Genomic DNA, 60,948 nt, shown 5'->3' on the forward strand with positions numbered 1-60,948 from the left:
GGCTTGCCCCACCGTCAATGCCACACACCGTTCCAAGTGCTTGTTTCCCGGTAGGAGCAACAACACGGAGCAAAGTTGTTCCCTAGAATCCTGCTACATGTTTAGTTCCACGAAACGTTCACTTTTCCTCCTCTTGACGGACCCACGTGCAGGACCCACACACACACACACAGGCGCGCACACAGTTTGTTCGCTTCGAGGATGGCCCCCGCCCCCGCGCATCGCCGTGTCTAAATTGCACATTCTCGCGCGATGCACCTCCTCCGCCTAGCGTTAACCCTTTCTCAAGTTGCCCCGCGCTCTCTCTCTCGCTCCTGCTCCAACACACCACTTCTTCGCTTGTGTTGGTGGTGTGTTTTGAACCGTCGTCCGGCGGCCGTGTGGCCGTGAACATTGGACTTGGCCGAGGGAGGCTGAGGCCGCCACCGTCGTCGTCGTCGTCGTCGTCGTGTCTATTCGATGCTTCGATGGGGGATATCGCCACCAGATGACGCGAGTTTCTCGCGGGGAGGCAAGCACTTTGCACACGACGGCGGGTTGGCCAAGTGTTTGTTTGCCAATTTTTCGCACACTCCTTCGCCTCGGCCTCGGCGCGATCTGAGCGTGTGTGGGCGCGCTGTCAAAATCGCGGACGATTACCCTTTTTTGTGCGAAAACGGCGACCACGCGGCACACCACTACCCACACACACACACACAGACAAGTGGGGGGTGTTGCGAAAAATTATATCTGTAAATGACCCCCACGAAACTCGGCAACACCTATCCATCCGGTTCGGGGGGGGGCGCACTCCGAATTCCGGTACACCGAGATCCACCTGGATTACCGTATTATCGCTGGCGCCACACTCTGCAACACCAAGCACTCAGGTTCAAACGGAACAAACGGAACGGAACAAAACACACCCGGTCCGGTTCGGTTACGGTCTTCAAAACACGCCGCCAGTCGCTCGACACTATCCCTCTCACTCTGAGTTGCGCTCCTGATCCGACCGATCCGATTTTTGACATTCAACTCTTTGGATCCGCAGCGTTTTGCTTGTTGGCCAGTCCGGCCTTTTCGTTGTTTGGCGTTTTTCTCAACACTCAACCGTTGGCGCTGCTGTTTCTCTCTCTCGCCCGCTCTCCGTTTCGTATTCAAGATTTCAGGTTCGCACATGGATGTCAGGTTCGAAAGCTCAACGTCCGGTTTGTAACCGGGATCGCTCTCGAAACTTCGCTCTCAAAACAACTCTCTTGCTCGCACGCGCTCTTTGCTCACTTGATAAACTCCGTGTGAGAGAGAGAGAGTTCTCTCCGGCGGAGACCGGATTTTTTTCATTCATGCTTCGTTCCGCGGAAGCGAATTGCGAATGAAATCCTTGTTTCGGAGAAAACGACATTCCAAAACTCCAGCGAGAAAGAGACAAGACGGAAAAGGTGAACCATGTAATGTTTGAAGAATACGCCCAGCAGCCAAATGGATGATTCAAAACGGTGAGATATATTGTGCAATATAATCTTAACCCCATTTTGGAGTTGGAGCAATAGGAAAACATTAGACAAAAACTGCTATCTCTGAGGTACACCATCACTGTTAATAGCAAACGTAAAAACCAGCATCGTATTCGACGAACACCATAAACTTACCTATTACTATTCAGGTTGGATTACGTGCATGATGGAGTTTTCTGCAATTTGTGGTCACATTAAGGAACAAAAAATGTAATTGTTAACCTGTTTTTGTTTAGGGTTGTCCCTTCCAAATGAAGATATCAAAGTGATTGGTTTGTTTTTCATTCGTTCGAAAGGACAGAGCTTGTCTTTTACGTGTTTTTAGCAAAAGATCATTCAGTTTTCAAACAACTCTAACAATTCCCTATCATTCGCGCAAAAAAACGGACAATTCAAATAACTATCCGTCAAGATTATAGCATCTTCAATGTGTCATACGTCCTAACGCTAGAAAGTGCTATAAAATCGCTGGCTGTCAGAAGAATGTAAACAAAACCCGGTTTTTTATCTGTCTTCGGTACGGTCAAACTGGTGAGTGATGCGCTTTGCTGAAATTTTACAATCATGCTGGCTAACGACCCTCTTCGGTGCGCTTTTGTGCCTCGGTGGATCGATACTTCTGGTGTGGAATGAGGTAAGCGGTACGCTGCGCATCGTAAGATATCGTAAAAGACTAATCGGAGACATTTGACAGGGCCGGGCGATCAGAATCATTCTCTCGCTTGATGAAGCACTAGCGGATGCAATCACCGTGAGGGCGGACAGCCCATACGAAAAACAGTTCGAAGGACGTTTGGTGCACCTTAATGGGGCGCTGGCAACGGGGGAGCCCCTCACCGAACCGGACTACAACATTCAGGTCCAGGCGGTGAAGCTGAAACGCAGAGTGCAGATGTACCAGTGGGTCGAGGAGACTGTGTATGTTGCAGCTGTTCACAACACAAGTTTCACTGCTGTTGGCTTTAATCCAATTTTCCCCACCATTGTAGCGAGCACCGGTTCGGCGAATCGGTAGCAACGGTGGAGACGGATGATAGATCCTACTTCTACAACCGCGAGTGGCGCGATGATTTGGTCGACTCGAGAAGCTTCTACATCCGCAACGGGCACCACAATCCGACCACATTTCCGCTCGATTCAACGGTACACGTCTCCGAGCACGTGTACATTGGGCCGTACGAGCTGGGCGATGTGGCCAAGAATCGGTTCCAAACGTACCAAGAAGTGACGTCCGATACGCGCCCCGAAGATCCGTCGGTTCGATTGCACACGGGGCTATACTATCACTGCAACGACATCTGGAACCCGGAGGTCGGGGACATTCGGATACAGTTCGCTTACGCCGGATTGGAGGGCTCGTACGTGACGATCGTGGGCAGGCTGGAGAAGGGACGGATTGTGCCGTACGAATCGACACACGCGCGAAAAGTGTTGCTGATGGAGTCAGGTGAACACAATCTGCACGGGATTTTTCGCATCGAGCACCAGCAGCAGCGGTTGGTGACGTGGGGCGTACGATTCGTCGGCTGGGTGTTGCTCTTTTTCTCGTCCATTTGCTGCGGCCCGATTATGGAGCATTTGGTGCGCGAGCACAGGTTGTTGCGCATGTTCGCGCCCCACGGCCGGTTCTCGCTGATGAACAATGTTACCTTATCGCTGTCGGCCGGGTTGGCGATCGTGTCCGTTGCCTGGATCGTGTACCGTCCGTGGCTGGCCGGTGGACTGTTGCTCGCGGCCATGTCACCGTTTCTATACTGTGCGCGGGGCGTCGTGGGCACCTACCAACGCATTGACTGAATGAACCCGTGTGTGGCATAAATTTTAATAAATTATTTATTTATAATCTTTGTAACTAACACTAGCAACACTAGCACACGCAGTCAAACAAGGTTTCGTATTTTCACAAAACTTTGACGAAATACTCTCAATAAAACCTTTTTCCAGTAAACCCATTTGCTGTCAGTTTCTTCCCCTCTGTTTCAACAATATGAAAAACTATCATCCGGTAGTACTTTTAAAATGCAAACCCTAGCGGTTTCACACAAAAAAGGAGCTTATGGTTGAATAAATTTGTAGCAGAAAACGCTTTACAAATTAAAATTACAACTCGGTTATTGTAACAATAAACTTTAAGAAAACCCAGTAATGTGACGCTTTCAAATGCGTGCAAATTACATGCGCGGATCGTGCCTATCACTGTTCCCAATCAAAAACAAAAAATTACTGTGCTAAGATAAGTAACAAATTAGGTTGAAATTTAATAAATAACCAAAAAACATTTGAAATTCGGAAAATATATCGCAACCCCTCAAAAATGACCGTTACCGAGCTGGCAACACTGTTTTGACGCAGCCGCACCGAAGAGCTAGCCGCCCAACGATGCGGCAACTGTCACTTTTTGAAAAAGCAACCGCCGCGACCGCCGTAACGAGCCGCTCTCAACCGTCAGTTCTCCGCTCGCCGCAGATTAAGTGCGTCGCGCATCGAAGTTTCTCCGCCCGAACAAATTCAACGGGTAGCGTTTTTCCTTGCGTTCGGCCATCGCGTCGCCATGGGCACCGCGGCTTATAGCGAAATGTTTTGCGAATGAGTTGTGTGAAGGTTCGAAGAATGTGTCGCAAATGCGTGCCCAAAGAGCGAGCATTTTGTAAACAGAAAGGCTGCTGCTGTGTGCTGTTCACGGTCCACGGTCCGGAGCGTGGCCTCCAGTGAAAAGTGGCTCGAAATCCATCGCCGAGTTGTCACCGATGACCGACGCCGCTAATTGATAAACGTAAAAACTATTTGTGCTAATGTGGCCGGATCCTCTGCCCACCGGCCGCGACCGTCGCCGACGCGCTTGTGACTGTGTGTGTGCGCGTGTTTTTGTGTTCGCTTATATTACTCGCGGCCGTGCGCGCCTCGTGTGTTAGCATAAATTTGAAGAACCTTTTGGGAAACAAAAAAAACTTTGATCACGCACTGAACCGCGAGTTCGCCTCGTTAAATCGCGCGCGCCCCAATCAAGCCACCCATAGGCTGATAACCGAAGCAACCTTTGCCAAGGAAGCCAAAGTGTTTCGACTTGTTTTGTTGAGCAAAACGACGGCCCGGATTGTGCGACGCGTGTTCCAAGTTCAAGAGCGAGTGGCGACATTCTTTCGCCTGTGGCGTTTGTGTCAGTGGTTCTCTGTGTGTGTGTCGGGACCTACGAGTCCTGTGCGTCCGTCCGTCCGAAGCCATTCGGAGCACTGTTGTGTGGTGTTTGGTGAATATTTAGAAGAGTTGTTATCAATGCATGAGAAAGTACTCGTGGGCCGGGGGGCCACAGACGAGCCACCTGCGGTCGATAAGAAGCTGATCCCGAATCCCTTGGCGGCGGCGGTCCCGAAGAATCCACTTCAACCGATCGAGAATATGGCCGCCGCTGCCGCCACGGAAGCGCCGCCGAAGGGTGGTGGCGGTGTTACCTTGCTGGCACCACCGGCTCCGGTGGCCGCCGAACCGCGGTCAGTAACCGCCGGAAGCACCGAAGGTAAGAAGTCACGGCCGCGGCAAAGTGGGTCGCTGGAATTTTAATCTTTGCAAATAAATGACATTAAGACCAGGAAAGTTCGGCCAATTCTCAAAGTAAAAAGCAATCGCCGCGTCGCGCCAACCTCGGAACCAATCTCCGGCTGGGTCCGACGCGCAGTACCTTCTTGAGATTGTGCACGCTGGGTCTTAGCGGCATCTGCCTTTTGGCGTCGGTTTTCTTATCCGGATTCTTCGGCCCATCCCACCACCGACCGACCGTTGGCATCAAATTTTTGTACATAAAAATACATGTTTGCCACTGCCGTCCCGTCTCCCACCTCTTCCGTACCTGGTACAATTGGCCACATGCGTTCGCTATCTCTCTCTCTCTTTCCCTCCCATTTCGCTTCGTTGTCCTCTTTGCGCTCCGATGTGCGAGCGTCACCCGTTGAGTCATCCTTTTGCGATCGAAACTTAACGAACCGGAGGCAGTGTTTTAACGAAAGGTTCAACCTCAACAAAGGCGTGTGTGTGTGTGTGTTACAGGTGGTGGAAAATGTACCGTTTTTATCTCTCTTCTTTTCCCCTTTTCTTGTACCACTTACGCACTCTTCAGCGCGAAACGCTCTCGTTACGTACCTGTTTTGTCTGCTTTCTTTTCTGCCCTCGGTTGTCTTCCTTTTTTGTTTTGTTTTTCTTTATTTTTGCGCTCAAGAAGATTCTTCCGTCTGTTGATTTATGTTTCATGAGTTCGACCATTTGGTAAACTTATTTCTTGCTGAACTTTGGTCGCAGATCTTCGGCTAAAATTCGGACGCCCTTCGGTTGCGTTCTTACAGTCCGTCTGTAGAGCAAATACGACCCAAACCAGCAGCGTGCGAAATGATACAAAAAGAAGTGAACTGTACTGTGTACTTAAAATATAAAAAGCAGACCCCGAGAACACTGTTTATTATCGTTGCCACAGGTCCGTTCGTCTTGCGCATGCATCTTTCTGCCGCAGGCGTCATCGGCGGACGTTTTACGATGTTTTGACGTCAGGAATCGATCTGTCGGTCTCTGCATTTCTTCAGTGCTGGGACAAGTTGAAGAATACATCTCTTTTTCCTTTTTCGGGATTGTAAATGCTATTACGTCATCTGGTATTGCCGCTAAAGTGCCTGAATTATGTTTTTGTAATTTGGAATTTATACCATGGCTTGTATTTCAGAGAATCGAATTCAGATTAGAAAACAATGTCCGGCTTGAAACGCAATGAGAGGACAACGAGTCTTACCACGTTACATTTGCCATTGTCCCCGAATATTCTCATGCTTATGCTCAATTATGTTTACTTATGAGTTCAACAGCCCAAAAGACTTAATTGAACTAAGGTTGGATACATTATAAGTACAATGTAGTCCCAGACCCTATGTATAAACATCACAACTATAATACAGGGTGTTCCATCACGACCCATACTATAGAATTGTTAAAAAACTCCACCATTTTTCAGTCGATTTTGACAAATCAGTCAGGTTCTGAAACGTCAATCTATGCCGTCTTAGTCATGGATCAATTTGCGGTAAAACGGCGGGCTAAAATTGTAGCGAAATTGAAATTGAAAATCTGAATAAAGCATCTCAATGCAGAAGTTGTCGCTGGTCATTCTAAAGTCTACGTCCAACATATTCGTGGTGCGTAATGAAAATAAGTCTGGCGTCAAGAAGGATTCTGAGACCCCGAACTGGCGGCTTACAGGTCTACAACGATCGGCCACCGTATTACGAACAGCGAGAAGAATCGAACAAACTATCGACGTTGATACATTTCTCGACGTGTGCTAAAACCAAACGCCAGCTTTGGGTGAATGAATGAAACCCCTCGACAATGACTCCCAAACGGTGCGTACCTTGCCCTTGTCTAGTGTTACGGGCGGTCGCAAGCAGCAACACAGGCAGGTGCCGGGTGACAGTTGACTGGCGAATTCGCTGACAAGGACACGTCCACGTCCCTTTTCGGCCGACACACCACACCGCCCTCTCGCGAAGGTGTGCGCTGACTGACCGAACTTGGTGGACTTGCTTTGGTGCTGATGAATCCTGTCCTATGTTGCGCCGCCACACCACACTGATGAGTAATCAACCGCGTCGGACGTTTGAAAGTGTTTACCCAGCAACGTTTTTCGCACTTTTCTCAAATGTCACCAAATGCGGTCCGAGCGGTCCGGGCGGGCGGACGTCGGATGGAACACCTGTCAAGCAGAGCGGGGGAAACATTAGTCACGCTGTTAGACGAAATTGACCATCGAAGGACGCTCGACGCTCCCTCAACCGACAAAAAGCGGGTTGTTAAGACGTTCCGTTCCGGCTTCAAAGAAACGCGTAACGCAAAGTGCCGCTCGAAGACGGTGAGATAGTTGAGTAATGGGGGGGACAGGAGGAGGTGGCGGGGGATGCGAATACTAAGCAGATGTTAATGAGCGACACTGTAAACCTTCCTCGAACGGGAGCGCGCCGCCGACGTCCGCCACCACCAGCCCCAGGTGGGTTCCGGTTCCGGCCCGGCCCAAAAGGGTTAAGTCAATGGAGCAATCCTTCACCTCCACACAGTCCGCTAAACAAGGATTACCGGGCCGGGGTTAATCTTTCGCTGCGTGTGCAACCCTCTTTCTAGGACACGCGGGGCCTTTGCGATAAATGGAAAATAAAATGATAAACGTTTCCGGAGGGAAAGGGTAACAGGACGGGGGACGTGGAGGGTAATGGTGTCCAAACGTGGGGTGGTAAACAAGTGAGCACACGTTTGTGTTAAGCATGGCCATTTTTAAAAGCCACCCGGAACCCAGGAGGTGGCAGGAGGATGATGCTTTGGAGTCTTTTTCTTGGGCAATTTTCACCCATTAAGGGCGAAACGCGGGCGTGACTCTGAGGGAGGTCACGTTCCGGTGAGGGCCCCCCAACACGGCGCGCGGACGGTCGTGGGAAGTTTTTCTTTCCCGGCTTTTGCAGGTCCTTAAAATTATGAAAGCGGAACCGAATCCTGCGTTTGCGACGCGCGGCACCGACGATGACACCGACAGAGTGTGGGAAGAGCTTCCCGGTGTCCTTCGTAGACGTGCCGCTTCCCGCGGAGTGTCGGTTCTCGGGAAAGACGAGAACGCAGACGACACAATGTTGATAATGACAAACGGGTTGGGTAGGTGCTCCTTGAGAAGACGCACACGGCCGCTGTTTGGCCGAGCCCCATTTCTCAAGCCAGCTTTTGAACTTCTTCGCAGCATTCAGCAACCTCCCGGTTTGTGGCGTAGGGCCTTTTCCCGGTGGCTCGAGGTGCCTCGGGGTGCCTAATTGACAGCGGTACACTGTCCTTCGCTCGCGCCGCTTACCGTTTGACGGAACAGCGGGGCACGGCGGCCGGCATGATTATCCTTTCTCGAGAGCGCACACGTACCCGGGATGTCGTGCCAGAAATTAAGTTACCCACAAAAGCCCCGGCTTCTCGACGGAAGGGTTGCAAACTGTATTTTCCGCACAATGCAGCACCGTGCCTGCTGCTGCATCCTCTAATTGATTAATTGGGTTTCTTCCTCTCGGTCGTCCTCGGTCCGGTTTTCGGGTCAGAGAAATGCTCAATATCATTAGAAAGGGTTTGTGTGTGGTATTCAACGCTCGAAATGTACGCTCGGATGCGGTGCACTCGGTGCTGGCTGCTGTTTAATTTATCGTATCATTCCCGTCGCTGACTTCCTGGCTGCAACTAGCCGCAAACGGCACTCGTCCCATCAATGCACGCTCTCGCTCTCCCCCGGTTCCGTTGCTCATTGCGGCGGGTGACTTAGTTGAAAATCACTTTCCGTTTCTCCGTTGCTCCGGTGCTCCATTAAGGACCTTCCCCGAGCTAGAGATTAGCGGAGCCCCATTCGCGTCCCGATCCATCAGGCCGGGCTTTCGGTCAAAGTTGACTTCATCCCCCTAAGCGTCGGCCGGGGCCTGGACCGGAGCAGGACGTTTGCCTTTAAGGAGATAAAGTGTTCAAATTGTGTTCCAAAGTTCGGTCTTCACCGCTCGCAGGCGTGCGTGGTTTGACGTGCCCGTCCACTCGTCCCCCCAGCAAACTTTTGGCTCCCGAAACGCGGTCCCCGGTTCGGCGTGAGGTTTACTTGTCGTTGACCAACTATTGCGCCAGTAAACATCGGCCCCGGTGGCACTGTCCCCCGGCGAGCCAGGACTTGGGGCGGGCTCTGGAACTCCCCGGTCCCAAAACTTCCGATCGCGACTGACGCGCTGCTGTGTATTGTCCGGGCAACCGGAAACAGGAAATTCGAGAAACTACTCCAACTCCAACTATTTTCTGTGCCGCATCCAAAGCGGCCAGGGGCGGGCCTTGTGCAGGCTGCAGGCCGCGGGCTTACATTCTCGTGGCCTCTCTCGTGTCCGGGAGTGACGAGTTGGGTGAAGTTGTTCGCTGTCCGTTCGGTGACGGTTGGCAGGGCTAGTAGAGGGCCGCGCGTTGCCGCGGGGTGTTGTCATTACCACCCTCTCTGGAGGGCGATGAATATTGTGTAAACAGCAACGCGGGGCTCTCGTGGAGCCTGTGGTCTGGTACCCTCCGACCAATATCCGGTGTCCGTCCCGGCCACCAAATCCTTCCACAGTGTAATCGTACGCCAGGGAGCCCTTCGTCGGCTCCTTGGTGTAGTGCAGAGGCGCGAGGACCTTGTCGAGTAGCTGCAGCTGCGCATCATTATGCCACCGGAGCGCCCTCCCCCCGGGGTGAGTTGGCGGCAATTGAAATTTGAACTTTTCGCCTAACGTGTGGGATCCAGCGCTTCGACCAGCAAGCCCGACCTGGCCTGGGCGTCGGAGTTTTTCGCGAGAATGAGAAAAATCAACATAGAAACGAGCGGAGGATCCAACGTGGACCACGACCACGAGAGCAAGTTGCTGCGCTGTTGACTTTCATCGACCAACGGCGTCCAACTATATCTGCTACGCGAAACTGTTGCGATGTGCTTCTGGTCAGTTGGCTGAAGCCAACGCCGGGGAACATATGTGAAGAACCGAGGTTGTTGGATGCGGTATCTACTTCAAATTAAATCATTAAATCTCGTTTCACTACTTCCGGGGCAGCTATTTGCTGTGCTCCCGAGTTTTCGTGTGGCGGGACTGGGCAGAATTACTATCTCACGTTACCATAATTTTACTACTGTGCACATGGATGATTTATAATGGTTTGGAGAAAGTGTGGTCAACCTTGCCCGGTTGATCCTGGATGCGCGCACCGTTTTACTGGGCACGTGGACCAACTTACGGTGGGTTCAAATTTCAAGTGTTTTATTATTGCATTACACAAACTGCCCGAGCTCTCCGTTCTGCATTAGTTTCCGTATACCAACTCAAAAATCATCTCGGATTTATTCCTCATTGCGCTACGCTGGTTGGTTAGCTTCTCCGTACAAAAACCTCGGTCATCTGGTTTTTAAAATGATTCTCTAAATACGTCCCTAAAGTCAGTGTGTTGTCAAACTTGTCCCGTTTAGACCTAGCGATGGTTGAGCCCTGAGCGGAATCCGGTACGGACAAAGTTTCCTCTATCACACACTGTGGGGCACCGTAATGTAGGCGTCTGACACGGGCCCCGAATCAATAGCAGCGTCAGCATGTCGGGGAGGACGGTAAAGCCTGGCTTAAAAGTTTAACTTCAATTCTGCAGTCTATATCGGACGCAATGCAATTACTCGGATGCTCCCGGCAGCCTAGGGGAACAGAAGGGTAAATACCATATAGAGCATTCAACGGACAACACGACAGCCAGACCCGTACGGTCCCGAGCCCGAGCTCGACTATCTTGCTTATCCAAAAGAGAGGTGAGCTGGTGGTGTCCCCTTTCACGGTAACCTGTAGTGTGGACAATTTTGTGGTTTGCCAGCGGCTGGCTGGCGGGTGGGGTGGGATGTTCCGTGTCGTCGGAAACTTTTTCGAAAGCAACAGAGCCCCTTGATAAGAGGGGGTTGTCGGGCGGGCGGGATGGTGGTGAGGCTCGGTAAAGGGATGCGGAATGTGGGACGCCATGGTTGTGGGAAAATGTTTAGATTGTTTTGATTTTTATTGCCAATACAAAACATCGGGTTCGGGCTCCTCCGGCACTCTCCGGCGGGAAATGCAAACCGGCTCGCATACACACACATACACATCAGGATGATGGCTTGTTTAGTGGAAAGGATACGCAAGTATGCTCGACAGGGGAGATGGCCGTGAAGAGCTCAGACATCCCTAATTCGACGTTGCGTAGAAATGGCTTTGAAAGATTTCGTCACCCATTAAGTCAGCGGAACGATTGGCTTAGGGTAGGGTTCCGGAAATGGGGTCGAAATGGGATCAGATTTTATTGCTCACTTGTGGAGAACTAATAGTATACCGGCGGCAACACGAATGATGGTGGTCCAAACTGCCTATTAGAAGACAGTCACGAGGCCCATTTTCAAGTCCTGGCCCCTTAAGTTGCTCTATCAAGATGTGGCAAACGGAATTGATATTAGCAAAATTAGTTCGCAAAATACACAAATCAATGCTAAGACGCGAAAAGCACAGTTTAATTCTAATTTGTCATGTTTTCTGGATTGGCCTTCAAAATGGCCTCTGTCAAAATCAATGGACCAACTACTTAAGGGTAGCTAATACAATTTTCAATGCGCGTAACGTTACGAACTGTTTTGGTTTTTTAAAAGTTCATTTGCTATTTAGGGAATAGAAAGTGCTTCCAAAACGACGCTCAGCCGCAAAGTTCCGCATAGAGAATGCCGCAATGTTCCTGCCGATCTGCCAAATAGAGCGAAAGCGTCTAGAAAAAGTTTAAGACAATTCGGGTACTTTCGAAAGATTCCAAACATCAAACGCTTCTTCGTGAAGAATAGGAAGAATGTGCCGTTAATTTCTTCAGAAACTATTTCCTAAACTATTTCGATTATCTCGGGTGGCCGCTGATGAGTTGAGGCTGATCTTCCTGACCATTACTATTTAATATGGTTCTGTATTTCATGTCAGTGAAGCGCGCCGATCCTCATCGATTCGCGTTCTTAGACAAGAATTTGCCTTTTGCACTGTCACCTGATTTTGACTCGAACTGAGTCTTCTAAAGTTCTCCTGTAGTCAACATTGCTCCAGGTGCACTGCGGTACCATGCAATAAAACACTGCGCTGCTCAAAGTTTATTTGGGGGTTCGTAGTTATAGTAAAAAAATGCCGCAGACGCAGACTAATGTACACAGACTAATGGTTTCTAAACTGTTAATGCTAACCGGTTTTATCTGTTTCATTGACGAGTTTCGTGGGCGCATGATCTGGACTAATTAATATTCACGTGTCTTCATTTTACGACCCAAAGCGTTTGTTTGTTCAGGGTCTCGTTTTGATGATCTTTTGGCTCAAGGTTTTTTTTTGCGTTTCCATACTTTCCCTTTTCGTCGTGGTATTTTGACTTGTTGGTGGGGTTGACTTCTTTTTTCTCCAACTTAATTTTATAGTATTGCGCGTGGATCTAATTTATCGAACAATGATTATTACTGGACTGAATCAATGGTCTGGACAGGAAGTGGTCTTTGCATCAGAATTTGCTCAACATTAGCGTAGCATTAGGATGACCGGAATTGGCTTAGAACTCACTCGCCGTGCTTACAACATACGCACACAACACGATCATAATCGTATGGAAATATAAAATCACATTTGTTAAAGAACCTCACTACCTTTCGGTTGACAAAAATGTGCCAGTTACTGTTCCTGACTGACCCTTTAATGATTCGACCGTTGTAAAAAAAAACTCCTGTTTAAAGCTACCCGCGAAAGGGGTGGAACAATTAACCACAACAATAAAATGAATGCCAGCGTTTGGCAGCAGCGCCGCCGCCATGCAAGAGTCACGGGACCGATCCCGATCCGGTTCATAATTTTACCGGCAACACCTGCGACATGAAGCGGACGCGTTGCGGCCTACCACAGACGGGGTGAGGCCACGCGGCCCCCGGGGTCGGACGTGACCCGACGGAGAGTCGGACGAATACGACACTGCGCCGCCGGAACAAAATGCTCTCCCGGAAAGCCGGGCGCGCCGCCAGGAGGCATGTTTCGTCCATTTTCCACCCGAAAGGATCATAAAGCTGCTGGGTGTGTGTGTGTGGGTGCGAGGTACGTTTAAATGCCAAAATCGTTCATTCGTGGTTGGATGGTTGGTCAGGTTCCCGCCGCCGCCGCTGGCTGGCTGGACAGAGTCCGCGTTGGCTTTTAGCGTAGGCTGTGGAGTGGACGTACTCCACACGTCGCAAGCGAGACACGACGCCGACGACGATGCTCTCGTGGACCGCATTACACGCACCGGCCCCCAGGATATCATCCCAGGAGTAGGTGGCACACGTGTGTGTGTGTGCGGGTGCGGGTTGATGCACCGTCCGTCCTTCTGTGTGGTGGATGGTTCCGTTTTCCACTTCAGATCGTTGGAAATGGTCCAAAATCCGCTCGGCTGACCAACTTTAATCCGATACTTGGCTAGCGCGCGCGTGTGTTTCCGTGTGGTGACCGTTGTGCGCGGCTGGAAACGCCGGTTTTTCTGCTCAACCCAATTTTCACCACTCGCAGCATGAGCGCGAAGCATGACAAAAAATCTCACTCGCCGCGAGACGGGCCGGGAACTGCGTGCTGCGTGCGTGTTTACGGAGCTTTGGTTTCGAAACCTCAGATATCCTGGCTGAGCTGTGCAGATACGGCTCCCTGGCTCACAGGATTCCGAGCTGTGCGCGAGAGTCGAACGGAGGCGTCTCACAGGATGTTGTCCCATTTTTTTTTCGTATCGTGTGTTTTTATTTTCGACCGTGAAGTTGGTCTCCGGAGACCTCGGAATGAACCCCGAACCGTTTCTCGAGTAGCGTGCGCGCTGCTTCGCCTTCGGTTCCGGTTGTTGCGTTCGGCTGCTCCGTGTACGTTCTTTTTTTGTGCCATTTTCCACCGAAAGCTGCGGCGTCGTTCTCGATTGTGTGTGTAATTTAAATTCTTACCATTCGCCTGCTTTCGTGTGTACGGGGAAAATGGTGAGATGAAAAAAGCATCTGGAAAGGGCACGTTTGTTGTTCGCGAGTGGAGGAACAGGGAGAAACCTAAAATTTCCCACATACGGAACGATAAAATTTGATAAATTGTTGCGGTCCCGGCTCACCACAGTCGCCGCCGCCCGGCTAAGACGTCGGTGTGCCGGATGGCCGATTTTTTTTGGCTGTCGCGGCCGAATCGTCATACTTTGCGCGTTCGACGGTCATATTTAAATTATTCTCACGCGCCCGCGTGGCTTATGTAAGGGTTTAACCCGTGCCAAATGCGGCGTGTGTACTGTATTCAACCTCTCGCTAATCAAGTGAGTGTTATATCATCCCTACCCGACTGTTTAATTGAGCTTTTCCGAAAGTTCGGAGCTCATCTCGGTTGAGTGGTCGCTTCACTTTGCGTTTTTATGGAAGACCCTGCCATTGGATGTGAAACAAAAAAAGGTTACCAAAAGGATCCCAAAGTCCCCTTATGGTGCTGGTGGAACTCATGGGGCTACCGACTGCTTCCGTTGGCTGATGCCAGCTGCGGCTCCTGCCCGGTTGCGACACACACTAAATCGACCTGTGAACATATTTTATGAACTAACTCCTATGTTGTTCATGCTCCATCGAGCGCGGCGCCGGTCTTTGTGTGGTCGATGAGGTCAAAAGTTTGACGATAAAAATGGAGATATAGGTTACAATGAAAAAAAAGCTCGACCCGAAATAGATATCGCCGTCGACTATGCTCTCCACCCAACAAGAGCATCCTACTTTCTCTTTATGCTTCCACCAGTGTTTTTGCTGCTTCGCCCCGCGCCACTCTTGTTGTTATTAGCCTCTGACTTGTTCTGCGTCGGCGGACGATATGGCCATTTTTTCGTTCCATTTCGCGTTTAAATGACCATCAATGGTTTTTCACTTTTACCTGAGCTCGCTCGCTCGCGACCCATCGACTCACCGTTTTCCGAGACGCGCTCCAGCGCTTTTCACGGCCTAGCGAAGGTTTGTGGGCGCTGCTGGGTAAGAGTTATGGGAATTTATAATCCCCCGGACATCCATTAATCATGTAATTTAGCCTCAACATAACTTTTTGTGTGTATTTTTTTGTCGAAGCTGCGGCGCGATATTCAATGAGTCGGACGCGAGCGAGTGAGGGGACCAAGAGAGCCGTGTGGCGTTCTAAACACTGTTCGCTGGCCAAGTCCTCAGATTAGACGCATATTCCGGGGGACCCATTTGTGGGGACAATGGATGCTGATGGTGCCAACTATTAGCTGTGCAGTGGAACTAACAATTTATCTATTAGGTGTGCAAATTAATTCTTGCTGTTTTTATTCGACATTTGTGGCCTAACTACAACAACAAAACGTAGGACTACTTTAATGAAAGTATTGCCCATCGTTAGCTATCGTCCCATCGTTCCATCTTTCAGGTAATTAACGGGTTTCGTGTCGATAGAACTCCTCGTCTTTAGAAGCGATCCTAGCAGAGATCCATTTTTCAATAGTTTCATTAGAAGTGAACAGCTGTGCTGCCAAATTGTTATTCATGCAACGGAACAATTAGTATCCTGAATGAGCAACATCTGGTGAATACAGCGGGGGTGGTAGACAGTTCCCATCCGACATTTTCGAGTTGTTGCTGGGATTGTCCTTCAATAATTTCATTAGGTTCTGAAAGCTCACGGCTGCACGGCTTAATCTTTGTCTCTGTCAAACACATGTTTCATAAAAAAATTGTGACATTTAGTGAGTAATGCCATCGGAAGAATTAATTTGCACACCTAATACTTTATCATCAAACAAATTTCTCCTAAACCTTAATCATCAAATCTTTGGTTTGGCAGCCTTTTTGAGCCGTTTAAGCATACTCTCCTATACACTCGCGTTACCTTTTATTGTACCACCTGTTACGGTAAATTTAAATCCTAACCACCTGTGTTCAAAAAGAGCCTGAGATCGCCGGTGGTTACAGGATAATGCAAAATGTTGCAAATCCTCCTCGTTGCAAGGTTCCTGGGCACTCGCGTAAGGGGGTTCACTCGACGGGATGCATGGAGTGCTTCTTGCATGGAGAGTGTGTCTAGGAATGCCTTCTTCCCTCGGTGTAGGCCGTTGTGCACAGCCTCTAGTTAAATACGCCCTCGGTAGGCACCATCACCTAAAAGCCTTTCGAGCATTTCGTGCCACGGCACGGCGTGTTCGTGAGTGATCCTTCCGTGAAGTCTCGGGTGAAAGCTCGGGTAGCTTCCGGAGGCTACGGATGCGTAGATATACACTACGAGTATCCTTTTCGCCGATAGGACCCCGGTGTGGTAGTAATCGGGGTGGAAATCGGAGGCAGCAGCCGGAGCGGGGTCGTAATGGGTGTGTTGTTGTACACTAACGACCCGACGAGGGCGCATACACACAGTGTATTTACAGTGGTGACCCGGAAAACCTTGCACCACCAAAAAACCACTGTGCAAACGATGGCTCCTCTACTGGATTCTCGGCTTCTCATGCTCCAATGCATCATCCTCATCACGACCGTCACGACGCGTGGACTCAGTCTTCCCCCCCACGGGTCGAGCTGTGTGTGTGACGTGTGAAAACCAATAAACGCTCCAGAGGGCCCGTCAGTATGCAGCGCCGCAGCGCTGGCTGACTGACTGACAACGAAGCGAATGTCGAAAAGTGTTGCCGGCGATGATGATGATGCGTCTAAATTGAGAATGAAGATTTTGGGGTCGGCCCCAGACGGTGCTATCTTCCTCCCTCTCTCTCTCTCTTGGGGTCTTTTTTCGTTCGTTTCTTGCTTCGCCCAGCCTTGACACACGGCTCATGCTCGTGCTGCACAAGGTGAGTGATGTGTTGCCCGTTTTCTTCCGGTTCATCTTACGTCGCGCTGGTCGCCGCAGGATGGCCCAGTGGAAACAGATGGGGCGTACGCAAACATGCTGTAGCAGTAGCAGCAGCTCCCCGACACACATCTGGCCGCAGAACGCATCGTCACATGTCGGGGTGTAGCGGTCTGGTCGTTACGAGAGAGAAGCCGGTCAGCCGATTGTGCTTCGTTCATGTCTGAGGGGGTGCTGCAAGTTTACATTGACGCACGTTGTGTAGTCGGCACTCTCTGTGCGTGCTAAGGACGGCTCCGGATGCTGCATGCGAAGGATAAAAAAACCAGGATTGATGTTGCCACAACCAACACACACACACTCGGGGCGACCATTGTGTGTTTTGCTGCCATCTGGAAGGTTGTGTTATTAATTCCGACCTTGTTCCGAGGTGCTTCAAGGGCCGCCGGTGAAAAGTGCATACCTTTTCTGTGGTAAACCTCTAAACGACGCACTGTTTTGGATCATTGGGCTCCTCCTCGGTTTGGGCTCCGCAGATACGAGAGGAGGAACAGCTGCAGAGAGCTCCTAGTTGCTGGAGGATTTTGGTCGCTGAGTCATTCAAAAAGCCAATGCGTTTTTGATCGTAGTGTCCTGATGACTCCTTATCTTTCGATTGGTTTGCCAAGAGAATTTGACATTACCTGTGCAGCACTCAACCCTTGGTTTATACTCGGCTGACCCACATAATGGCAGCACTTTAACACAGGGACTGGAAAGTCCCGTTCCAAATATGAGAAAACTATGGGTTTTTTTTTGTCAAAGTTGGATTTATTCATCGACGTAGTATCCTTCAAGAGTCGCACAAACGTATTCCAGCGCCGCTCTAATATTTCAATACAACTTTTATAAAACGATTTATCTTTTGCCTCAAATAGGCCTATGGAACATAAAGCCAAAATGTTCTTTAGACATCTTAACAATGTCAGCTACCTCACGAAACTTCTGTTTCTGACAATTTTACATTATTTTGTTCATGTTTTCTGATGTTATCGTCTCATTTAGACGTCCACTGCGTGCTGCATCATCGATGTCTCTAAAACCACGTTTGAAGTTAGCAAGAAGTTTCAACAACATGGACCCATCCTAGGCACATCCTAGGTGACTAGAATTCGTGGAAATGATACTCCGCAAATTACACAGCCTAACTGCGCGTTGCTAGTAACATAATCTAGTTTTGCGGATAACTCAATGTGGTGCGTTGCTGTGTCCGCTATGTTTATGTCTCTATGAACACCGAGGTATAATTAAGGACATATGAACAATTATCGTGAGCTTTCGGCGTGTGATTCCCTCGCACGTGTGTGCACGGTTTCGGTGCGTCCAACGGGGACTCCCATTTCATGTTTATTCGGGAACGTCGTTATACGGATTCCTGTTTCCCGCGAACTGTGCGGGAAGTATAATAAAATAAGTGCACTACAAATAAGCATACATAATGCAGGATAATGATCTCGTGGCCCGACCGGAAAAATGGAGCGCGTGGGCAAAGGATGCTGCCGTTGGCGTTGGGTTCGGTTCATTTGGGAGAATGTGATAAACGGGGAAAATATACTGAAGTGGTTAATTAAATGCATGCCGCGCTCGTCGTCGATCCCCCGCGAATGCGTAAATGCCGTTGCCCGTTGCGCGTGGTGCTGCATGATGTTGCATGATGAGGTGTGCGCCACGTGCAAGGCATTCGCAATAAACCGTCACATGAAAGGCAAACCCAAACTGCCCACGTCCACCGTCTGCGTTGTGTCTAATGAACTGTATTAAACGATATTTATTGTTGGCATTTTCATTGATCAATGTAAATCATGAGCAAAGGTGTTGCTAGTTGCACACACTGGACCGAGAACCGGACAAGTGCGTGGGCTGTCCGGTCCTGTTGTGCGCCCTTTAATGTTACTCGGTGGTCTATTCCAAATAGGTAGTCGTAAATGTTCCAGCTGCGGTATGGAATTTTCTCCTCTAGAATTTCCATTTAGTCAAATTTGAGTGTATTTCGCTCGTGAGTCCATGATTGAAAAGCAACACCTGTTAGGCCACAAAAGTCTGATTTTAAATCAATTGGTTCTATCGATCTACGGTGACGTTTGAAATCGTATTATGATTTTACTGGCTGGGCTCAGTGGCTAGCGTAATGCCCGCATAAGCGATTAAGGCTGACGTTAGTTCTTTTTCGCATAAAAACATGCGGATGCAGAGCACGTTCCGTTCATGCATTTACGTCGATGCATCACATCGAAGCCGATCGATCCCGCTGCGTTCCTTGGCGAGGAAGATGCGCTTAGTGCACGGAATCTGCGGCATCTCGTCGGAATCACTTCGGTAGAGGATACAGAGACGTTTCGGTCGCTGCTTGTATCAATCTTATTACCACGCTGCAAGATTGATGATTCCCCTCTATCGATGGGGCGGCGAGATTGGCTGGCACGAGGACTGCCACACAACCCCACGGATCCTGGACTGGTGGTGTGCGGCGGTCGGCGGGACCCTCACTTTCATCGTGTTTGAAGACACACTTCAAACCGCCCGAGGACGGACAGAAAGAATCGTTTGCTGCAGCAAAGCGATGGAACGAGCGATCATGTTACCGAGATGTGCATTGGAAGTTTGGCTTCTTCGCGATGCTCGCTATTTTGGCACCACACTCACACACCGTAACGACGCTAAAGGGCATAAGCGCCCTTTCAGGGAACTGTTTGCCATCCATTACACTCGAAAAGCGTGTGTCCTTGTTGTGTTGATCACCGAACGCGCTGCATTCTATGCTTTTTGTTTCGTTGGTGCCTTGCTATTTGATGGTTTCTTCTTCAATGTTTGATGTCCTATTTTACATCGTGTCATAAGATACTGTAATCTTGCGTGGTCAACTTGTGGTTAACCTTAAGTCAACGGTTCTGTTGCCGGGTGCAGTGGCTGTTGGTTTGTTGTTGGTGCTGCACAATGCCTGAATCCTAAACCTGGCCGAACCCAGGGGGCAACGGATAATGATGGTGACAGCGTGAACGACTTCATCGACGACCGGCCGCCGACGATGATGTGTTCGACGTCAATGGTGATGGATGCCATATGTGCGCCTTCGCCATTTTTTGTGCTCTTCATTTTCTTCTACACCCGTCAGCACCGATTTTCACCGTGTGTAGTGCTCGCCGAGAGCTGCTGCCGAAGGAAATGCTATTTTTAAGCCACCAACCACGCCATCTTTCGACTTCCGACCGCGAGACCATACGGGAACAATCTCATCCTCGCGGCAGACTTGGCGGGAACGGGAATTTCGAACGGAGAATTATGGTGGCGTTTGCAATTATTGTAAACGCTGAGTACGGTTGTGTTTCGTTTAATTGATTGTCGAGTTAGGAGTTACCAGGTCCGCGAATAATTGAGTTTAAAATGGAACCGATGGAACTTACAAAAACACTTTGTTTGAATGTTTTCAACAAATCGTTCGTGAACGTTTGCCACCGATTGTCGGGAAACACCATTTCCCGGCAAGTCGTGTCAGGCGATGGAGTGTAGAATGAGCACTATGCGACGCATTCCGACAGCAGATAACATACATCGTCGCGTCAGCTGCTGTAACACTGGTAATTTCATGTGCTAATTTGCTTCCCCCGGCAACACCGGATCCTGCTGCAGTCCCCGTGTCGCACTCCTTGGTCCATTTTTGTGCATAAATCAGGGAGCCCATCTCCAGGCTGGGTCGCGAATAGCTGCTGTACCACCTTCGAGAGCCACCCGGTTCCTGGACGATTACGGCCCAGGGAGACAATCACTCGGTGAGCTATCCTCCTCCTGATGGTACCGCATCCGTCCGTCCGCTGTGCATGGAAGTTATGCGGGAGATTTACTTTCCGCGAGCCAATAATCGGAGAGCAGCCGGTCGGTTTTCGATTGTGTCGTCAGACCGTCCTCGTCCATCGCGCGCACTCCGATTGCCGCCGGGGCTTGTTAGCGTTAGCGCGCGCCATACGAAAATCCTGACCAGAGTAGTTCCCCTGCCAACATTCCCGGGCCGGGGTGAGGCCCGGTTCACTCCGGACGTGCGCTTCCTGCGCTAACGCGCCTTCGTCAGCGATTCTATTCTCCTGGTCTGCTCTCAGGATCTGCCGCAAGCGTTAGCTTTCGGTACTCTGGACACCATGGGAGCGTGCATCCGAGCCGAGAGCTGGGCCGGAAGTGCTCTTCCACGTGACATTTCTTCGTGCACTCCGGGCGGGCCCTCTCTGTCCCTGTCTGCTGCCGCGCGCGTAGCACCACAAGACACACTGCGCTGTTGGAATTTCCAGTACCGCTGCTCGCCCTGCCCTGGTGTGAACCAAGGAATGTTTATTGCGGAAACTAGGACAACACTTCCTAGGCCAGTTACGTAGATGTTGCCCGTTGAGTTCACCCGTTCGGGTGGCAGGAAGTTTCACCTCGCCGCGTGAGAAGTCTACGCGATGGTGAGTGAAGTCGGTTAAGTCTAGTGAAGCTGTCCACCTTTTTGGGATCCCTAGTGTATCGCTGGTCAATTCGGTCGACCTAACGGTGCGGAAAAGCAGACGAGCAGAGCGAGTGAGAGAGAGAGAGTATTCGTTCAGGAACTTCCCAAGAACAAGTTCCACCATCGCGCGTGGACATGGTTCGTTGGCTGGTTTGTGTCTGCCTAGTCTGTGTCATCGCGCCTGGTTGATGCTCACAGCCGTGTGCTGTGCTCTCCGGGGTGTGCATGTGACAGCGTGTTGGAATCCGCTTGGTCCATTGTGCCAAAGTTTCAGGTTCATTAGCGCTTTTGGGGTGATTCCGGCCCACGGCTTCCAGCCTACCGCGGCGCGCGTCCGACACTCCACGGGCGTGCGTGAATCTACATAGTTACCCAGAGTTACCCTCCTGGTGATCGGTGAAGAGTAGCGCCCAGATGGGGTCGAGTAGTCGGGCCGAGACAAAAGCATATGTCCATGGTAACAAAAAAGGATTCATCAGCTGCAAAAACACTCCCCCCGGGTGTGTGGAAGTTCCTGGAGCGCGCAGCGAACGCACTTGCTGAGAGCGTCGGGTGGTTCACAATGGGAGTCACCCAGGGGGTGACCATATTCGAGCCTCGTTAGTCAGTGAATCATCCTCTCTCTACGCACACACTCGTCAGGTTTCGCGCGTTTTTCTTCGGGACCAAAAAAATGGGCCCGAAAGCTGAACCGAAACACAATGGGGGGGGAAACAACGGCCGGTCGGTTCCGGAAAGCCGGTCGCGCAGTGTACTAAACACCGGGGTTGCGTGTGATGTTTGAGGATGTTCCGGCGAGACGGGAATGAAATGGCACACTATCTTCTGACAGACGAGCAGCGTGATCACCGTGAAATTCTCTCCGCCCGCGGTGTGCGCCAATACGACGACGATACCTTCGGTCACCACCAGACTTCCTGGTACGAGGTTCCACGACGGTATATAGTACTTCCGGTAGCCGGTATCCATTCGCCGGACTCGTTGACGAACTCGGCCCGTCTGGCTTCGTCAACTAGCCACCGGGAGATAATTCATCACCTCCCGCAGAGTGTGTAGCGCGCCGGTTGTGAAAAGTAGGAAGTTGGTCTTCAGCAGCGAAGACCCGCCAGGCAGCCGGCCAGCCAGCTCCCGAGGTTGCTCCGGAATCTGCAGACGATGTCGCGCACGCTGGTGGCCCCGCTCTCTGTGTGGCTTGCCTGCGGTCGGTCCAGGAACCAGCGTCTACCTTTTATCGCACCGTACCATCTAGCGACCGTGGTTAAATTTCGTTTCCTCGCTGTCCACCAGCGATGGCGGGAGGACCTAGTAGTCAGGCAGGACATTATTTTCGCCAAATTTCTCGTCATGGTTGTTTTGCCCGGTTTTGTCGCGTCCCGCTCCCTCCGGCTCCCTCCGGTCGTTAGTGGTGTGGTGAAATGATCGTTGATTTGCAGCACATGTCGCGCTGATGTTTAACGCCTCCCGCAAGGATTAGCGAACGCGAGGCCGGCCTCCGCGAAGGTGGACACGTCGGGCTGGGCTTCCGGTGATTAGTAAAAGTCCGTGGTTTGTGTGACGGATGCTGGATTCGCTGTCGGAAACAGGAAAAATGTGCGCCATACGGGCGTGCTTCGTTTCATTACGCTCAGCGACTAATCACCAAACTAATTGTTAAAAGTTTTGTATGCTGTGAAGGATTCTTTTTACATAATTTGAACATTTCAACGTTATGGTAGGGATTAATTATATAGTTTTGGATCTTTTCCGTCTATCCATGGCCAATTGTTGAATTCCTGCTATCGAATACTGAATACTGAAACTGGAAACAATATACGGCCCGGCTAGGTCCGGCCTCTCTCAAGGGTAATGGATGGCGTTTTATTGCTGTGCCGAAAACAAATATTTTTAAAGATGAGCCCCACACTGCAGGCGGGACATAAAAATGGAACGAGATGAACCTTACCTACTTTAGCTAGCGGCTGTAAGACGGAAAACCTTGTCCGGGCCCTTCCAAAAATTTATTATCGTTTCCTAGGCTCATCCAACCAACTTCACTTGACACACACCAGCCTGGTCTAGGGACATGATTTCCAGTCCAGCCCTGAAGGCGGCAACCACCGTACGCCGGAGGACGCCTATTTACATACTCGGGGTCGGTTCGGGGTTTTCCCTTCTGGGACGATCACTCTAAGGAGATTCCTTTTGGCTACCCGAGTATTTCTTCGGATGATTGTGGATGATCTCATTATTTAAGCAAAATTGTGTGTCTCTCAATCTGGCTCCTTCGTTATTGCACCGGGCGGGGACGCCGATGACGACGATTCGTCATCGGCCTTGTAGGAGGATGCCTTTGCTTCTAGGATTAACGTTCATCTTCTTTTACTGATACTTTTCTTTTTCCTCTTCTTGCAGGTAATACGATCTTCTTCCCTATTCCCAGCGAAGAAGGAACCTTAACATCTCACTTTATATGCAAGGTACTTTATGGTGCCGTATGCAGGTAGTAAGAGCGGTTCACGGCAGGACTCCCGTGCAATTGTTATCACGTTGTCTTTTTTCCGTTTTTGTGTCATGCACGGTGTAATCCGCTTGCAAGCAATACATTCGAATCCGATCAGCTTGCGAGAACTGCGTTTCCTTCTTTTGGGCTACAAACTTTTGAGAGGATTCAAATCCAACAGGTAAAAAATAACACGAACGATTTGCTGGAAAGCCAAAATGTTCAGCAGATCAGTCGCATCCAGTGCAGCGAAGTAAGAACTAAAGCTGGAGAGCAGAACCGTTCCGTGGTTTAACGAAGACAGACTGCACTGCAGGGAAAGCCAAATCCCAGATAAGTTTGCTTCAAACTTTAAGTTTCTTCATTTTGTCTTCGTTGTGAAACCGTTTGAAGTGTAAATCACTTGATACAGTCACCGAATCTGCCACACGGTTTTTCTTCTTCCAATTCCGTCCTCTCGCAACATATTTATCCGTCACCAACGTCACCCGAGCGGAACATCACAGTTGGCCGTCTACCGGCTGGGGCCGTGTCTGTGGGTCGCTGAATTATTCATTAGAGAGTCCACCATTACTGTCTAATCGGTCTCTCTCAGCATCGACGGTGACCGCGGTGACCAATCGATGGCCTAGACGGGGCACCTTTCGGAATCTTGATGCGCACTCGAAGAACGTGCTCTCGGCTGCCGAGCGTTTCTTCGTACATATCGCAACCAGCACGCTTTTTGCCCAACTTTCGAGTAAAGTGCGAGTCAACCACAGACACACACCTGGCTGGCAGAGACTGTCCGTTTTCAGGCAGATCGGGCCCCGTGCTTTCGAGTGCTCTCTATGTTGTGCGGATCTCGGACACGGCGAACGTTCGATTGCTTCGCCAGAGTGGAGCAAATTCCCTCAGCGTTGAGGTGGCGCCAGGGCTGAACCGGGGTAGTAGTGTGCAGAGGGGCTCGCCCAATGGCAGTAAAACTAATTAAAGCAATAAATAATAAACAAAGATGTGGCCATGTTTTGCCCGGGGAGGAGCCGGGAGTTATGCGACGACTTCTTGACCACAAAGCTGTGGCGCCTGGCGCTGGCGCTGGTGGTGGTGGTGGTGTATGCTAATAGGTCCGGAGGGCATTGTCTGTTTCGGTGTTCGATGGCGGGGCCGGCAAGGGTAAGAGTTGTGCATCGATCGCCACCTCAACTCGATTTTCACGCCCCCACGCCACCATTTAGTGACACCCCCCCGTCTGTGCTGGGGTGGTGTGAACGCTCTGAAGGGAGAATAAGTGGTGTTAATTGGTGTTGTGGCGCTCTCTCACTCCGATGCTTGGTACGAATCTTCTCTTTCCTCTTCCGGTGCGCCTTGATTGGTGGGAATCTTTCGCTATTCTCGTGTGACCGGAGCGAGGCGAAACCAAATATATTTGCAGGCAAATTGACTTTCACCACAGACCCCACAGTCTCTGGTCGGGTTTGGTAGGAAGAATGTCGACGATTGTTGAAATCGGTTAATTTCTTCGCCGTGGAGTCTTATTAGGTCTGTGTTATGTGGCCGCGTTTTCGATTATGCGTTCCTCCGCAGTACGTTGCTATGCTGGAATCATGAAGAATTGGTAGGAATAAATTCGAACTGATCGAAGGCAACATCCGGTACGTTCGACGTAACAAGCCTGCGGCAGAGTAAAGTTAGACAAAGAGGGTTTTACATGGGTTATCCACAAAAAATACTTTATTCCACAGACTAATGCAAGTCTCAGTACCGAAATCTAATAACGAATAATTGAAGAATAATTAAAATAATTACAATTGAATAATGGAACATTCAATAAGCGTAACTCGAAGGAAAATAAAAGTGGGCAAGTTTAATAATTAAATTATAATTCAATAATCCATGAAAAATCATATTTAACAACAAAATGAATTAAAATTTCAGAACTATTAGGAATGCGAGAAAGTCGACCCTGTTGAATAGAGTAATGATGACGTTTAATAAAACAAAGACACTCTTCGACTCTGCCTGAAGTCGTAACAACATTTTCTTTTATTCGTTCAAAATTATTCAGCCGATTGGTATATTTTTTAATTTGAATTCAAGGATAAAGTTTAATTGTAAATTAAACACGAAATAATTCATCTGAGGAATTTAAAGACCTTACCTTCCCATTTCTAGCACAGCCCGGGGGGGGACACTGTAATTACACGAGCAATAATCGGGCAATCGAATTGGAAAGTAACATTCCACATTATTTTCGATCCTTTTTTATACTTCCCGTGGTTGGACACCGCACGTTGGTTTAGTTGGCGCAATCGGTTGGTGTCGCCCCCCCCCTCGTCGAATATGGCACACCGAGGATAAAGCTCCGTTAAAAAGACAGCACGCTAAGCCGTGCGTCGTGTGTCAAAAGCATCCTTTTCTTCGGCAACACTCTTGTAGACTCGACGATCAGGAAGCCTGGCGGCGGCGAGAGGCAATCGTATATTGAACATATGTTTCCCGTACATACTCAGCGCTTTCCGATGTACTAATGTTACTTCCCCGGCCGCTCGAAGCAAACGGACTTCCGTTAGTGTCCTCTCGGCGTCGTCGTCTTGCCAAACGGTCATCCGGTGCCGGGTTATTTTCATTTTCTTGTTCATCTGTTACGCCCGGTGCGCGGGCTGCTGGACGCTGGTCCAACTGGTTGCCTGGCCCTCAGTAAGTGCGTGTGTGTATGTTTATGTTGGCGAGATACTCCTTCGGCTGGCTGGCTGGGGTGACTACGGAAGAAAGCGGAAAGGATTACTGGACCGTCGGACCTTTCTTTCTTTTGTATATTGCGTCAGCGGCGGCTGGTCGTTATCTGCCCGGCGCATTATTGCTGTCGTTCGGGGCAGCTTCTCAGCCCCCGCTGAGAAGCCCCCCCCACACATCCACTTGGAGGTCAATTTTCTTATCCCTTCCGACCGGTAAGCCACCTCCACCGTGGCGGCTGGACCCGTCATCACCCGCCAGCTTGCGCGCGCTATCCCCATGGATTAGGTCAAAGGGCACCGGGAAACATCCTTTTTGCGACCGACAGAAGATCCGTTCGTTGGTTTGTGTGTGTGTGTGCACACTTTACTCGTCCCAAATATTTTGCACCCCATTTTCGGCTGTCAGCAGGCTGTGTTGTGCCGTCCTTCCGGCGGCCGGTTGGCCTCTCTTTTCTCTCTCGGACACAGAAATATGGGTATTTTCCCGAATCCAAATTGCACATTTTCGCAAAATGTCAACTACAAATTGTTGCGCGCTATCGTTGGTCGTCGCGTGTGCGGAAGCAATAGCAGAGGCTGTTGTGTCCTTTCCGGTCCTGTCTGTCGTCGGGGCGCCTCTTGCAATAAGTGTGTTCCATTTGGGTTGCAAAATCAACATTTCAGCCTCCCTCTCAAGTGTGTCTGTGTGCGCCGCCATTCGCAGTGTGTCAACGTGTCGTCGCCGTGTCGTCGTGGTTTGTCATCCCTCCGTTTTATGTGGGTCCCTTTGTCCCCGACTCTCACTTGCAACCGATATAGGACGATGTCCTTTTTGCCGGTGTGCCCCTGGCCCCCTCGGCTCTGCTGATCGATAGCGATAAAGCATTAACCCTTGGGATGTTTATTGGATGTTTCCGCATATACTTTTTTCTGCTGGCTAAACTTGCAAAGGTCATCGATGAATATAGTTCGTCACCGTCGTCGATACGACCCACTTCGGCGGACAGGGCGCCAACTGACAACGATTGTGCGGATGACAGTTGATTGGTGGTTATGCGCGCGCGCCCACTAAGCTTGTTAAGCCCATCGCTCGCGGTGTGAAGCCTGGTGAAGGTTGCACACACGGATTCGAGAGTCTTTTTTGTTGCCGCTATCCTTCTGCTCCGTGTTAGGCGTATCCGCGCCCCGGTTCTGGTCGTCCGGCCAAAACCTACACCGTCCTTCTCGTCGGTCGGTTAGCATATGCTCGGCGGGCCCCCTCAGCGTTGCCCGACGATAGCGCGATTGTGTTTGCTTAATGCCACCGAATGGGGCCTCTATAAAATTGAAAATCTCGTTACGATAGCGTATGATAAGTATCGTGGGACGACATGGACGGAAATTTATTTCACGGGCGAAATTTGATAGTATCTCGCACGCATCGCGCCACATTGTCGTTGTAGCTCCGGCTCCGACTAGTAGTGGCCCCGATGCCAAGATATGGACCGGATTAAAATTGAAACCGTCCCCTGCGGTGCTGACTGCGCCACTTTAAAATATTTACCTAATGGTCGTTTTCCTTTTCTCGTTATGTTTTATAGCATTACCGTGAGTCACAATCCTGCTACCACCAGTGGCTGGCTGGGTTACACCACCACACAGTGCTTTGTGCGAAGGAATCGGCCCGGATGCGAGCCATTTTTGACCAACCATTCGACAGTGGAGAACGAACGATTCTCTTTTGTAACGCAAACATTGAAACGCGTTTCGAGGAGTTCGTAATGTATGTGCTCTCTCTCTCTGATCGGTTCGATATGCGCTGGTAGATTGGTTTCGGTGGGGATAACACTGTGACAAACAGTACCTCTTTTCAAACGTTATCGAACCATCTTTAACACGTCCTGTGAAATTAAATATGTTTAGCTTGAAGCGATGCTGTCCCTGAATTTATCTTATGATTAGTTCCTCTTAATTTTAGCTTGATCAATAAAATCGGCTTGTCAATTCTACTGTTAACAGTCTTCCGGTGCGCAGCGTTATCGGAGCGATCTATCGTTGCTTCAACCCCCATCTGAGTGCTATGTAAAGCGGAAGAATTTTTCCAACCCTTTTCTCATGTACAGCACACATCAACACACACACAGAGCTCTTTCGATGGTGCTCGATGCTTCGCCCACAATCGCGTTTACACACCACTTAGGCGAAACCGCGTGAGAGTAACGCCTTCCGGTCAAGAAGATAGCGCGCGGCGCACTTATAACCCCGCATGGCGGAGGAGGACATGGACATGACCGACCGTATCGAGCGCGTGATGCACGCTTTTACGCGGCGGTGACGAAGCCCCCCCCGTCCCTGGCACTCCACAAAAGCAAAAAGTTCACACTTGCACACCCCCGTCTAGTTATCTTCCGGTCAACGGTCGAGAGTCGAGTCAAGTGCGGCGCTCCGGCGCTGCTGCGCTGTACCGAACTTTGAAGAATCAGCCGACCTCAGACCAACCGTGTGCCGTGTGTGTGTGAAGTGCCAAGAAATTTTCCACTGTCGGGAAAGTGGTTCCTCTCATATAGCTGTCATCGTGTCGTAGGGGCGCAGTGCGAATGTCTCTCAGAGCGGCGAGAGTGTCGATGCGATGTCGAAATTAATATGCTTTAAATGAAATTTCATTCGTTTACTTAACATGGGCCACTAGTGCGCCCTGCGGGAGTGTGGAACATGTGGAATCCTGCTCCTAGAGGAGGTTCGTGTAATGTTGACCGTTGCGTCGGTCGTGAGCGCCTCGCCAATAAATGGTGAGACGGTGTGAACGCTCAACGCCGGTCAGGATCGGTCACACCAGAGGGCACCTTGTTTACGGAAGGATGGCCGGTTGGCTGGTCGGTCGGCGTCGGGAGAGTTGTAATGAAAATATGAAACCTTTTAACGTAATTTCGTTTGCACCTTCCCTCAGAGGTCATCAGACGAGGGCTGATTTCTTCCGGGGCGCATTTAAGGTTAAGAGACAATTTTCATCAAGTTATACTGGCGCGCGCGCGCTGCTAGGATGCAGGAAGCTGCAGGTGGCTATTAATAGGGACGAGCAAAAGGCGCAGACACAGCCGACGGAGGAGAAATCTCATATCGTGCCTTACACGTGCTCGTGTTGGCTTAGTTAATCTGGTGTTTGCAACAAACTGCAGACCGTTCGGAAGTCCTTGCGGCACCCGGCTCGGTGTTAGGCGTTCCCTCTTCCTACAGCACCCATGCTGACTTGCGTGTCCTTCCGGAGTTAGGACAGCTGTACTTCTACCTCTTCGGCACACACTCTCTCGCTGGGCAAATGCCGCAGGGCTATATTTCGATATGTTATGCAGATGCGAACATCGAACACCACAAGTGTGTATGCCGGTGTATGCGTGTGCTTGTGTGTGTGCGCGCGCGCTCGAGTGTCGTTAACACTGTTCTCAACAAGGCAATCGACTGACCGCCACGCGCTGCGCCACTCCGAGACCCGAGAAGCGCCGGGGAAATTAATTTATATTAGTCTTCGCCAATTTCATAAGTTGAATTTGATACGCAGACGGGATGCGGTTTGCCTGCCCCCCGGCGGGGATGGGCTACAGGAGCTGAGCCGGAGTCCTGGGGACCTCGGGTCCGTCTCGTGCCTTTTGGTAAGCACTGCCATGCGGACATATTATGACAACACGTACATGCACTAAACAATCCATTATCGGGATTTTCCTTCATCATTCACATTGTTTGTGGTCGTCGTTCGGTTCGATTAGTTTGCTGGCCTGGGCACCGTGTTGGGGCTTCCGGGGCGACTCCGACGGGATCCGATACGACGACCTGGACGACCTACGTTGCTACGGTGGTGTGTACGGGTAACGGCGAAAAGGTAAACCCCTACGTCTAAGGAAACGAGGCGAGTTAACAAGTCGGGGCACACACACACTCGGTTGCTAGGTCTCCCTGGTCTGGACCAGGACCCTGGACTACGTTGTGCACACAACTTCATCAGTGAACTGCATCGATTTAATTGCATTTCCGATGTACGGGGGGGAACATAGCCGGTGCGTGCTTCCTACACCGGAAGTTGCAGGAAAAATTGGACAGAGAACATAGGCGTACGTTGAGGAGCCTAGGTGGTCACTCCAAACAGCAAACCGAGATGGTGAGTCCATGGCGGGTAAACACGTGCCCCGGACCCCGTAACTTTCATTGGGGATTTACACAACACCGATCCGACAAGCATAATGCGTTTCTGATCCTCCTGAATATTATCCTGAAATCCGCAGCTGCAATAAACACTGCTAAGGCGCGAAGGATGCAAATGTTATACAGTGTTTTGCTGATTCAATTTCGACAGTTGTCGAAAATATTCAAGCATATTCAAGCGGCCCGAGGGCAATCTACCTCCGAACTGCTGCTCCGAACTGCCATTCGGAAGCTGCCGAGATTGGTAAAATCACGCCCGATGCAACCGCACGACACCGGATAATCCGGTGGGTAAAGGTGGTACTACATCAGGCCCACCACTGCCACATGACAACTCTTGCCGTGGTCTCTTTACCGCGTTCCCATGGATCCTCTCGAATGCCAACGCACAGGGATCGGCGTTCGCGCGACTTCCCGCTCTCATAAAGTATTACTGACGCAATTAAGGACGCCCCGCTCCACCGAACGGATTGGGGGTTACTCTGGGTTGTTAACTACTACGCACCGGGTGCAGCAGCAGCCAGTTGAATTATGGACAACGCCGTGAGGCGTGTACGCGCCTCCCCTACATCATCACGTTTCACAATAGTCATTAGAAGCAACCGGCTCTGCCGCTTAGGAGGAGGTCTCCTCCAGAAGTGCAACGTTCGTCCGGAAGCCAAATAGCCGCGCAGCAACCGGCTCTCCGTTGCTTTGCTGCTAATGAACGTCAGACGGGCGATAATTGAGCATTGAGCACCAATCGACTGACGATGACCGGCTACACGAAGAAGAAGCAGGGGTCGGGTTACGGCTGCTGGCAGGCAGGCAGTGCGCAACGTGGCCGAGGATGACGGGCCGCGGGTGTCGCATTTAGCGGTAGTATATTAGCGAAATCAGACAGGTTGGTTGGCCATTAACTCGGTGCGCACACTCCGGCGGACGTCGAAACGGAGCGGGAACTCCTGCTTTCCTGCTTTACGCTTGTTATGCGGTTTTGTGGTTGCCGCCGGCGCTGTCGGTCCTGCATTTCACTGCCGCTAGAGTCTCGTTGTTTGTGTTTCGGTCCGACCTGCTCCGGGCTCTTGCGCGCGGATTGTGAATCAACAAATAGCCTGTTTTTTGTAGTCGCCGAGTTACATACTACTACTCCGCTGTCACGTGTACTTCGTCGTGGGTGCTCATGTCGTACGGCTTACGTCACAGAGAAGTAGTGTCGTGAGTCTCCCAGATGCTCAAGAACCTTAGGTCTGAAAATGTGACGCCAAAAGTTTGACTACAAAAAGTGACAGAAATTCAGAATGACTTGGGCGAATTCTATGCGCTCCATCGCACGGTGTGTTCGGAATGTTTACCGACGGACCGCGGGCCACCAGTGCTCCGTTCCGGTAAACTCAGATTTATGTGATTGAATCTAAACGGAACGAAGCAGCGAAAATGCACGGAAGAGGTCATATTAATAAGTATAAATTGCTGTCGCCTCACATTTTGCGCCTTGGCGGGATCGAAACAACGCCAACAGAACCAGTCCGGGCTTTTGGTTCGTGCAAGTCATTTGTCACGCGAACGCTTCTTCGCCGCCATGTGTGTTTGTGGTGTCGTCAATGTTAGCGCACAGAGCACCCTCTTTCTCTGGGCAGCAGCATAACAACCGGTGCTCTGGAGGCCGCTCTTTCTCTCTCTCTCTCCCCCTCTGCTAGCTAGGTGTGTCTTGGGTTTAGATAAACTAGAAGCTCACCGGTGCTGTGTGTCTCCGCTGTCTTACTCTCAAGGCGCAGCACCACCCCCCGGGGCATTAGTGTTTTAGACACACCGGCCGTTGGGATAATGCGAACGATGATGATAAAGATGATAAAGTGGGCTGGCCGGAACTGAACGTCAGACGAATGATGATGAGCGATCCAAGAAGATTGACTCTGAAATGAAATCCGAAACATGATCCTACCGTACTGTTGTTGGCCATAACCTTGTTTCAAGTTCGCGCCTTTTGTTTGAAGCCAGCTTTGCGAAGGCCCCTTGAGCGCCAAGTAGTTGCATAAAGTTCATCGTTCATTCGCGATGCTGTGTGGTTGGGAATGTTTATGAGGCAAGCTATGGTGACTCTTCTCGGTCTATTTATTACCGTTACTTTAGCATATCGGGAAGTTGTGGCAAGTAGAGTAACCACCTTGTCGGCTAATTCTGCGAGATGGTACTCTCCAGAGAATTGCCACTGTGATGGTTATTAGTTCTCATTTATTTGGCAAAGTCCCTTCAACAAGCCGGTCGGCAACGTAATATACTTCTAGCTTAAAGGTCCTACTACTGTCGCGCTTATCGATCGGTATCGGCAATCCCCAATCATCTCCTGCTCTCTGACGCTCTCATACTGTGAAGAAACAGCAGCGCCCCACCAATATTAACCGGTATAGTTTACGGTGGCAACAGCTGATGGCGAAAGGTTCCCCATAAATTCTCGGTTAGCGGAAGTATCGGTCTTGCAGAAGATGGTGGAGCAGCAAGGGATATTATGTGTGCGGTGCCGGTAATGAAGTAAGATTTGGGTTAGCCAAAGCATATTTGTCAACAACTGCAGAGGTCATAACTGCTACTTAGTTGTTGCGCTTTCGATTGGTTTTGCACGCCCAATGTGTTCCGGAGGCGGGTTGTCTTTAGCAAATTGGCGGTTCTGCATTAATTGAGCGGTGGTTGGCACGGGAGAACATAAAATTGCTCTTTGAACCTCTTGTGGTTACTCTTGCAAATAACAATTTAATCACTATAATGAATATTAACTGATATTTTTGCATGGTCTTATGTTAAAATTGAGGATGTTTTATTTATCGACGAACTGTAATGAGTTGTTCAATATATTGCCGGAATGATTTGCAATACAAAAGACATGACATGAATTGCACTTTTTCGCTTGTTCGCAACATTCATTAGGGTGTAAACTGCTGTAGACGATGCTTGAGCTTCTTGCACTCAGAATACTCTTTTGCCGTTCCTCAAGGTCAAGATCCCCCGGGTACCAGCATTCAGATGATGTTTGGTGTGCATTTAACATCCGACGGGGAATCGTTATTTACAGCCCACTTATTAGCGGTCCGTTGCGGCGTCGCAACACGACCGTCAGAGGATGCACCGTTTGGCGATCGATTTTCTCTGATGCTGACATTCGTTATCCATTTGCGTAAACGATAGTGTGACATGCGACTTTCTGTCGGTTTAGTTCGGAGCGTGAAATCAGTGAACGTTTATTTATTAGATGCATCGTGAGCAGAGACGGGCTCAAATTGTTTATTTGTACACTCGCGTCTAAAACCGCCGATAGCAAAGAGCGTCGTAGTTGACGGCCTTTGAAATGAAGCTGAGATGTTACATTCGCGGGAAAATAATTGGAAAATTTTCTACGCCGGGGTTGTTTTATTATCGTCAGTTTTCCGGTGAAGGTTTCACATTCAGATCCCGCTTTGCTTACTTCTATTGCTTGACTAGGCAGAAAATGGGCGGTGGTAAGTTTACTTGGAAAGCAGCTTGAAATAGGACCAAATAGAAATGAGGAGAACGGTCTTAGCCGCAAGTAGAAAATTCTCCAAATAGTTAGATTGAGCTGCATGGAGCCTGCACAAATTACCGCAACAGGCGCGCTGTGTCAACTTTCCAGTTTACACGTGAGTCATAAAAACCTTATTCTGAACCAATCCCCAATCAATTAATTAATTAATCCTCCACCAAAGAAAAAGTGTATAAAATCTTAGAGCTTGAGCTCTCGAGAATCCTGTACCACTTGGAAGTGGAAGATCGAAAAGTGGTTGTGAGCCGCGCTATGGTTTCTCTTCCGAACCGAAGAAAAAAGTGGTTCCCTTTTTCTGTGCGCTTTCTTTCTTAGCAAACAACAACCCCTATGCTTCGTCGGGCGCGCCACGCCGAAGACGGCATGATTGGCGAGTAAGTGGATACCACTTTATGCCCTCTTAACAACACGGCTCATCGTCGCTTCGCAGGCTTCGCCGCTTCGTGGGAGCCAATGTTCGAGGGAGTATTTTTTAGTGAACTTAATCCTTCGCCACCGAGCCAGCCTTTGATCTGATGATGCTGCAAAATCGTGCATGGCCCAGGCCACAGACGCCTATGACTTCTGGGCTTCTTCGGTGGCTTCAGCACGCCTGTTCTGAGCTGTTCCGTATCATCATCTTTGTGGTTTTCCTCCGCCGCTTGATGATTATGCTTAACCAATGTTGGTTAATAGTTGTTCTTCGTCGTCGGCTAAAGGGTGGTGCTGTATTGTTCAGTTTACACTTCACTTTGCCGTAGGTTGAGAAAATTTCACTAATTAATCATAATGCAAAATCTAGACGTCAAGAGGCCTCGCACCTCAGCGTTATGGACTTAAAACGAAAGCTTTTGCACACTTTTCCCAATCGATAATCTCTTTTCGTGTGGTTTTTTAATCCTGTGACCCTTAGATTAGAAAGGGGAGCAAGTCATTCCTTTGCGAATCTTACAAAATCCAAACCATACAAACTAAAGGATTAGGAAAGGAAGCTAAACATTGCCGTGTCAGTGTTTCGTGCTTTTCCCCGGAAACACTCTCTCCGGCGAAGGTTAAATTGTTAGGCTCCATCGCTTTCGTTTTCGGCGTGAATGGGCGATATCTCGAGCAGGTTGGTATGGGTAGGTTTTTGTTGTTGTTTTGGTCGGTGGTTTGGCCGCGAACTGTATTGGTCTTTTTCAGTATCCCCGGAACAAGGCGACTCCACCGCGCGGCACCTTTGGTTTGGGGCGATCGTTGTGCCCGGAAAGCATCGGATCTGAAAAGAATGTAGCCTCGCGGTGTAGAAACTCGGCCCACGACGGTCCAGGCCCATAGTTTCGTATAGCGTAGGGATCATCTGCCAGGGAGAACGAGGATGAGTGGAGTCGCTGGAATCCTAGATTTGTTGTTTTGTTGTCCGTTTGTTGTTTTTTTTGTTTCGTTGGTTCCCACTTTCCGCAGCGGGCTCTGGGTTTGGCATCGGCCATTTCATCCGCGCGGTCTACTTGGGGGGCGCCGTCGGGAAAAATGGTATTGACTCGGCCCCGAGAAGATCCGGCGGAGCACACGACGAAACGGGGGGCAGCCAACGCCAAGAAGTATGTGGGCGAACCACGGACTAGCGTTTGTTTACCATAACTCCCAACACCATTGGTGATACGAAGGAATATACCCGAAGCATTCTCGGGTCGATACGTCCGATGGAGCTCTCGGGCGGGCTTCTGTAAGCTACCATCCGCCCGGCGGACGGAACTCGCTTCGCGTCCTTCCGCCGTGCACCGGGGAGGATTGAGGAATAATTGATGTTTGTTTATCCGACTGATAAGAAACGGACCACCGGACCGGGACCGGCCATACTTTGTGGCGTGCGCGCTGGCGGAAGTCGTGTTGCTATGATCCAAACGTCCGAAAGATCATTGTTGTGAAGACTGCGGGGCCCAGGACATAAACTATGCCGGGAACCGGGCGCAAGCGGCACGGAATTGTTTCGTAGTGCCCCAATGCGTTGTGAGTAATTCATGAAGGTGGAAGAGGATGTTGTTGCTACTAGGGAGGAAGTACCGGCTATGTGTGTTGGGCAGCGAGCGATAAACTGGTGCTCGCTGGTGGAGTTGATGATGGGATTCTTTTTTTTGTGTTTGCGCTACGTTAAAGACTGCGCAAAGGGTTCGGAGTGCTGCCAGGGGATGTTGCATAAAGCATGAACGGAAAGGGACGAGGATTATAGTAACGCAAACAGATTTTCAAGAGTAAGCAGATCGATTTTTCGTACGCAGAAGCATCGGGCCAAATCGCTGGTGGGTCCTCTCTCTCTGGGTTTGTGTGTTTAATGTGCTATATAGTTTTTCTAGGATATCATTTGCGAATTTGGTCGCAAAAGGGAAGTTCCCAACACAAATAGAGATCTGTTTATTTAGGAAGGAATTTTGAGGGCTACCCATTGTTTTCCCATGCTTAAGCCCAGCGTCTAACTCGCACTTCTTCTTCCGTCCGATTAGGTAGACAATGGATGTGGTCATGTTTTGAGGCGGGCGTGCTTTTTTATGAGCTTCGCAGATTTCGGGCGTGATCAGTGTCGGCACGTAGGAGCATCGTAGCACCGGTAATTGATAGCAGCTTTGGCGCTAGTCTCGGTTTTGGCATGGTGTCCGATTCTGGCTGTTTTCTCCGTTCTGCTGGTGATAACTCTGGTAGTTTCGGTGGACTTACGGTTGGTAGTTGATGCTTTCTTCTGCTGGCGCATGCTGGTCATCAATCTCGGAAGGCAAACTTGAAGGTTAAAACTTTGGCCCACGACAGTTGGATGTCGGAAGCACGATGGTTCGCTACTGGTGGTGGCTTCGATGTTTCGATTGCTGAATAATCACAATTTGCGGATGATGCGATATCCTTGCGCAAGACGACGTGGGCGTGAATCAGAGCCTATCAATTACGGCTCATTACGCAGCTTCAGAACGGGTTCAAATGCTGCATGCATCGTGGGATCCATCACGAAGATCGAACCGCAATCGGTTAAAGGAGGTATTATGGTCTTCTTGGGGCTTACCTCAAGAACTGCCAGCGAATTACATTCTTTGATGGATCCACCGAGCTGGAACACACCTCTGACATTGAACCGGTATGGAATCCACCCCGGGTGGCCTGTGATAAGCCCGACCCTCCGACCACCAATATCGCACCCGATCGCACCGGGAGTAACCTCAATCCCTGGTGCCGCTGGTGTGTCAAACTTCGCTTCCATCACTTGGTGACGCCGAAGTTCGGGTCCTTCCATCGACTTCTGATGTGGCGCCGGGGCCTATTAATTATGCCGGTATTATTGTGCGCTTCATCATCGTGAGTTATGACATAATCGAGCCTGAAGGGTTCTTCCTCTGCTGCTGCTGCCGCCGCCGCCGCCGAGAAGTAACCTGGGGGCTGGGGACGAAGCGCCGATAAGCTGGGAAGTAATAACAAAAACAATTTTCCTTCTACGGAGGCACTCATTCATCATGCACCAGCAGCCAGCCAGCCAGAACACCTACACCATCACGCGAGTTTGGTGCTCCGTTTCCTCAAGAGTGTTGCCTTGCCGCCCAGCGGGTTGGGGCGCCTTCCAGACAGCGTTAGACAACGACCTTGGCGCGCGGTGGTGGGGCGGTTGTTGTTGTTTCTTGCACGCCCGCCATCACCGGTGGCCCTCCTGGCGAAGGAATTTAGCCAGACATTGTTTTTGCCTTTTTCGACGCAACCATCGATCGACTCGCGCCGCTCTGGATGACGGTGGCAGAATGTCGTCCTGCCCACCGGATGACCGGGTCGGTGACTACCATCATAAATCATAATTTAATAGCTCAATTAATTATGTATCACAGTTCGCTCGGGTGTGTCTTGGGGCTGCGCAGCGCATTGGGCTTTGACGGCAAAGTTCAGACTTTGCTGTCCTCCGGGGTTGACGTGCCCGTGCGCATCGGCCGCCAGGATCGCACCTTTCGTGGGGTAAAGAAAAAAAAGGTCGTCGTTCTTTGACAATTTTGACGATTTTTTCACCGTTCTTTTGTTTCGATTTTAATTCCGAACCTACGATTTAACGCGAAGAGTTTATTAATGCGGCCGCCCCCAATAAGAAGTGAGTACGGAACCGATGTATCCGGTTCCGGCTGGCAATAAATCGCGTATCTTCCAGAAGCGTAGCAGGGCGCCCGGTGAGCCGCAATTTTGTACCATTTAATGTTTACCTTACATACAAACGGTCCGACAAAGGATCTCCGAATGTCCTCCCCGCGGGCGCCTGGTGCTTTTGACGCCTTTTTCTGTTCCTCCGGTTCGGGCTCAGGAGTGTTTCTTGTTTTACACGTACGCAACAAGCGGTTCCGACATATCCGTCGGCGGTTCGGTCGTAAAACTCGGTTGGACCGCAGCGCCCCGTTTTCCGGCCCGTTTGTATTGTGTTGTTTTGATCCAAATATCTAATTTATGCTGTAATTTATGCCCACACTTACCACACACACGATCCTAGCGAGGAAACAGCACACACCGGTACCGATGTTCGGCTAATTTTCATTACCTGATCATGCACTGGTTTTGCCCCTTGTTTTTCAATGTTCCGACGAGTGCCGGTTGCCGACGGCCGAAAATGGAGCCAAATTTCATTTTTCTAAACCCCAGACCAAATGGGGCTCCCCCGGGGCGTATTCATGGTCATGTGCTGCGAGTTGTTAATTTATGAACCCAATTTTTTTTGCGGGCTACAAAGCGCCAAATAACAAGCGACGACCAGATCTGCCACGGTTACAAAAGTTGTCTCAAGCTTTGCATGCGTAACGATTAAGGCATCATGTCCTCGGTTCTTCAGGGGATCGTGTTGCGGTGGAAATTATTGCCGGTTAGCATCGATTTACAAGTGATTAACACGGATTGTTGTCTCCGTGTTGTGTGCGGCCACCCAGAGCCACTTGGGCACCGAATATCCAATGGGCTGGTTGGCATTTTAATCCAGCCCCCGATATCTCCGTTCGACTGGACGCGTCCATTATCCTGGCATGGCGGTGGTGAACAATCGCGGGGCCTCACTCGTAGCGAAGGTGGCATGTGGTGGCATAGCATCAACCTTTTCGTTTCGTTCGAGCAGATCGTGGCCCATGAGCTTAAAATGAAGCGTTGCTCACGGTCCCGGCCAATGTGCAGCTTACCGGTGCACTATGGGGAAAAGGCGGACATTAAGCGCTTTCAAAGTTTGAAGGCTTCAGTTATATTTCCTTTAAAAAAAAGCCTTCCGTGTTACTTGAATTTCAGGAATTGATCTGTCAAAGTCAAAAAAGAGATACAAATGTCTCTTTTGAGGTAAATTTTGTTGACTTCTTCAAAGCAACTGTTTTCACAGTTTTCAAACAATAGTGCATCATATTAATTATTAAAATTATTAAAGGTAATAGATTCCTCTTTGATATTAAATTTTGATGTATCGAAAATGTTGATCCGGGCCTGAGAAGAGCAAGAAAAATTGCGTGAACAGGAACAGGCATGAGAGCTAACTTTTTCGAACGCTTAGGACTTGTTAGGAAGTAGACAATCCCGATATGAGTTTGAATGAAGAAATCAATTAATTAATATTCCTTTGTTACAGGCATAAGTGATAAGAATTTCAATATTTGTAGTTGATTATCCTTTAAGTCTTAACTATGATTGACATCCGAGCAGTTGTCATGCCGATTGCATAACTTGGGGCGTTAAAATATCTTAAAATATCGAAAAGTGGCTAATTTAGTGTTTTAGAACGCGTGTATTAGCGCTAAAATGTTGAATTAAATAAAACCACATGCAAAGCAAACAAACCAGTTTATCAAAACCCCATATTCTTCGCGAAATAATCAATGTCCGCCTGCCCCTTACAAATACCCCATAGTGCGGTGGTCTTCCCACTTGCGTCCGTAGGGTGGTGGTGATGCTAAGGGTCAGGCGATGGCCGCCCCCCGGTTTGTATCGGTCGGTATCCTGTGTCTGTGGCGTGTGCGCTTGCGCGCCCGCGATCGTAGCGATGTTGTTGATTGAACGCACAATTTGTGTAATCGGATTTAGATCAAAATCGAATTAATTGAATGTGGCCTTAATCATCTTCTTTCGGCCGGTTGGGCGGCGGCAGCAGCAGCATCCCAGCGACCGTCGGTCGTGCGGCAACACGGTCGAGTCTGGCCGACACAAGTGATGCTGTGGCGGCCCGCCACGTTGGTGGAGCACGCGCTTCTTGCGAGCCTTCAAAACCGGTTACACAAACATCCTTCCGATGAGCGAACAAGGACGACGAACGCTTGGTTGGTTGGTTGGTTGGTTGGTGGCGGTGCTTTGTTATCGCGGTCTATGCTTGATTGGTCCCTGCCCGTTGAAAGCGGGCGCTCCGCCGGTACCGTGACGATCGGAGTTATTAGAGCAGGGCAGAAGCTTAAAAGTGCTTCATTTGGCGAATTTTTGACGGGTCGCGCGAGTCGAGTGGGCGGCCGGCGGCCTGGAGCCCCGTATTTGAGAGATGATCGGCGAAAGATCGATTTTCACCAAATTTTGTTTGTCGTTCGATTTTTCCATCCGATTGGACCAGATTGGGTGTGCAGCTTTTTCCCTGGGTTGGGTGGTGATGCTGGGTTTTCTTCGTACGGAGAAATATGTTGCTGCTCTGCGTGGTGAAGTAACGGCGAGAAATGAGCCCGCCTGGCTTCGGCAAAAGGCTTCGCAGAATGCGCAAAATAGCTGACAGGCGAACGTGTTTACTGTGAACTTCATTGTGGCACCGCCGCCCTGTGTGTGTGTGGATTGTGCACAAATCAGCACCAATCGAATTATGGCAACTATCAATAGGTTTCGATTTTGCTTGTTCGATTGCATTTTCCAACTTTTTCATCATTCTCTTCTTACAACTAAACATTCGTTTCATAGCAATCCGTTTGTGTTATTTTCGTGGGACATAATTTGGAAGTTCATTCCGGAGCCAGTAAGTTAGCTGACCTTTATGATCATTTCTTTTTTGCACGTCGGTCACTTCGTTTGACATTTTGACGTCGAGGTTTTCCCTTTATAAATGTGGCGGACTGTGTGGGCGGATTTTGTGTGGTGAAATTTTTGTGTAGCTCAAAAAGTGGTGGCTGCTGTATTTCACAATACGTATGTATAAGTAATGTTGCTGGGTTTAACATTAGCACACAATCTAAAATTGTGCTTCATTTCGGAACGCCCGTGGCAGTGCATCTACGGGTAACCTTTCTGTCAATTCTAACCCGTCAAAGCTCGGTCGGGTTCAGCGGGTTCAAATGCGTTAACAACATTATGCCGAAAACGAAACAATCATCTTACAATCATAATGAGATAATTATAATTAATGGTTGGGAACCTTGCTTGTCTCGCGTGGCAGCCGCGGCACCTTAAACGGGACGCGCGGGAGATGTTCGGACTTTTCCCGGGAAGACTTTCACCCCAGAGCAGACCATTTTGCGCCGTTTCTCGTATCTAGCCGCCTACCGTCGGCCGACTATCAATCATTTGTTGTATCATTTTTGTGCCATTTACACCCATCGGCCGTCGATAAAGCGGTGAAAATCCGCTCTTTCAACATTACACAGCGAATGGGGCGCGCGCGCGCGCGGAACATTCTTGCGAAATCTACCCAAAACTCGCGCGATTGTAATTAATGAGTTCTTTCTCCGGCGGCCGCACCCAACTTTTATATCCTTTCGCCGACTCGCTACAAACGACGACAACAGGTCCAGGACTAGGAGCAGCATCTAACGGTGGTGGGGACATCATCAACATCTGCCCTGTTTCGGCCCCCGGGCAGCGGCGCAGAAGGAACCGTTTATGACGGATGGAGAACTTATTCTTATCTCGCACTGTGCGGGGTGCGGTCGTAGATGCTTAGGGAGGGGGGGGGGGGGGGCGGGGGAGCGCCATTCTGGTGTGCCCCATTAACAGTTACGCCGCCACGCAAGTTACTGGCAATCGTTAACGGAGCGCTTTTCATCTTTCTCCTCTGCTTTCAGCAGCGATGTCGATATCGACGGCTTCGTCGATGCCGGAAATGACTCGGATATGTCTGGTGGGGTCGGTTGCGCACGATGCAACCACGGTTGCGGCCGCGCAAACCTTCCAGCTGCCGGTGGTGACCTCCGACACCGGTGCCGAGTATCTCGCCTGCGACGACGACGGCGGCGACGACAGCCTCAACACGGTGTTTGTGCTGAACGACTTCGAGGGACCAGTTTACGATGCGATCAATCGCGCCAAGCAACGGTAAGAATCGGTGGTCGGTGGGGTGGCGGGTTGTAGGTTCCTAGCTCGCGGCGCAAATATCGAGCGCCACCGCCCATTAACGACGCGCAGGATCTTGGGCGAGGTTTATTAAAGCCATCTTCCATTTGCTGCTCGTCTTCGGGACATTTGCTGCCACTGTGCGATACAATGAGCGGATGTGCGGAACGCAATTAAGATGGTATCGGTTTGAGATTGCTCTTTACCACGTGGAGGTGCTGCTGGTGGTGGTGCGAAGCAGTTGCCGGTCGCGCAGTACTTGCAAGTAAACTATGATGTGCGAAGTAAATTAACGGGCCAATAACGGGAAAGGATGTTTTTGTTTTTTCAATAAAATGTTGCGAAAACTATTTTCATATCCAATTTTAATTATTTGAAAGATGATAACATTATGACCAGCCTTTTTCAGTGATTTATGATGATAGCAAGCTAGGTTTGAACGTTTGTCACAGTCAACGTTTTGTCACAGTTAAAAGGTTAACAGTTAATACTGTTGGATTTTTTCCTGCGTTAGTTCAAAAACTAAATTAACATCCTTTTTTTATACTTAAAAGAACGAAAGAACGTCTTTACAATCAATAAATTAGCAAGTATTTCTCAGTTGGAAGTCAAAATTTGATGCAAGCGCAAGTGTAAACTCTGATTAACTCGAAGTTACCCGAAGAATGAAGATTATCATGAATAATTAAATTATAATTAATTTAGAAAAGATTGCAGATAAAGTTATTCTAACTATCGCTAAATGAAAAATAAATTCGACTCTGGATTGAAATCGTTACAGTGATTTAAAGAAGGATTATAAACATATTCAGCTCAAGAGTTAGCTGCTTTGGACGTTGGTAATATTGAGAGTTAGTTTCTGCTTCAACTGCAACTCGCCTGCCAAAGGTGCACTTAGAAACCCTTTTAAGTAGTTCTGTATGCCGTGAGCCGAGGGCAGTTCTGACCGTGCACAGTAATCCATCCACTGAAAGAGCAGCATTTTAAGCTTTCCTGGAAAAGCTTCTGCCCTTGGAAGCGCTGAGCAGCGCTAGGTGCACTCGGTTCGCTGTGCGTTTTGCGAACTGTGACACCACGTAAGTCGGCAGCACTTTTCTCCTCGCAGCTTCCGAGCAACGGTTGATTTTAACGGGCCACTTCAACGTAATGCATCGGGTAGAAAAAAGCAGTCCGGACACGTGTTCAAACTGGTCACGGTTCTCGCTGGCGATAAGTGCCGCCCCTTCCGGCCGGAAGTTGGCTAGTAAATTTTTGGTCGCTTTCCTTTCCGTTTAGCCGTTGCCTAGTTTATCGTCATTCGATTAGAGATTCAATTTGTCACAGGAGATAAAATCGGATTTTGTAACGTTAGGAATGGTGGCCGGGTGAGTCGGTAAATGAAGCCCCCGGTACGTATGACGAACGGTGAGTAAATTTTAATGCCCTCGTCGTCGACTAGCCATAAATATTTAGTGCGCTACTTTTTTGACCACCTACGCGGCGGCACCACGGGAACCACGCGCAATCGACGGACGTTCGATCGGATCCCGGACAGGATCCCGATAAAAGGTTCGGGGCCAACGGGTTCGCGGTGGTGCTTATTTCTCGCTGCGCACCGGTCTGAATATTGTACGCACTTTGCATAACGAATGTCAAGCATAAACTACACCACACACTGGCTGGTGCATTCAGGTTACTAAAGTGAATTATCTAGCGTAAAACAAGTCACCTCTCTGGCCCACACCCAGGCGTACCGTGTGTGTGGTGGGTGTTGAGTGGCATTTTATGTAGCATAAAATCGTTGGCAGAGTAATTGAATGCCGGAAGCGAGTGGGTTCGCTAAATTGAGCTAGCGATACGGATTGAGGGTGTTAAATTTATGAAATGTTTCATTGAAATGATCCATTACATGGAGCGGTTTTTGTGTGTGGAGAATACGCTCAGCGATGTAACCCACACATGATATCCAAATAATACCGCATCAGTCGTTGTGCATCACGCTTAACGCAATTGTTCTGGTCACGAAGTAACTTCTCGAGTACCACTCGACCATTTAGTTCGGCTTTATAGCCCGCTTTCCGCTTTCACTGCTTCCGTGAACTTCTCGATAAGGCACTTGACAGGGTGCTCATAAAAGCGATTGCCGCAGGCTATTATTGCGTGCGTTTCGTTCGCAACGCCATTCTAGGGGAAGAAGTTGTGGAAGGTGCTCATGTTTCATCGACTATGCCCCCCGTTATAGGCGGTAATCGTTTTATTGTTTTCCACATTTCAGTAACTTGATCCATTTAATAATCGAACACTATCGAAAATAAGATATCTGTTTAACGATGAACGATGCGTTCTATCGAATTCATTGCAAAAAGTGCGTTGAATGACGCTTTCCGGACGGGGAGCGTGCAGTTATTAATAGCAGCAGATTGAAGACCAACCGTAATAGCGATTGGCCGGTTTGAACACATTTTTGTTAACTGCAGTTAACGATAAAAGGATGGCAAAAAACGCAGTCAGTGCAGTACTACTATCGAGTCCACTTCAAACCGTAGGACCGATATCTGATATTTGGCGATAGCGAGTAGCTGGTGGTGTCGTTAAAACATCCCCGGAGCCAATAAAAGCTATAAAATAACAGTATCTATTTAATCTCTGAGCTCACTAGCCCGTTGGCGTAGCAAAAAGCGGGAAAAATGCTTCAAAGATGTTTGGCGTTTGGTGAGCTTAGTAAACGATAGCCAACGATAGCCCTTCCAGGAGCGCCAGGGATCCGTTCAATTTTCTGCTGCCGAAACGGTCGACCACATATGCGAGCCGGGGAGTATCGACGGCGATGGCCCATGGCACAGCTAACCGACAATTGGCGGTGGCGAACTGCAGCTTCATATAAACCGAAACCATGATCTCCGGGATCGCGCTATTGGCAAACAGTTTGGCGCAGATGAACAATTAATTTTATAGTTGCAATAAACGAAACCGTGCCATTGCGCCACGGCGGGGTTTCTGTGACTCATCCTGTGCTTTGTTTTAGATCGCCGTAAGACATCCGTCCGTGCAAAACCACTTCTCAGTATATCTGTGTTAAGGAACACGGAAGATGCGATAAACGGTTCCCGTATACGTTATCTGGTCTGTGTATCACAAATTTTACAGCACGGGTGTGATCGGTCTTCCCATTCGTGCACTCTGGGCATAATTTGCTCGATTTCGGTTTTAATTTCTGCCCATGAACAGATGCATTTTTACTACTCGGATATTCCGGAAGTATCAACTATAGAAGTAGAGCAGTTTGGATACGCATTTCTGTTCAGTTATCGATTTGTGCTACATTTGTTGAAAGGAGTGCGTCGTACTCGTACCGCAGTGACCCTCTCACGCCTTGCAACCATCCTCGGATCGGTCGAGTTTCATTAGCAAAGTTGTTTGGCTTCCAATCTGGAGCGGAAAGTGGTTTTAAAGTGAGCCTTTTAAACACTTCATCTTGTCTTGCTGTGGTTCGTAGCGTGGAATGAGAAAAAACCCTGCGTGCTCTAGGGGATGATCTAAGACATATCCTTCTTTTATGTCCAACATACACTTTGGGGTGTTGGGGGTGTATGGGCGGAGACCTATGAGCCGTGCCGATCACCCGCAACTGCTGCAGCGGGAGCGAAACCGACACAGAAAGTGTCTCATTTTCAACTAGAAGATGCGTCTATTCCTTGAATTTTCGCTACAGTTTGCCGGTTGCCGGATTGAGTCTCCGGGTGCGTCAATGGATCTGTTAAAGTCGAATAACTAAGGTTCCGTGTGTTGGCTTTGAAATCGGAACTCCACCACCTCGGGCGTAGTACTTCCAGTTCTTGTTCTCTCTCTTTCTCTGTTCGGCTCACCGCTTGCAGGCATGCAACGAGCTGCTACACGAGTCCTCCGGAGCTCTCAAGATTCTCTGGGCTATAATGGGCTTTGGGTGGGGACGACCACACGTCACGGATGGGGATGCGACGCGGTAACATACGAAACACCTTTATCCTTTCACGAAAGACGACAAGCTCCCTGACCTCTCCGGGGGGCCACACGATGGGGAAGCGATGGCTGCCCGATAAAGGTGAACTATGTGAGTGAATCTCTCACTCGCAATCTTCATCCTTCGCCTCAGAAACGACGGCCAACGGACGGGCTCATTGGTCGGTTTTTCTTCCGATAAATCGATTTCGCTTCAACGATATCTGCTGTCGGCTGGCTACGTTTTTGTTGAACTCGCAGAGAAAAAGACGGGGAAAAAACCGGCAAGCAGCAGCAGCAGAGAGGAAACAATTTTCCAACCCATTTTCTTCCATTTCTTCCTGTTCCGCTCAATGAGCTCGCTGGTCGAGCAGAGTACTTAGTTCCGGTCCGGTCCAGCCCGCCGACGTCGCACAGACCTTCCCGTCCTGCGTGCCCTGTTTTAAAGATCGCCGGGGGAGTTTTCAGCACCGTGTCTTGGCCCCATCATTACCTCGAACCGAGCCCCCCTGGGAGAGCAGCGAGTGAGCGGCATGCGGCAGGATCGTGAAAATGTGCTGAGTGAAATAATGACAATAGAGCGCTAGTTTTCCGTAGTTTTCCCTCCTGCTGCCCCGGTGCTGCTCGGGCGAGTCATCATAGTTTTTTAATTATCGTATCCCACGGCAAGAACGCCAGGGCTGGACTTTTATTTTTTTATTCTGATCCTCTTTATTTTCTTCGGTTGCCCGTCCACTTTTCCGATGCTCAGAGCGACCACAAGAAAGTTGTCGGGTTTTACCACACACAGCTCATTAGTGCACAGCTCTCGAAGTCGTGTCGCGTCGAGGGCAAGGCTGCCGATCCTCTGCCTCTCGTGTGACGCGCGAACCAGCGTCATCCAGGTGCGCTGATGAAGGTAAAGCGTCGAGAATAAATGGCAGAATAAGTGATCCACCTACAAGAGGGCCCGTTTGCTGGTGCGCCCTTGAGAAGTGGGGCTTTGTTTCACATTTTAATCCATGCTCGGCTCTCTCTCTATATCCTTGGCGCGGCGCTACTAGATGCTACCTGTTGTGCTGGCGCTGTTTGCTCCCTGATTAATTATCCGCTTTACAGCGTAGCGCCGAGAGCAGTTGTGGCGGCGTGTCTCGCGACGCAGCTCGGAAGGCACTGTTGGCAAAGCATTTCCTTTGAGAAACCGGGCGAGAAAGGTAACAAACCGAAGCGCGCTCACAACCACCCACTCGAGTGGGCTCTCTTCGGGCAACAACGAAAACAATGTGCCTCCTCTTGCGGAGGTTTCCGTTGGTGGGAGGTTGTCCCTGGCCTCTGGTCTGGGAGAGTGGAAAGTGAATCTTTTTGCCCCTGAACGCTCATCGAGTGCCGTGGGGGGTGGTGCCGGAGTACCGATGGTGGCGGTGGCTTGCCGCGAAAGTCGGTCCGTTGTCGGAGGACGACCACACGACCGAGCGAAGTTTGTTTGCACACAGAGATTCGAAGTCGATGAACAACCTCTACAGGGGGCCAACTTCAGGGGCCAACCGAACCGGAGAACCGATAAAAAATGAAACAGAAACACCATCATCTCCAGCTAGAGAAGGAGAAAGAGACAGAGAGGGATACAGAGAGAGAGAGAGAGAGAAACGAACGAAAAAGTTGCACTAATATTTGATTTTAATGAAGATGCTTGTGCCGAAAAGTTTGCACCAATTTGCGGCCGGTTCTCCGGCATACCGGCGAAGGAACCGGCAGAGCACGTCCTGGGGGTGATGATGGACCAATTGCATTCTTATTTTCCCGAAAGTCCCGATAACCACCAAGGACGGCGAAGAGGGTGGAAGGACGCGTCGATTGCACCGCTCTTGTTTCGGTGAAATAGTTGCTCGAAAATGGCTCGTAGTTCGTAGACCAGCGGATCCCCAGCCATTACCATAATTGCGGTTATTAGTAGTGGTTAGGATCTCGTCCCTGTTTATTCGTTTTCTGATGCTCACATTTTCTTTTCATTTTATTTCTCTCCACTTCAGGATCCTGGGGCCACCGGCCTTACAGCAGGCTGTAAGATTCAACGAAGGGCTGACGTGGAACAGCCGTCCCATCTACAACTACTGCATGCGTGGCGTCGTCACCTGTTTCACGGGTTTTCGCAAAAAGGATGAACTGGTAAGACGATCGAGCATGCGTGCCTGAAGCTGTAGCGTAAATTTCCTCGGACAGTCCAGGACGAAAAATAACGGTTGACTGTGTTGCTCCTATGTATGAGCCGGGGGTGCCCAGTGTGCGTAAACCTGTAACTACGGCAGGCCTTCGGAAGGGCACATCCTGCGTGTGGTCGGTGATGAAAGGTTTCATTAGTTTGTGCCAAGTTTGATTAGGTCGTTTGTGTGCTACCGTTCCGGAATTCAAAGGGCTACAACCCGGACCAGGATGCGAGCCTCAATTCGGGTTCTTGACGGGAATTCCAAGCGGAATGGAAAGGGACAGCAATTACCATCCTTTCATTATTGAATTTCTGAGCGGGTGCCCGGACCACGGAAAGGATGCTGCGTTTCTGTTTTTTTTTGTTCGGGTGGGTTATCGCCTGCTGTCGGCTGGACCTTCAAGTCATCAATTTTCAGCATTACTGTGCGCCGGACACCACCGACTCCCGGATCGGTCCAGGATAATACCATCGGTCCGGCAAGACGCCGTGCGCTTACGATGAGCTAGGACATCTCGCCTCATCTCGGGTTTGGGACGAAGAGGACATGAATTTGAATAATTTCCTGTATTCATCACAATTCATCGCCTGCGGTCTGCGGTGGCCCACGACGGTGGTGTAGTGGGTGCAGTTTTGGTCCCGATGGCTGGTGGCCCTGGCCGAAAGGAAAGGCCCGCACGCTCTCTGCAGTGGCCACCGGTGGGAATCAACGAGGGTAAATTGATTCCTGCTACGATTATTAATCAGCTGCAAAAGTTGTAGGGTGAAAACGTGACGTCCTTGCCAATGCCCTGGCTGCAGTTGACCCGGCGAACCGGAGGGGCGACGCCCAAAGGAAGATCTGCGCGTAACGCCAGGCACTGATCGATAAAGACGTCATTAGTAAAATTGATTATGGCGCGCGCTGTAGCCTGGGACACGGCGTCTCAACCGGAAGTCGGCTGCTAGTGTCCAGGGCGACGCTAACACGAAGCGTCGGGACCGTGGCCGTGCTTACTACGGGTCTCGTCACAGCAAGGTGTTATGAGATTGTAGCTTCCTATTCCCCGTGATTTACCGCTCAGCTAGCGCTTCCGCCGTGTCATCGTTTTGTAAGGATTTTGCTTTTGCCACCCCTGAGCGGCGGCGACCACCGGCCCTGAACGATCACCGGCGGTGACGATGGACGATTTCGATCGCTTCTCTGGTCACGTGGATCCAGCAATGCCCTTATTATTTCCGTGACTTGTTTCGATGGCCGTGATGCGGAATTGGAGCGAACCGTGGTAAGGGTCGCGTCGCTGATTGTTGGTTATTCTGAGTCAACCGGTGACTTTACCGCGAATTTCACGAATTTTTTACTTTTTCGCGGGGTTCAGTTTTTGATACACTGGACTTCAGTACCGTGGGTTAACGGTTTGTGTATCTTACACAGAGGTACACGTTATTTTTTTGGACCTTCGATTTCAACATGAACATCGTGTGCTTGTCGCGACACAAATTTTATGCCCTCCGAAAAAGAAGTTTGCGTGTACTACGACGGGTTGGGAGTGAAACGTAGCAATATGCTTACTGCTGTTTTGTGTAGGGTTAAATAAAATTAGTCGCCAGTAATCGTTGTACCTGTTCGGAATACGAATTACTCTCGTTTGTCGCAATGCAACGCCAGAACGGCGGGGCCACGACAGAATGGCTGTACCCCGAGTGCCATGATTCATCGGTTTGTTATGTTGATTTTTGCTTTGGTGCCGTCACTGTGTTGCGCCAGAATCGTTCTTCCAGATGTACGGGCACAGTGGACTGACTTCGAAATGTTCCCGAACCCCGCGGTTTTTTTGGGTTTGGGTAAATATATATGGAAAAATTATGCTTATTGCACGTTGCCAAACGTTGCTGGTGTTTCTGGGCAATTTCTGTGGGCAACGCTTGCGCATTCTAATTACCGCCACAAAACAAAAGCATTATCTGGCTTCTGCTCGTTTGGAATAGTAAGTATGGCGCATGCCAGGGGTGCAATTTATGGGACCTGTGGACCTCGTCCCATTGCTCGCCTGAAACGGGATCTTCTGAAAACAACTGATGGTGATGTGTGGAGCCTTAATTTGTCTCTTTCTTCTTTGCAGACGAATATGATCGGGTTGATTCATTCGATGGGAGGCTCTGTACGGGGCGACATGGGCACTAAGGTGACCCACCTGATATGCAATTATAGTTCTGGCAGAAAATACCGGTAAGTGGTTTGGCTTTACAAGCGGCCGTGGTGCACACAAGAGTACAGTAACTAATTCCGTAATCCTCTCCTCCAGGTATGCAACGACCTTCCGGTTGGCCATCATTCGCGTGGATTGGGTAATGGAGGCTTGGAAAAATCGGCACGACCCAAATTTCAGTGCTACTACCGAGACGTTCACCAACCAGCACCGGGTCAAGGTTTTCGAGGGCCACAAGGTGTGCTTCTTCGGGTTCCAGGAGGACGAGCGGCAGCACATGATCGATGTGCTGAAAACGAACGGGGGCATTCCAACCGAGCTCGACGATCCCGAATGTTCGCACGTGGTAAGTCCACAGTCTGACCCCTTTACCTGACCCTGACCCTTGTGCCTCCAGCAACCTACAGTGACTTACGATTGCGGTGCCACGCATGACCCGTGGTGGGGATGGTCTTTTATGCTCACTTCACATGCTGCATCTATGCTCGACTCACATCTCAACTACACACCATCACCACCAATGCACCCAAAGAGTGTTTGGTTTTTGTTTGTTCCGTTTGGGTTAGATGAATGTTAAACCGGTGCGTGTTTCGTGCTCTAGACGTTGTTTTCTTTCTCTCTTTCTTTTGCTATTGACTACGTTGAGGTGGCTCGTTTAAAGGGGACTACTATTTGTTGCGATTGTCGTCGTGCCGAGTGGGGCCCTCGTTTCCTCGTGCTCTATGTCCGTGTTTAAATTGTAACGTTTCTTGTTGTGTACATTGTGTAATTAAAATTAACAAACAAGCTCGGGTGTGTATGATGAAGGGAATACTGTCACGGAAAGTGTCACCGCATGAACAATGTTCCACTTCTACTTCCTGTAACGCGCGATCCCGATAGTCAGTCATGAGAGGAGGAATGGTATAGCACGAATAGTGTACCAATACGTAGCTTCCCAACAGAACATCACTTCTCACCCAGTGCCCCACAAAAACTCTCGGACGCCTGTAACAGATTACCAGAAGGTGCGCAAAATGAGCTGCATTTCGTTTACGTCCAACTCATCGTTGATAGCTCATCACAATAAATCAGATACCCTTACCTTAAGTGTGACATATATTGTAGAATACATACATTCGAACGCAGGAGAAAAAACAGGGTTTTAGGTGTCATTAGTAGCCACAGGACTGTGCGAGGCGGACTTCAAAGGGCGGAGGCGGGCGGAGAAAGGCTTGCATCCAGGACAAAGTTTTTGTTCGCATTTTCTTTTCTTCTGTATGAACGGAGCCAAAGTGTATTAAAGTAAATCTGTTGACAGGCATCCAGGGTTTGATTATTGAATGTTATCCCTCCCCAATTTCATTGATAATTTTTTTTTGCCACAGTCACAGCTAGAATTGTTAAGATAGCCGCTATAATACCACTCGATAATGGCACCTAGGAAGGGTGTGCGCTTTCGCCACGGCGTGAAATCCGAAAGCTTTTGTTTGTGTGTGTGCCTGCATAACTAATACGCTTTTAATCGAGTGTGTAATAGGGGAGCTTATGACATGTAATTATGCATGCTATGGCCGATCCGCCGGCCGTCGTCTTCCTTCCGCCGTTTGTCATCGGATCGGTACTCTCCGCGCTCCGCTCAGAGAATTGATTTTTCCAATCAACAAATACCGACAAATCCCCACCGTGCACAGCTCGGTGCATTCAATCTAAATCCAGCATCCAGTGCGCTAAGTGCATCTCTTGATGCGCAACCCACCGAGTTGTTTAACGTGTGCTGCGAACGACGCGTTTCCTAACGATGCTCGTCGGTTCGCCATAACTCATGTCCGGCAGTACCGTTTTTCCCATACTGCGGCAATGGGATTGATTTTCCATTTCCCTACGTAATGGATTGGTAAATTTATCGCCGACCAATCTCGCGACGGAGGTGGCCCAGGAGGTCCACGAAGTACATTTTGATATATGGAGAGCACACTGTGCCGTGGTGCGTTTACAATTTATTCAATGTGTAATTAATGGACAACGTTGAGCGATTCAGCGATGATGCTCGCACTGAATGCAGGGATTCGTTTTTACGCCGGGTGTGGTTATCGTCATTCTCTTGCCACCGGTGCTCGGTCACACTATAACGCGCCGCTGCCGAATGGTTCGAGTATCGCAATTGCAATCGGCATTTCATCCTGGGCGCGGGAGCGCAGGATGGTCAGGCTCTTTCATTCCTGTTACCGTAACCTAACTTATTTGCGCTCGATGGTCGTTGATGATGGAGCATTCGAAAAGCTTTAATTGATTAATTGCGACCACGAGGCAGTGGTGGAGCAGCAGCTCGGTGTCGGGGTCTTGGCGGAAGTGATGCACCCCTTGCTGTTGTGTGTGGTTGATGCGCGGAAATTGCGGTCACCTCTGGATGGTGGCTGCGGATGCATGGGCGATGATTTGCGGCGTGTCTATCAGCGGAAATGGTTAAATAATTGATCATAAATCAGCTATCGGCCATCGGGATGCTGTGATCCTGGAGTAGGGCTAGTGGTGGTAGAGACCATCGGACACAAGTGGCAAGTGCGAACGAGCAAAATAATGTGAAACGAAGGGAGACAGACAGTGAGGAAAACTGTGAAGGAAAGATAGGGCACGATAGAATGTGATAAAAGGCCGGAGGCCGAAGAAAGAGAGAGAAATCTAGGAGCATGAGCTGTACCGGTCAAAACGGAAGGTTATTCAGTTTCCGATAATAGGTAATAGGGAACGGACTAGACTTCTTTCTCGGCGTAATCTTCGTTTCATCACCTGCACGCTCCTCTAAACACACAACATCGCCAAAATGATCGCATTTTTCCAGGTTATGCCCAATGGGGGTGCCCACTTTGTAGAGGCTACGATGCCCGTCTGCACCAGTTCTCCGACGCAATCGGGACCACCCGTAACACCGCCGCCGCAAGACCAACTGGAATCCGAGGCCGGAAACCAGCAGCATCCGTGTGGAGAAGAAACCATCGACAGTGGCGATCAGGAAACGGATGGCCTACGGGAAGTGCTGCATACCGGTGGTAGCAATGTCATACTTCCGGTGTTGCCGGAAGAAAACGAATCGGCGGAAGGCATGGTCGAAAGCAATCGGTTCGGTCGGCCACGTCACGCTGGTGAGCAGCTGATGAGCGTTGCAGAGAATGATAACAATCAGTTCGCGGAACGGCGCTCATGTCGTGCATCGATTGTGGTATCCCCTGGGATGCAGTACATCGACGAGGAACCGGAGGTGGAAAATGAAATTGTCGGGACGAGCGTAGCCACGGCATGCCGGCAAGCGGATGGAGTTGTGCTGACATCGGGCGAAGCGAACGAGTTCCTGAACCCGAACAACATATCGCCGATTTTGAAGCCGAGTGGTCCTTCGGGTGAATTGAAGCAGAAAGACATGTTCGCCAAGGGCGAAGGGAGGCAGTCGCACCAAAAAGATGACGTCGATGACGATACCGATGATGACGATGCGGACGATTACGTTATCGCCAGTCGGGAGGCGTACAAACGCAAGCGCACCGAGGACAGCTTCGACGATCAGTCGATGCTCTCGGTGGACATATCGATCGCGTCCAGTGTCATGTATGGCGGTGGTGTGTGTGGCGGTTCGGCCAAAAAGCCGAAACTGACGCGCACGGGTTCCATAACCCGCGGCATACGGCGCAGCATGAGCTTTGCAGCGATCAAAACGCCCATCAAAAGTATGCTACGCTCGCGCCGCAACTCGGTCGATCCGAACGCGTCCATCACGTCGATCACCTCGATCGAGACGACGTTCAACGAGTCGATCAAGAAACCGGTGAAGGAAAAACTGCGAAGCATTCGCGACAAGATCACGAAAGGCGGTCGTAAGGATACGCCAAAGCCGATCAAGTCCAAGGGCGTCGGCCTATTGACGTCCACCAATCTAGATGGTTTGAAAAAGGTGTGCAACTTCAAGACCGGTCAAGAGGTGGGCTCCGTTACCGCTGAGCCCCATACGCCCGAACAACAGAGAGGAGGAGCGGAGCGCAGTGAAGTTGATTTTAAAACTCCGGTTGCACCACCGTTCGGCGGATTTAACGGTGGTGACTCCTCGTCGAAGATGGTGACAAGGAGTCGCGGAAAACCCGCACCGTTTGCGCTGCATCAACGGCATTCTATTGCGACCGGTACCGCTGGCATTGCGACTGCCGTAACTCCTCTTTTCGCAAACGACGAGGAAATGTCAATGGAAACGGCGGCAAACGAAAAGACTAGCGGCGCAACCACGTCTCCAACGGCAATGGTCTACTGCGGTGCAGTCGGTACCGACGCCGACATGATTCCGGTATTTATAGTAACACTATCATCATTTTCCCAACAAACGAAAAATCCACATGCGATCTCGATTCGGAACCATTGCATTGAGCCGATTCCCCGCATATATCCTTCATCTCACCAAAAAACACGAACATGTTCGTATGTTTGCGAATGTGGAGGAAATCTAAACTATGCCCGGGTGTTCTGTCGTGTCGTGGTGGTTGCATGTTTCTCCCTAGTAGATGTTGTTAGATTAACCTTCTCTCGAACGGTGGGTGATGTGTGAGTACTTTTGATTTATTGTGGCTGAGTTGAGGTTTACGAGCAAATAGTTTGTTTCGATCAATTGATTTAGAAGAGCGTAAAATTCGGGCTCCAAACAGTTCTGAAATGGCGGTAATAGCAGAGAGAGAGAGAGAGAGAGAGAGTAAAGTTTTTTGTGGCTGTGGTAGAAGTGAGTTGTGTTGGCCTGTTACGCATATATTTTTTCAGCTACGCCTCCCTCCAGGTTCTTCCAGAATCCATAGAAACGACAATATAGTGACTTGCGTAGAATATAATTTTTTGAATTAAACTATGCTTATTTCCATGCTATCATAAATTCCGTTTCATGTTGTCTTTCAAAATGTTCGCCATCATCCAATTTCAATTTTGTAAACGAAACATCATAAACATGAATTCATTCTGGGAACTCTATGTATGTTGTTAACTCTTCTTTGAAGTTACTTTTGCACAATGCTTTTGCTGTCGTCAGGAGGTTCGCGATTGAAATTGTTTTTTGCTTTCATTAACGCATGAGCCAGATTGTTGTAAATTTGCAATTTCGGTGCTAAATGTAGAAGATTTCAAGCATCCCATTTTTACGCGATGCGCTGTCAAAATTGCAATAAACTGAGTGAGAGCCAATTTTTTTGACCTGTTTTCTGACGAAATTCGACAGAAAAAAAAAATCGTAAATCCACGTAAATCAATGCGCGCCCGTTAAAACCGACACTTGTTGCAGGGCCCCGGAGGACGGAGCAGGATATTTGGAGGACCCTAAATATTCATCTGTCACTATCCGGCGTTCCTCGATCGATCGTGTTAACGACCTCTCCCCCCCCTGACTAACCAGGCAGGTGATTTAAAAGCTGATAGATTATGGACGATGGGTAGTACGAAAAAATGAAAACCGTTCAACACCTTGTTGATTGGTTTTAACACCCTTCGATTCGTCGCTCGATGGCGCTCACGGCACTATATGCTTTTTGATTGTTAATTCATGCCCGTTCCGTTTTTATTTGCGTTTAAATGATGGCCCATAAAAATGTACCGTTTTTTCCAACCCGCGAGGCCAACGGCAAGTCATTAGAGTTATATGAGAGCGTAGAGTTTTTTTTTTATTTTTTTGGTAGAAGCAAAGAGCATCCAACAATAGTACCTCGTTAAATCTATCCGATCAAGAGCAAAGAAAAGAAAGAAAGAGAGAAAGAGAGAAAACAGAGGGAAAGAGACGAACGAACGTGACATCCTTTTGATGAAAAATGTCTTTTTTTGCGTTGTCATTCTGCCTTCGCATGGGATTAATTGTTTCGCAATGGCTTGGGTAATTTTTTTTGCTTCAAGTGCTTTGCTAGTGAAACTCAACGATGCGCTACAATAAATCGTACACTAATCATTTTCCATTCTTTCACGCTTAACTAACTATGTTTGTTTTAACCAATCAATAACCGGTAGTCAGCAACGTTCTAACAAAAAAATAATCTTCCTTCTTTGCTTTATGAATTAGCTTTAATGCTTTGTTACCCTATTGCTTATTATCGATTGTTTGATTATTTTATGGGTTGTTTTATCTTTTTTTAATCTACTTATCATTTCTTTCGTCATATCAAGGTCGTTGACGAGCACGCCGTGCATTCGAAGCTGGAAACAAAGAACAAAAACACTCACATCGTAAAGGCGGACTGGTTTTGGTACACGATCCAGGCAGGATACGCGAATGAGATCGACTTCCTTTTTGCCGACGTAAGTTTATCTTCTCCGTTCACTTCAAAGGTGGCGATGGTGGGGACCACCCAGATGTGTTCATCCGTTCGACGGGTAAACCATTTTCGATCTCTCAATTTTTCTTTCTCGACTTTTCGACCGTGTGTTCAGTATTTGGAAAGCATTGCCCATACACCGGTGGTCGATCGGCGAGATTCGCTTCCAGTGAGCTTCAACAAGCGGAAACGTAAACGACTGTCGCAGAGAACACCGGCGGAAGGTACTCCGCTCAGCGTGGGCAAACGGCGGTCATCCGTCTCCGATGCTGGCTTACTGTCGGTTTCAGGTAGCTTTCTTGATTGCACCACCAGCCCGGACAAGCACGAGGCTAGCAAGCGCAACGTCATCTCGGAGGCGGGCGAAGCGCCGTTGGAGCAGCAGCCGGCCAAGAAGCAAACGAAGCGCTATCACTATTTTACGGACTTTTTCCACACAGAATCGAACTACGTTGGCATCCTGGAGAGCATCGTGAAGGTAGGTTGGTTGCAGCACGAGCATTGTTCGTGCAAGCGAAAAAATGCACAGGAATTTGCCTGACTCTTTATCAATGCTTAGTTAAAAGCACTATCGATGATCCCATTTCTTTTCGGTTTTCATTTGTATGTATGCAGCTCTTTAAAGAACCGTTGGAAGAGATGGTTGAGAGCGAGAGTGCGCTTCTCAACAAATCGGAGCTAAGGTCCATTTTTGGCAATTTCCTCCCCATCTATGAAGTGCACAAGGGGATGCTGGCCCGATTGCAGGCAATCCACGGCAACTGGTCGGAAGAGGCAATGATCGGACAGATCGTGCTCGACTATCGGGAAGATCTGCTGAAAGCTTACCCACCGTACGTGAACTTTTTCGAGCAGATGAAGGAAACGCTCGTGCAGTGCGATACAAGCAACCCGCGGTTTCATGCATTCCTCAAAATTAACCAGGCCAAGCCCGAGTGTGGCCGACAGTCGCTGCAGGATCTAATGATACGTCCGGTGCAGCGACTACCCAGCATTAGTTTGCTGTTGAAAGGTGAGGTGTGGCAAAAACAAAGCCGGTTTATGATTTCGCTAAAGATTCCCTCTATCCGCGTAGACATTTTTGAGCAAACGGCCGAAACGAACGCCGACAAACAGAAGCTGAAGGACGCACTGACAGCAATCAGAGAGGTGATGACGTACATTAACGAGGATAAGCGTAAAACCGAAGGCCAGATGGCACTGTTCGACATTTTTAAGCACATCGACGAATGCCCGGTAGGTGGATCGCGGGCGTGTGTGTCTACCTGGTAGCGGAACGCATTAGCACTTTTTTAATTTAATTACCCATCCTTCTGGCCGTAGTTCCTTTTGGTATCATCGCACCGTAAATTCGTATCCCGCTGCGAGGTGACCGCGCTGTCCGACATTGACAACCTTATCGACCGTGGCGATCCCCTGGTGCTGTTTCTGTTCAACGATACGCTCATGGTGTGCAAGAAGCGCTCGCGTGCGTTTAACAACGCCAAATCACCAAACACCAATACACTGAACCTGACGCGGTCCTCTTCCGCCGGAACGAAACCGTACAAGCACCTCAAGTCCATGCCGCTGAGCACGGTCCGTCTGGTGGTTAACATCGTTGACAGCCCGCGCGCCTTCCTGCTCAACTGTCGCGAAATGGCCCCCAACGCCAAGGATTGTCACTACTCGTTCAACATGGCCGACGAAGAACAGGACAAGCTGGTCTACCTGCGGAGCCTGTCGAAGCAGATGGCGGAGAACGCGTGCCGGCCGGATGCGGCCCACTTTCTAATCAACAGCACGGCCGAGGAGGTCGACATTGATGTGAGCGACATCAATGTAGGAACGCTGGCGAAAGCGTTCAAATTTGCGTCGAAAACTCGCATCAGGGTAACTAGACGGTTTCAAAGCCCCACGATCCCGCGGCCAAAAAGGGCCGATGGTGCGCTTTACTATTTTGCTCAACTGTCTGTTCTGTTCTCCTCTCTGCAGGTTGGACGTGCTTTTTCGTTCAACAAAACGCCCTCGAAGCTGAAGCGTGCCGTGTCCACAATGATGACATCACCATTCGGCAGCACTCAGTCGCTAACTCCGGCTTCGCAGCTGGCGCAGATGAAACTGGCAAGCTGTACGAATTTAAATGTAATGTTCTCCGACACACCACCATCCCAACCATGCTTAGCGATAAGATGCACACTGTCCTTCTTTTTTAACCTAACCTCTTTTAGCGTCTCAGCTCTCAGACATTCTTTTCTGACTCTCTCTTAAACGCTTCTGTAAACCCCGGTAATAAATGTAACGAAATTAATTTTACTTTCTACTATTTTTACTCTACAGGAGGTCGGCGAGGAAGCGGGCGAATCGAACGGTACATCACCGTCGGGTGCTTCGACGGCGAACGTGCTCGTAGCACCGTTGTCCGTGCAACCGACGCGCAAAAATAAGAACCCACCGGTATCGATTGTAACCCTGCGGCACCTTTAGAATGAGCGCCGCGGTACCGTGAGACGGAAGGGTTCTTTACAAACTAATTTAATCATTGCGCGCATTTCCGCTTCCGTACCGGTTCCCCTAGCGGACCACATTTGCCCGCCGGCTCAGAGCGTGATTGTTTAGTTTCGCGTTTTAATGTCCTCGTCAGTATACCGTCGGTGCGTAGTTCACGCATGATTTTGTGTAAATATTCCACCTAAGGAGGAACGAAAGGAGCTTGTACAGAGCAAGATGCAGGAAGAGGTTTTCATACGCGATAATAATGCAGTTAAGGTGGACAGCGATTTGATTTTCCGTGGCGGATGGAACGTCAGGCTTTAATTAGTCGAAGGCAGTTTGTAGAAGTCCGCTATTTGGATACAAAGGGCAGTGAGACATTAAGTCATATAGAGATCAGCGTAATTTGTCGTAATGTTCTTATTTACTTAATCATCCAATGATGCTATACCATTTAGAATTGAAATCATTTATAATTCTACCCCGGAACGACGAATGTCCGTGTGCTGTGTACCGTCCGCCAACCACATCCCTCGGTAGAGCCGAGCGTTGTGCGTTGGTTCTTATTAGGCTGCAGCGCCAATCTGCAGTGTGGCAAAGGGCGTTCGATTCCTTTACCATTTTTAGCATTCACAGCAAACGAAGAGGGCTGTAGAGCAACGGAAACGGGTTAATTTGATTCGCTAATCGTTCGCAGTTGTGTAAATTTTTCAACGTGCCCGAGTGCACGCGCTGCTTTGTTTGTGCCCTCCCGTCTGTGTTCTGGAGCAGCAAAGGACACGCATCCGTCGTAATTGTCGTAATAAAAGAGGCAACACAAAACTGAAATACCGTATTTGATATAAATTTGGTTTTCCATTGAAAGAACCCAAAATGTAGAGAACAGAAATGTGGTCGCCATGAAAAAATGGCAAATTATCATTAATTTTTGGTGCGGACAGTACAATAAACAAATGCGAACACCAAATGGAATCGAAATCCGTTAAATGCTTCAGTGAAGTTCACAATGTTTCAAACGCTTTTCGCCAGAACGACTGGCGACTATAAAGCGAGGGTAAGATATACATCGAGTTTTCCGCTTCAGCAAACCCGAGCGCAGGTCACTGTTGGTCTGCTGGTCTGCCGGCGGTACGGTAGAAAAACGACAACAGAAAAATAATAAACCAGTGAAAAAAGGAGGAAACAAAGTGTTCCGGAATAGTAAAAGGGGCAGCGCGGCGGAAAACATTAACACCGATTGTGGAAAAGCGCGCACACTGACTGAATGCCACGATGGTGTGGAAGTGGTAACAAAAAAAGGCAACACAAAAAATGCACCCGGATGAAAGGGCCGAAA

At 49.5% G+C, this 60,948-nt stretch overlaps 2 protein-coding genes across 2 annotated transcripts; both read left to right on the top strand.

Annotated features, from left to right (window-relative positions):
• Positions 1 to 2,019: 2,019 nt before the first annotated feature.
• LOC128267738 (transmembrane protein 43 homolog) lies at positions 2,020 to 3,351 on the top strand. The gene is made up of 3 exons (XM_053004638.1): positions 2,020 to 2,127; positions 2,188 to 2,411; positions 2,483 to 3,351. The coding sequence occupies exons 1-3, from the start codon at positions 2,032 to 2,034 to the stop codon at positions 3,288 to 3,290; spliced, it is 1,128 nt and encodes a 375-aa protein (XP_052860598.1). The 5' UTR covers positions 2,020 to 2,031; the 3' UTR covers positions 3,291 to 3,351.
• A 38,896-nt stretch (positions 3,352 to 42,247) lies between these two features.
• LOC128278045 (protein ECT2) lies at positions 42,248 to 59,606 on the top strand. The gene is made up of 11 exons (XM_053016684.1): positions 42,248 to 42,492; positions 48,477 to 48,612; positions 50,752 to 50,858; positions 50,935 to 51,184; positions 56,992 to 57,123; positions 57,256 to 57,618; positions 57,756 to 58,152; positions 58,216 to 58,376; positions 58,464 to 59,012; positions 59,115 to 59,264; positions 59,460 to 59,606. Exons 1-11 carry the CDS (start codon positions 42,248 to 42,250, stop codon positions 59,604 to 59,606), a joined length of 2,637 nt encoding a protein of 878 aa, XP_052872644.1.
• The last annotated feature ends 1,342 nt before the right edge of the window (positions 59,607 to 60,948 follow it).

Source organism: Anopheles cruzii, chromosome 2 (genome assembly GCF_943734635.1).
Source record: "Anopheles cruzii chromosome 2, idAnoCruzAS_RS32_06, whole genome shotgun sequence".
Lineage (NCBI taxonomy): Eukaryota > Metazoa > Arthropoda > Insecta > Diptera > Culicidae > Anopheles > Anopheles cruzii.

What these genes read in the sequence shown, in the direction of transcription:
- LOC128267738 (XM_053004638.1), top strand. Translation starts at nt 2,032, where the DNA reads ATGCGCTTTGCTGAAATTTTACAATCATGCTGGCTAACGACCCTCTTC. An exon ending in TACTTCTGGTGTGGAATGAG is followed by an intron (nt 2,128 to 2,187) that starts GTAAGCGGTACG and finishes GACATTTGACAG; the next exon opens with GGCCGGGCGATCAGAATCAT. An exon ending in CAGTGGGTCGAGGAGACTGT is followed by an intron (nt 2,412 to 2,482) that starts GTATGTTGCAGC and finishes CCACCATTGTAG; the next exon opens with CGAGCACCGGTTCGGCGAAT.
- LOC128278045 (XM_053016684.1), top strand. Translation starts at nt 42,248, where the DNA reads ATGTCGATATCGACGGCTTCGTCGATGCCGGAAATGACTCGGATATGT. An exon ending in AGTTCTGGCAGAAAATACCG is followed by an intron (nt 50,859 to 50,934) that starts GTAAGTGGTTTG and finishes CCTCTCCTCCAG; the next exon opens with GTATGCAACGACCTTCCGGT. An exon ending in TCGACTTCCTTTTTGCCGAC is followed by an intron (nt 57,124 to 57,255) that starts GTAAGTTTATCT and finishes CCGTGTGTTCAG; the next exon opens with TATTTGGAAAGCATTGCCCA.